The 72,089-nt window shown below is 45.1% G+C and overlaps 1 protein-coding gene across 1 annotated transcript; it reads right to left on the bottom strand.

Annotated features, from left to right (window-relative positions):
• Positions 1–38,070: 38,070 nt before the first annotated feature.
• ACTR5 (actin related protein 5) lies at positions 38,071–70,996 on the bottom strand. The gene is made up of 9 exons (XM_073555347.1): positions 70,553–70,996; positions 51,965–52,194; positions 51,489–51,658; positions 51,113–51,330; positions 50,424–50,585; positions 49,145–49,255; positions 48,906–49,045; positions 39,173–39,305; positions 38,071–38,992 (listed from the first exon to the last, which is right to left on the bottom strand). The coding sequence occupies exons 1-9, from the start codon at positions 70,940–70,942 to the stop codon at positions 38,732–38,734; spliced, it is 1,815 nt and encodes a 604-aa protein (XP_073411448.1). The 5' UTR covers positions 70,943–70,996; the 3' UTR covers positions 38,071–38,731.
• Positions 70,997–72,089: the final 1,093 nt, after the last annotated feature.

The raw sequence follows: 72,089 nt of genomic DNA, 5'->3' as shown, positions 1-72,089 counted from the left end.
TCATAGCTGCTGTGACAAAACCCCCTCTTAGAGACCGGCCTGGTACAGAGTACCCCACCAGCCCTGGGGGGGCGTCCCATTTGTCTTCTCCTGCTCGTGCCTAGGCCACGCCCCGGCACTGCAGGATTTTAAACCTGTACAGTGTAATGTGGTACCAATTGTTTTCTTGGTGACTGTATTCCCAGCTGCCTTGAGATCATTAACAACTTCCCCCCGTGCAGTTTTAGGCTGATCTCTAATCTTCCTCATGATCAAGGATACCCCACGAGGTGAGATTTTGCATGGTGCCCCAGATTGATGTCGATAGACAGTCATTTTATATTTCTTCCATTTTCTTACTATTGCACCAACAGTTGTCTCCTTATCACCCAGGACCTTACTGTCAGTCTCGGGATTTTTTCTTATAGTCACCAACCACAGGTGGAGCCTCTTTGCCTAGGTACCTAGGATTGGGAGAAATAAAACGAGAGACACAGGTAGCTTGTCTATCAAGTAAATCTCCTGTTTAATGGTGGGATTGGATGGGTTCTTTATACCTCATTAGAAGAGGAAATGGACAAAAATGGACAATTCCGTAACATTTCATAACAATTGGCAAAAATGAAGAAGAGGTTACACAATAATTGGCAAAAAGATAAGTTATATAACAACATGTCAGCTATATCCTGGGATACAAGATAAGATTAATTGAATGTGGCAGGAACATGGGGGTGTTTTAGGCATTTCCTTAATGTCAATTTAACAATTTGCGGAACTATATCCTTTTAGTACATTTGGCCAAGAAGATACTTGGCCTCGACATATTTAGACATAATTCAAATATTGAAGAGGGAATTTTGGAGCTGACCACTGGTCAAAAGTATTTAACCGCGTAGACAGATGATAACAATTATGATGGAGTCATGGGTTATAGACTTGTTTTTCTGATATTTTTCTTAACTTTAGAGAACAAAGATTAACCGTTTCTTTGACATTACGTATGGTTTCCAGCTTTGTGCAGGACTATGATCTTGTGCCTGACATCCTTATAAAGCTCTTTGGTCTTACCCATGTTGTAGAGGTTAGAGTCTGACTGACTAATTGAGTCTGTGGACAGGAGTCATTTATAAAGGTGACTATGTAAGTAAGCTGTCTTTAATGCAGGTAACGAGTTGATTAGGAGCGTCTAACTGGTCTGTAGGAGCCAGAACTCTTAATGGTTGGTAGGGGATCAAATACTTATTTCTCACTGCAAAATGCAAATAAATGTATAGATTATATACAATGTTATTTTCAGGATTTTATTTTTGATATTCTATCTCAAAATGTTAAAATTAATCTACCATTAAAATTATAGACTGTTCATGTATTTGTCAGTTGGCAAACTTACAAAATCAGCAAGGGATCAAATAATTATTTCCTTCACTGTATATTCTCTGAAGGATGGGAAGACTGATTACGTCGGCTCACTGTTTGATTTTCTGTTCTCCTTTTTAAGACAGGCTTTGTTTTTTTCATCTTCTTTTTTTAGTCTAAGGCCTCTTTCACACATCAGGTTTTCGCCGTCAGGCGCGATCCGGCGCTTTTGACAGAAACCGGATCCGGCGAAATGCAATGCCGGATCCGGTTTCCCCCCCATTGACTTGCATTTGCGCCGGATCGCGCCGGATGGCCATGCGTTTCATCCGGTTTTCGCCGGATCCGGCAATGTGTCGCAATGTGTCGCGATCCGGCGTCTGGAAAAAACGTCTACTGTAACGTTTTTTGTCTCCGGCGAAAAAGCCGGACACGCCGGATCCGGCGCGTCCGGCTTTTTCACACAATGAAAGCCTATGAGCGCCGCAATGCGCCGGATCCGGCGAAAGCCGGATCCGGTGGCCGGATCCGGTTTTTTTGGTCTGAGCATGCTCAGTAGCTCTGCCCACAGGAGATATATAAAAGCAAGACAATGGGACCCTCAGCCACACCCAACATGCCACCCAAGCCAAGAACCAGGAGCAGGAGAAGGCAGCAGACATCTGCAGCAGCAGCACCATCAGCAACACCCCAAATGGAGCAGCATGCTGAACGGGAGGGGAGTCCAGAAGCAGATGAGAGACGGTAATTATCAAATCCCCCATTCCTCCAAACTAGGGCCATGGAATATCAAGATATTCATTGGCCCTTTGTTTCTATTTATTCAACAGCCGCCAAAGAGATGCAGCAGCAGCACCATCAGCACCACCCCAAATGGAGCAGCATGCTGAACGGGAGGGGAGTCCAGAAGCAGATGAGAGACGGTAATTATCAAATCCCCCATTCCTCCAAACTAGGGCCATGGAATATCAAGATATTCATTGGCCCTTTGTTTCTCTTTATTCAACAGCCGCCAAAGAGATGCAGCAGCAGCACCATCAGCACCACCCCAAATGGAGCAGCATGCTGAACGGGAGGGGAGTCCAGAAGCAGATGAGAGACGGTAATTATCAAATCCCCCATTCCTCCAAACTAGGGCCATGGAATATCAAGATATTCATTGGCCCTTTGTTTCTCTTTATTCAACAGCCGCCAAAGAGATGCAGCAGCAGCAGCAGCAGCAGCAGCAGAAATGGCATCACTGGCAGCAGCAATACCCACAGCCATGGAGTCTGGCCATCAACAGGACAGCACATCTTCTTCTGGGAGCCCTCCCTCGCATCGTCAGCGTTTGACGGTAAGTTTTTATTTCCAAAATCCATCATCTCTGTAATATATGTCTATTCATTGCCTTTTATTTCAAAACAGGAATCACAAGATGAAGAGGAGCTCCCAGAAGAAGAAGGAAGGGGTGGACAGACACCTGGAGTGGGCTCACAATTGGTAAGTTTTTTGCATCAAACGCAGAAACACAACATCACACTACACACAACACATAGAAAACAATGTTCTGCAGACCACACACAGCAAACAAATGCCTACATCCAAAGACATAACATTTTTTGTTTTCTTCTCTAGTATTCCCAATCTGGTGCTCGGCCAAGAGGTCCTCGCAGTGTCTCCCAGGGTCGTCGGCGACAGCAACGCGGCGGTCACCAGCGTGTAAGTATAAATATTTTTGCTTTGTTTTTTTGCACTTTTTATTTCATTTCTTTTGTGGAGGCTAATTATGTTATTTTTGTCTTTTTCTTTAACAGCCTTCACAGCGTGCTCCCGACTCTGACGGTGAGGATGGAGGGATTGATGTGGACCGCCTCATCGATCTCGTCAGAGAAAGGGAGCCGCTCTGGAATATGGCTGACCGCCGCCACGCTGACCTGATCATTACCCGACGACTCTGGGAGGAAATCTGTTCTCTCCTTGTGGGCCGCTGGGAGGACCTCGAAGCTCAGTCCCAGATTACAGAGCGTAAGTATATACAGTAACGGTTGCTTGATGTAAACCAGTGTTTCCCGAACTCCAGTCCTCGTGGTCCCCACGGATCATGTGTTCAGGATTTCTATTTACTATGGAAATCCTGAAAACATGACCCCTGGGGACCATGATGACTGGAGTTTGTAAAACACTGATGTTGTATACTAACCACTCCTTTCTCGTTTCAGGGAACAGAATTGTGAATCGGTGGCGGTCTGTGAGGGATCGTTTCAAGAAGGAGTTCAATAAAGAGATGCGGGCCCCGAGTGGATCTGGAGGACGCAGGAGCAAGTACAAGTACGCACAAGCCCTGTCGTTCCTCCGGGAAACAATGCTCACCAGAAGGTAAATATTACACACCACATGTGAAAAAAATGTTAGATGTAACTTTTTTTTTTCAGCCAGGGCCATACCATGTCAGCATTTTAATTGTTTTTTTTTCTCTTTATTACACAGCACGGTGAGCAGCACTCGGGAGCCTGCACGATTGGACCCTTCTGAGGCGATCCCTGAGGAGACCGGCACCGAGGGACACTTCGACCGCCCCGGTACATCTGCACCTTCCCAGCCTTCCCACACATTCGACCCATCTGTCCCATCCACCAGCACAGGAGCATCGTGGCCGCCTACATTACATGAAGCTGCTGGTGAGGAGATCGCTTTCCCTTTACCCCACCCTTCTGCCCCTGCCTCCTCTAGTACACCTGCGGGTACTGGGCGGCAGCGGCAGAGGGGTCAGGAAAAGAGTTATGCGCAAGAGTTATTGCATCTGAATGCATCTTTCCAGAACTGTCTCAAAGTCTTGTCAGAGCAAATCGCCGCAGGCCTTCAGCAGATCAACTCCAGCATTCTGGAGGTGAAGACACTTCTGCAAACCATGCATTCAGAAGCAAGATCTTCGCCAAACCACACCTTTTTCAGGTCTGTTGTGGAGCGCATGGCAACACTATCTCCTACCCAGCAGATGCATGTAATGCATTCGTGCCACGGTGCTCTACAGCAGGTTACCTCCCAACCTCCACCTCCCACCACTGTAGTTCCTCCACCTGCACCCCCTCCAGCCACTTTCCATCCTCCCCCTCCTATTACATCTGCACCCCCTCCAGCCACTTTCCATCCTCCCCCTCCTATTACATACCAGCAACCTCACCAGTATCAGACATCTCCCCACTTCCAGCAACCTGCCCCGTCCCAAACTCCTTCCCCGTACCAAACTCCTTCCCCATACAACTTTCCATCAACATCATCTGCTCCTACAGTCCCTGCCCAACCCTCCACTCCACCGCCCACCACCTCTTCTGCCTCCCACATGTCCACCCATTCTGTAGCTTTTTCCACACCTTCACCTCTAACTGTTCCTTCCCCACCACGATCCCAGTCCTCTCTCCACACACCCAGTGTCGAAGTGTCCCGCAGCCCCTCCAGCAGTATTTCCACCCCACAGTACACAGATTTGTAATGTTTTTTTGTTGTAATAAAAATGCCCATTGGGTTTAAAACCTTTATTAAAAAAGTTTTTTGCACTTTAAAAACATTAAAAAAAAAAAAATTTAAATAAAAGTTAAATCCGTTTCACAATGGTTGTCTGTCATTTCTTTCTGCGGCGAACTATGTTTTAAAAAAAGGTTAAATACAGGGTATTTCAAAGGTAAAAAGGTATTCAAAACCAGGTATATAACTGTGGGTAAATTTTAGCTTTTTGCCACAGTTGTGTTCCTGGTTGTGTTTGAAGCAAAGTATTTCACCTAAAAAGTTGTGTTTATTGTTGGTGATTTCCTAACAATGTACACAACTTTTGTTAAAAGGTGAAATACTTTGCATAAAACACAACCAGGTACACACCTGTGGCCTAAAGCTAAAAATAGTAAGACCATGACAAGATAGCCAACTTTGGTTGGCAAAGGTATATACTGTTGGTCCAGAAGGTACACAAGTTTAGGGCACAAATCTTTCAAACTCTGTCATCCCAGTGTACTCTGCCTTGAGGTGACATAAAGTATAGTGGAAAATTGTCCCTGAAACCGTCACAGAACTTCTAGTGGTAATATTTCCAATGACAACATCCATCTTCGCCAGTAACTTGCTCTTCTCTCCAACCTGCACTTTCTTCTCTACAACCTGTCAAAGAAGGGCTGTAGGAACATGCTATATCTAGTTTTCCAGTAGCCAATCCCGTTCGGAAGGCCACAAGGGTCAATTTTAAAAACCGGATCCGGCGTAATCCGTCGAAAAACGGATAGAAAAACGGATCCGGTTTTGTCTGTCAAGAACAAGACGGATCCGGCAGAAAACCGGATCCGGCACTTCAGGTTTTACAAAACATTTGCCGGATCCGGCATTCCGGCACGACGCCGGATCGCGCCTGACGCCGAAAACCTGATGTGTGAAAGTAGCCTAACACACTATTGTTTTATTGTTCCGTGCAGTGGAGTTCCTCTTTTTCTGCTTCCTGCTAGATTTCTCATAAAAATGTACCTGACCTACAGATATGTATTTATATAAGTTTTTGTTGTATTTACCTATATGAAATAACCTTAAGAGCTTATCCATGGCTTTGATATTGGCTACATACTGACAAGTTATTTTGTTGTTATTTATACTTTTTTAGTTCTGATGAAGGCCATGTTATCGGCCGAAACATCATTTTTATCATACAGTGGATGAACCTGTATCGATAAAGTATTATTTTATTCTTTGCATTTGCGTTGGAATGACAAATCTATTTTTACATTATTGTGGAGAGGTGGAATCCTATTCCTGCAACCGCTTACAGAGGAGTAAGGCGCAGCCCTTTATTTGTGATGACAGGAGAATCAGACAGTTCCTGGAGATTTAATGGCAGCAGGACCAGGCTTTTCTGCTTTCAAACCTTGCCCTTTTTGGTGTTTCTGTTTTTTGCTCCCTTTCTTCCCAGGGCCATAACTTTTTTATTTTTCCGTCAATATGGCCATGTGAGGGCTTGTTTTTTGCGGGATGAGTTGTACCTTTTTGATTGACACGATTGGTTTTACCATGTGTACTCAAAAACGGGATGAAATTCCAAGTGCGGTGAAATTTCAAGAAGTGCAATTCCACAATTGTTTTTTGTATTTTTTTTTTGTTCAACAAATACTAAAACTGACCTGTAATTATGATTCTCCAGGTCATTACAAGTTCATAGACGCTAAACACGTCTAGGTTCTTTTTTATTTAAGTAGTTAAAAAAATATCCAAAGTTTGCTAAAAGAAAGAAAAAATTGCGCCATTTTCCGAGACCCTTAGCTTCTCCATATTTAGTGATCTCGGGTTGGCTGAGAACTTATTTTTTGTGTGCCGAGCTGATGTTTTTATTGATACCATTTTGGTGCAGATACGATCTTTTGATCGTCCTTTATTGCATTTTAATTAGTGATGAGCGAGTATACTCGTTACTCTGGTTTTCCCGAGCATGCTCAGGTGATCTACGAGTATTTTGGCGTGTTCGGAGATTTAGTGTTTGTTGACACAGCTGCATGATTTGCGACTGCTAGACAGCCTGAATTCATGTGTGGAATTCCCTAACAAGCAGGCAGTCCCCAAATGTATTCAGCCTGTCTAGCAGCCGCAAATCAAGCAGCAGCGTCGACAAACACTAAATCTCCGAGCACGCCAAAATACTCGTAGATCACCTGAGCATGCTCGGGAAAACCAGAGTAACGAGTATACTCGCTCATCACTAATTTTATTGCAATGTTGCGGCGACCAAAAAACTTAATTCTGGCATTTTGACTTTTTTTCTCACTACGCTTTTTAGCGATCAGGTTAATCCTTTTTATTTAATTTATTTGGTATGTTTGATTTTTTTTGTTTTATTTTGAATGAGACAAAAGGGGGGTGATTTAAACTTTTATATTTTTTAAATTTTCAAAAACCTTTTTGGGAGACTAGAAGCTGCCATAACCCGATCGGCTCTGCTACATACAGGTGACAATCAGATCATATGGTTCATCTGTGCTTCTGAGCAATTTATTAGCCATTAACAACTTTTCATTGTCTGTAATGGTGGGATCAAAAAACGATAATCCCACCAACTCTGCATTCAAATACCACAAATGGTTCGAAAATTTGGTCAGGGCTATTTCTGCAATGTTGTTGTCACATTCTTTATAGTCTAACATACCTAAATCTTAAAAAACCTCAATTTAGATTTTTTCAAACTTTGAGCGACGAGCGGCACGGGTTAACGTCGTTTGATCGAGCTCAAATTTTGGCTATCTCAATATCTGGAAAGGGGAATCGTTTTGTGGGGTCCAGACGGACAAAATTCCGACATCGATTTTTTTGTGGTCACCCTACTGCTCACGCTAGACCTCAGGTCTTTTCACTATGCACTCTGGGCCATTTTACTAGGACTCTGTTACTTTATATTTCAGCTTAGTCCTTCACACTGTGGACTAGCCCCAAACAATAATTCTTACTATCCCCACTGACAAGAAAATTCACATTATCAATATTACTAACAACTTTAACGCACGTCACAGTTCACATTATGCAACATAACCACAGTTGTATCTTCAAGTGGGAATGTGGGCAGTATGTCCTACTCCTTACAGCATCACGCTGACAAAAAAAAGCACAAGTAAATGAGTAAAACCTGCGTGGCGATAGGAGACCCAAACGTATCAAAGTATTCTTTTATTCATTGCACCTACTTTGGAGTGCAGAATCTATTTTTATTTTACTTGTCATCAACTCTACTTCATTGACATTCTGATAGCACTACAGATGTAGAAATATCTTTGCTTCATTTCTAAGCATATACAATGTCTAGTGACTTGTCTGACTTAAACTGAGATCATATTATAAGAGTACCTTGAACATCTAAAGGGACTCTGTCAGCATAGGATGACTGTTCAAACCAAGTACAGTTTCCACAATCAGTGATGGTTTGGGGAGCCATGTCATCTGCTGGTGTAGGTCCAAAGTGTTTTATCAAGACCAAAGTCAGCGCAGCCGTCTACCAGGAAATTTTAGAGCACTTCATGCTTCCCTCTGCCGACAAGCTTTTTGGAGATGGAAATTTCATTCTCCAGCAGGACTTTGTACCTACCTGTCCACACTGTCAAAATTACCAATACCTGGTTTAAAAACAACAGTATCACTGTGCTTGATTGGCCAGCAAACTCACCTGATATTAACTCCATAATCTATAGTTTGTTGTCAAGAGGAAGATGAGACACCAGACCCAACAATGCAGATGAGTTGAAGGCTGCAATCAAAGCAACCTGGGCTTCCATAACACCTCAGCAGTGCCACAGGCTGATCGCCTCCATGCCACGCCGCATTGATGCAGTAATTGATGCAAAAGGAGCCCCTTTTTGTATCGAAGAACTGAAATAAATTAACTTTTTGATATTCTAATTTTGTGAGATGCACCTGTAGATGGCTACAAGAAACGTTTGGAGGCTGTAATCAAGGCCAAAGGGTGTGCAACCAAGTATTAACCTCTTAACGACCGCCGATATGCCTTTAAACGGCAGCAGTTACGGGTACTTATTCCTCAGCGATGCTTTTTAGCAGCACTAAGAAATGTTATAGAGCCCCCCAGCATCAGAAAATCTCCGAGGTCTAGCCGAGATCCCAGAGAATATGATTCGGGTCAGTTTTTACCGTCCTCAGTGTTGTGATTGCCGTTATTCACCAAATAACGACGAAAAAAGTCCCATTTCCCATTTATTTATTTCTCCTCTGATATAATCTAGCATACCAAAGGAGAGAGAAATGGGGTAATAATAATAATAATAATAATAAATTTTATTTCTATAGCGCTGACATATTCCGCAGCACTTTTAGGAATGAGGGCCCTGCTCGCAAGCTTACAATCTATGAGGAAAAAAAGGGAGACACGAAAGGTGGGTGGTAACAGTTGCCCTGATTGTATGGACCAGCCATAATGTTAAGAGTGTAACAGTACGGATACAGAGGGCTAATGGATGCATAAAGCATGTGGGAACATGATGCGGGGAACCTGGTTATGGTGAAAAACTTTTGGCTGTGCCACATAGGGATAGAATAGGTTAATGTGTTGAGGCGGTAGGCCAATCTGAATAATTGAATTTTCAGGGCACGCTTAAAATTGTGGGGATTGGGGACTAATCGTATTGATTGACCTGGGAAGTGCATTCCAAAGAATTGGCGCAGCACGTGTATAGTCTTGAAGATGGGAGTGGGAGGTTCTGATTATTGAGGATGCTAACCTCAGGTCATCAGCAGAACGGAGGGCGCGGGTAGGATGGTATACTGAAACAAGGGAGGAGATGTAGGGTGGTGCTGAGCAATGAAGAGCTTTGTGGGTGAGGGTAATAAGTTTGTACTGGATTCTGGAGTGGATGGGTAGCCAGTGTAATGACTGGCACAAGGAAGAGGCAACGGTGTAACGATTGGCGAGGAATATGATCCTGGCAGCTGCATTCAAGACAGATTGGAGGGGGGAGAGTTTGGTAAGAGGGAGACCGATTAGAAGGGAGTTACAATAGTCGAGACGAGAATGAATAAGAGAAACAGTCAGAGTTTTTGCAGAGTCAAAAGTAAGAAAAAGTCGAATTCTAGAAATGTTTTTGAGGTGCAGATAACAAGAGCGAGCCAGTGATCGGATGTGGGGGACAAAGGAAAGCTCGGAGTCAAGTATGACCCCAAGACAACGGGCATGTTGCTGGGGAGTAATAGTAGAACCACACACGGAAATGGCAATGTCGGGTATAGGTACATTAGTAGCGGGAGGAAACATAAGGAGTTCAGTCTTTGACAGGTTCAGTTTCAGATATAGTGAGGACATGATGTTAGACACAGCATTTAGACAATTGCCGGTGTTTTCTAGAAAGGCTGGCGTGATGTCAAGAGAAGAAGCGTATAATTGGGTGTCGTCAGCATAGAGATGGTACTGGAAACCAAATCTACTGATTGTTTGACCAATAGAGGCAGTATACAAAGAGAAGAGGAGGGGGCCTAGGACTGATCCTTGAGGAACCCCAACAGTAAGGGGAAGATGAGAGGAGGAGGAGCCAGCAAAAGATACAGTAAAGGAGCGGTAAGAAAGATAGGAGGAGAACCAGGAGAGAACGGTGTCCTTGAGGCCAATGGAACGGAGCAAAATGAGGAGGAGCTGATGATCCACAGTGTCTAATGCTGCAGAGAGATCCAAGAGAATTAGCATGGAGTAATGACCATTTGATTTAGCTGTTAGTAGATCATTAGAGACTTTAGTGAGGGCAGTTTCAGTAGAATGTAAAGCGCGGAAACCGGATTGGAGAGGGTCGAGAACAGAGTTTTCTGAGACATAGCGGATAAGACGGGAGTGGACCCGGCGTTCCAGGAGTTTAGAGATGAAGGGAAGATTAGAAACAGGTCTATAGTTAGCGGCACAGTTTTGGTCGAGGGATGGTTTTTTAAGTAGTGGATGTATGATGGCATGCTTAAATGAGGAGGGAAAGATACCATAAGAGAGAGAGAGATGCTAAATATTTTAGTTAGGTGAGGGGTGACAGCAGGGGAAAGGGTCTGGAGTAGATGTGATGGAAATGGGTCACTGATGCAAGTGGTTGGGCGGGAAGATGCAAGGAGCCTGCTTACTTCTTCTTCTGTGACTGGTTCAAAGTCAGAGAGTGAACTAGATGCAGTGGGGGAGGGAGAACAGTGCATGATATGAGGTGATTGGGAGATAATTTCCTGTCTTATCTGGTCAATTTTTTCTTTGAAGTAATTGGCCAGATCATCAGCTCGAAGCTCCGTGGTAGGGGCCTGTACTCTTGGGTTGAGTAGAGAATGAAAAGTGTCAAAGAGACGTTTAGGGTTATTGGACAGTGAAGTGATGAGGGTGTTGTAATAGGTTTGTCTTGAGAGGTGAAGGGCAGTGTTGTATGTTCGAAGCATAAACTTATAATGGATGAAATCTTCGGGTAGGTTGGATTTTCTCCACAGACGTTCGGCACACCTGGAGCACCGCTGCAGGAAACGTGTTTGCAGGGTGTGCCAGGGTTGTCGCCGTCTGTGTTGAGGTGTTCTATGTATAGGAGGAGCAAATTCATCCAGGGCACTTTGAAGTGTTTCATTGTAATGCTTCAATGCAGAATCAGGACATGAGAGGGAGGAGATAGGAGCCAATGAAGACTGCAAGTTCTTCATAAGTTTCTGGGTGTTAATGGCCTGTATGTTTCTATAAATATGGACAGTGGGGGTGACCTGAGCAGCTGGCCAGTTCTTGATAGAGAATGAAAGAAGGTTGTGGTCAGAGAGCGGGAGAGGGGAGTTTGCAAAATCATCCACTGCACAAAGCCGAGAGAAGACCAAGTCGAGGGAGTTTGCGTCTTCATGCGTTGGAGAATTAGTAAGCTGCAAAAGGCCAAACGAGGAGGTTAGAGATAAAAGGTGAGTCGCAGATGGGGAGAGGGGAAGAGCAATGGGGATGTTGAAATCGCCCATGATGAGGGTAGGGATGTCACAGGAGAGAAAATGTGGAAGCCAAGTGGCAAAACGATCCAGGAACTGATGGGAGGGGCTGGGAGGACGATATACCACCGCCACTCGCATGGAGAAGGGGGTGTAGAGTCTGACGGCATGGGCCTCAAAAGAAGGAAAGCCAAGTGAGGGTACTTGAGGGATAACCTGAAAGGTACATTTTGATGATAGGAGCAGACCAACGCCTCCACCTGCTCTATTGTCTGATCTTGGGGTATGAGAGAAGTGTAGTCCCCCGTATGAAAAAGCAGCAGCAGCGGTAGTGTCTGACTGCTGGATCCAGGTTTCAGTAAGAGGCTCGGTACCCCGAGCCTCCCCGGTGTTCACAGACCCTCCGGCTCCGTCTCCCGGACATCTGTGTAATTTTCCCAGAAGAAAAAGGCGGGCGCCTGCCGAGGTCTGCCAGCACCCGGCAACATTTTGAGATTTTTTCTTATTGGTTTATTTTGATCACTGTGATAGACCCTATCACAGTGATCAAAATAAAAAAAATAAAAAAATAGTAAGGCTGGGTTCACACGAAGCTTTTTTTGCGTTTTCGTGGCGATTTTGCCACGAAAACGCAAAAAAACAGCATCCTATGCAATCCTATGGGACTCCGCAATGCTGTGCTAATGCTGCGGATTTTCCCATGGCGGTATCGCATCACGGGAAAATACGCAGCATGCTCATTAATTTTTCGGAATCGCGGCGATCCCGCACACATAGGAATGCATTGTTCTGGTTACTTTCCGCATATTCCCACGATGCGAAAAGTAAGCAGAACATTTGCGGATGGTACCCACGGTCCGGAGGAGAGGAGACTGTCCTCCGGGCTGTGGGTACCATATCCCTGAAAAAAATAGAATTAAAATAAAAAATATTGTTATTCTCACCTTCCGACGGCCGGCGATCTTCTTCCCGCCTCTCTCCACGCTCCCGGCATCTTCCGGTCCCAGTAATCCTTTGCGCGAATGACCGTGATGACGTCGCAGTCTTGCGGGGGCGCGACGTCTTTCGGTCATACGCGCAAAGGACCGGAAGATGCCGGGAGCGTGGATAGAGGCGGGAAGATCGCCGGCCGTCAGAAGGTGAGAATAACAATATTTGTTTTTATTATTATTTTTTACATTTTATCTTTTACTACTGATGATGCATAGGCAGCCTCAACAGTAAAAAAAATTGGTCACACTCGTCAAACACTATGTTTGACGAGTGTGACCAACCTGTCAATCAGTTTTCCAAGCGATGCTACAGATCGCTTGGAAAACGCTAGCAATCTGCAAGCTAAGTACGCTTGCAAATCGCTAGTTTTTCCGCGGGAATTTAAAACGCGATTTTCCCGCGGAATGGAATCCCGGAATTCTCATGGTAACTTCCGCGGGAATTTAAAACGCGATTTTCCCGCGGAATGGAATCCCGGAATTCTCATGGTAACTTCCGCGGGAATTCCGCTACTTGTGAACCCAGTCTTAATCAAACCCCCTTTTGTCACCCCCTTAGTTAGGGAAAAAAAATATTTTTTTCCATTCTTTGCAGTTGGCATTAGAGCTAGGGTTTGGGCTGGGGCTAGAGTTAGGTTGAAGTTAGGGTTCTGTTGGGGTTACGGTTGTGTTGCTGGGGTTAGGGTGGTGTTGGGATTAGGAGTGTGTTGGTGTTAGGGCTGTGTTATGGTTGGAGTTAGAATTGGGGGGTTTCCACTGTTTAGGCAAATCAGGGGGTCTCCAAACGCAACATGGTGCACGCCATTGATTCCAGCTAATTTTGGTTTAAAAAAGTCAGACGGTGCTCCCTCCCTTCTGAGCCCTGCCATGCACCCAAACAGAGGCTTTCCCCCACATACAGGGTATCGGCGTACTCAGGAAAATTGCACAACAAATTTTGTGGTCCATTTTCTCCTGATACCCTTGCGAAAATAAAAAAGTTTGGTTCCAAAGTAAAATTTTTTGTGAAATTAGTAAAAAATTTTCATTTTTTCTTTCCACATTGCTTTAGTTCTCGTGAAGCACCTGAAGGGTTAATAAACTTCTTGAAGGTGGTTTTGCACACCTTGAGGGGTTTAGTTTTTAGAATGGTGTCACTTTGGGGTATTTCATGTTGTATTGACCCCCACAAACTCACTTCAAATGGTAAAAAAAATGGTTTTGTAAATTTTGTTGTAAAAATGAGAAATCGCTGGTCAACTTTTAACCCTTATAACTACCTAACAAGAAAAAATTTTGTTTCAAAAATTGTGCTGATGTAAAGTAGACATGTGGGAAATGTTATTTATTAAGTAGTTTGTGTAACATATTGCTCTGATTTAAGGACATAAAAATTCAAAATTTGAAAATTGCAAAATTTTCGCCAAATTTCCATTTTTTTTACACAAATAACCACAAGTCATATCGAAGAAATTTTACCACAATCTTGAAGTACAATATGTCCCGAAAAAAGAATCTCAGAATCAGCAGGATCCGTTGAAGTGTTCCAGAGTTATAACTACATAAAGTGACAGTGGTCAGAATTGTAAATATTGGCCTGGTCAATAAGTACAAAATTGGCTGTCACTAAGGGGTTAATTAGAGGTGCCTTAATTGCTGCACATGCTGTTTATTCTGTTTCATCTTTGAAATTGCAACATGTAAGTTGAAAAACATTGTTTTAATGCTGTATTACTTTGGACTAGAGATGAGTGACTTTGCCTTTTTTCGGGTCGAGTCGGGTTTCACGAAACCCGACTTTCCCAAAAGTTGGGTCGAACGAAATCGGCCGATTATTGTGAAAAGTCGAAGTCCGACTGAAACACGAAACCCAATGTAAGTCAATGGGGAAGAAAAGTCGGCAGTGAGTGAAGGACAGGAAACACACCTAGAGTGCCCATTTTAATGCTAAAAACATCAATTCTTATTCCTTAAGCTTGTCAACCTTAATTTACTTTATAATAATAGTTAGGCATTGAAAACTGGGGGTTATTTGGCTAAAGTTGTGGGGGAGGGGGTAGTGCTCGCTCCAGATTTTCGTGGGCCCAGGGCCAAAGAGTGTCACTGGGCTCCTTTAACACATGACACAATTCATGATCCTTTGATACGGCAGAGAAATAGCGGTACAGTACAATAAAAATACTTCAATTCTTACATCACATGACTGATATCCATTTTAAATTCTCCAATAGCTCCAAAAACAGACAGTATATTCCTCCATACAGTATTATGGCCACCGCATAGTGCGCCATACAGAGTAATGAGGCCCATATATTTCTCCATACAGAATCATTGGTCCCATATAATGTTCGATACAGTATATGATGAGCTCCACATAATGCTACAGTATATGTTGTTCACCATGGATGAAGCTCCAGTGTCTTATGGGCCCAAATAATGCTCCATATATAATGGGCCCCATTTCTAATGCTCCAGTGTATAATGGGCCCTGTAAATGCTGCTACAGTGACTGATGTTCACCTTTGGAATGCTCCACTGTATGGTGGGCCCCAGATATTCTCCAGAGTATCGTGCTCCCCAAAAATTGCTCCCAACCTTTAAAACAATTAAATAAGTCTCCTCGCTAGGGAATCCCTGTACTCTGGACTCCTCGTCGTCCCCATCTTCCATCTCTCTGCACTTGGACTGTTTAGGCAGAGGGCGTACAGACGTGATGTCATCGCGCTCTTTGACCAGAATGTCACTGTCAGGAAAAGTGTTTGGTTTCCGGGAGCAGTATGGTTGCAAAGCTGAACCTTAAAGGAATGTCCAGAAGGGCACGACCAGAAGTGGAGCCTGCGGCTTAATTGGACTCAACACGGGCAACCTCAACCATGCCATCCACAAAAAAGCTGCACAGATTGCAAGCTTAATTCCGTTAACGAACGAGACTCAGGCATGCCCCCGCGGTCCGCGTCCAGCTTACTAGAGGGACACGCGAGGCTCTGGCATGCGAGATCGGCCAATAACAGGTCTGTCATGCCCTTACATGTCCGGGGCTACACGCATGCTACAATGAAAGGACCAGCGTGTATCGCTTACAGGTGCGGATAACACGCTGAACCCCGTTAGTGATGGGGATCTGGGATTACAATTCTTCCCCGCGAACAAGCATTTCCCAGTAAGTGCAGGTCAACTGTAATTCCGGAATTAGGCCTAAACGGCATTCCAGAAAGAATGTGAAAAAATTAAGTGTCCAAACCACAGGTGCTGTAGCTTGCTTAACAGCTGGGCTCCTCTGCCGAGTAGCACACAGTTCTTACATAAACAGGCGGCATAGCTTAGTTCACGGGTGGCCAACTCTGCTGAGTAACATACACAGTTACTAGGCCCAAAGTATTAAGTGGTGTAAATGCTGTCAAAAACTGGTTCTTTCATAAACAGGCGGCATAGCTCGGTTCACGGGTGGGCTCCTCTTCTGAGTAGCAGACACAGTTACTAGGCCCAAAAGGAGTTTCAGGACAATATGCGGTAAAAAATTATTAGAAACACACATGGTGTAGCTCCTTCACAGGTGTACTACACCGCTGGCTACCAGACACCGCTACTATGCCCTAAAACTGTCTATTATCATTGAAAACCATTATTAATGTGAAAAAAAAGATACGCTTTTGTTTAACGAAACGTTCTCGAACGGAAACTCGAACAGCCGAATTTTAATCAAAGTGTTGTAGTTCGACGAACGGATCTAACACCGCCCAAAACAGCTAGAATTTGAACTTGGCCAACAGTTACACTCAAACACCACTCATCTGTAATCAGGAGGCAGACTCAGACGGTCTCAGGCACAGTATGGATCCAACAAGATTACAGAAAGTTGAGAAAGTACAGTATCACCGGATAACAGGTATATATAGCATAGTTTAAACATTTAAAATCTCCGTGTTTATTTCCGGAGTCCGACAAAGACACTCACAGCCTCAGTATGGATTAGACAACAATCTAAAAAGTAGAAAAATGGAAATGTTTTTGAAGCGTACACCAGTATACACTGTTGGGGTATTTTTAAATCTTCATATATATTTCTGTCTCAGTAAGACAGTCCAGACTCTCCGCAAGAGGAAACGAGATGGATAAAAGTACAGACATAAAGTCGAGTGATTGCAGAAATTTAGGAAGTACTAATCACGGGAAAAACTCCCGGGAGAATTCTCAGAGGCGATGCTGACCCTCAATTACTTTATGTGTGGAGACAGCGAAAACAGTTCTTTGTGATGAAAGGGTTGCTGTATCGCAGTACCGTTGATCCCATCACCGTTACTCATCTCCATCAAATTTTGATCACAGGGAGAGATGTAAACATGGTCCTCACTGCCTATCATGATCTGTCAGGTAACTTTGGAGTGCAAAAGACAGAAGCCACAGGCTGTAGGCGATTCTATTGGATTGGCATGAGAGGGCACATTTAAAAATGTGGGCAGGAATGTCACACGTCTGTGAGTAGGAAAACTGTGAAAGCTGATGATAAACCACCACTGCATCTCATTGTGAGTCGACGTCCATAAGAAATGGAAGCCATTGATCATCTAAAGCTAGAGCCCAGCCAGCAGGACAGGGCATAGCTATGTCTTAACCATCATCTATCAGTTCACCAAATTTGTAGTGGCAGTCCCAGGGAAGGATTTGACAGCCCAGACTACACAGCGGAGGAGCAGGGAGAGGTAAATATTGCAAATGCTGGGGCCCTGCCCAAGCAAGGGGGGCCCACTCGTGGGCGTCGGTACTGGCACTGGGCCCCTCATAGTACGCCGGTGTGTCTGACGGCGGGTGTGCACCCCCACCGTCAGAGACACTTGATTGCACTATGAGGGACCCTGTGCCAGTGCTGGCGCCTAAGAGTCGGCCCACCCACCTGTCCAGGGCAATGGCACACTAGCAGCAGGGCAAGCGAGCTCCTGTAAGGCATATTGTGCCAATTCAGACCAGGCGTCCAGTTTAGATGCCCAATAGTCAAAGGGGAATGACCTGTGAGGGAGAACATCGATATGGGATGAGAAGTAGTTTGTAACCATAGTTGACAACTGCTGTCTCCTATCACTTTCAATCGATGCAGTATTACTAGTCGTGTGAGCGGGACTTGAAAAATCAGTCCACAACATTTATCCCCCGTCTCCAACGCCACTTCTGACAAACGGTTTACCACAGTTGCTTGTTTGTTAGCCAATATTAGGTCAAGGTTCTCCTGTGGCATGATGTTTTGGAATTTGCCTTTATAGCGTGGATCCAGGATGCTGGCCAACCAGTAGTCGTCATCATTCATCATTTTGGCAATGCGGGGGGTCCCTTTTTAGGATCTGCAAGGCATAATCTGACATGTGGGCCAATGTTCCAGGTGTCAATGATGCACTGCGAGTGCTGGGTGGAGGAGCACTTTCTGGCAAATCCACATCCCTCCAGTCACGCACAAACCCTGTACCTGACCTTGCCACGCCAACATTTTCTCTTGCCCCACGAGAAGCATCCTCCTCCCCTAAATAATCATCCCCACCATCATCCACCTCCTCCTCTTCTTCCTCCACCTCGTCCAGGAGAGGTCCCGGAGAAGACAATGGCTATCATCAAGGCTTCCCTCCTCCTCGGCTGAGGACGCCTGCTCCTTAATGTGCGTCAAAGTTTGCATGAGCAGATGCATAAGTGGGATGCTCATGCTTACGATGGCGTCGTCTGCGCTTACCAGTCGTGTGCATTCCTCAAAACACTGAAGGACTTTACAGAGGTCTTTCAGCTTCGACCACTACGCACCCGACAACTCTGCCCTCAAAGTGCCTGGCCGTGTATCCTCCCACAAATGCATTACAGCCTGCCTGCCTCTGTTCGCACAGCCTCTCAACCATGTGCAGGGTGGAGTTCCACCTTGTTGCAACGTCGATAATTAGGCGGTGCTTGGGAAGTTGGAGCAATCGCTGTAGCTTCTGCATACGACTGGAGTGTACGGGCGACCGGCGGATGTGCGAGCACAGTCTTCGGACCTTCTGGAGCAGGCCTGTTAACTCCGGATAATTATTGAGGAAGCACTGCACCACCAGGTTCAAGGTGTGAGCCAGGCAAGGTATGTGTCGGAGTTTTGAAAGGGCTATGGCTGCCACAAAATTCCGGCCGTTATCACTAACTACCTTGCCTGCCTCAAGATGTAGACTGCCCAGCCATGACTCAGTTTGTCACTGCAAGTAGTAGGCCAGTACCGCCGCAGTGTGTCTGTTGTCGCCCAAACACATCATCTTCAACACAGCCTGCTGACGCTTACCACTAGCTGTTAGATAGTGGGACACCGAGTGTGCAACACTGGCAGCTGCGGATGGAGTGCTCGTGCGACTGCGCGCTGTGGACGAGCTTTCGCTTCTGGAGGAGGGTCGAACGCCTACAGCCAACTGTTTCCTATACCGTGGGCTAGGCAGCACTGTCCCACTGCCGCTGTCCCCTGTGGACCCTGCATCCACCACATTAACCCAGTGCGCAGTGATGGACACGTAACGGCCCTGGCCATGCCTACTGGACCATGCATCTGTTGTGAGGTGCACCTTTCCACTCACTGATTTCTTGAGTGCATGGACAATGCGGTCTTTCACATGAACGTGGAGGGCTGGGATGGCATTGCGAGAAAAGAAGTGCCGACTGGGTAGGTCATAGCGTGGTACTGCGTAGGCCATGAGTTCGCGGAAAGCTTCGCTTTCAACCAACCGGTAGGGCATCATCTCTAACGAGATTAGTTTGGCAATGTGGGCGTTCAAACCCAGTGTACGTGGATGAGAGGATGAGTACTTTCTTGTCCTACTCATAGTGTCTGGTAGGGTGAGCTGGACTTGAGAGCTGCATATGGTGGAACTAGCAGTGGACATGGTGGACTGAGAGAGGGTTGATGATGGTGATGGAGTTGGTGTTCTTTCTGATAGCCTAGATTCAGTCTTTCGTAGCAATAACATTGTGATTCCCTGACTGCTTTGGCTGTTATGAACGAGTCACCGTAGGAGGCAGACACAAAAATAGAAGCTACGTCCAGAAAACCGGAGAAGTTGGCAACTATCAGATTGCAGACCCCTGAACCTATCAACACAACTAGCAGTAGCCGTGGGGGGTTCCTACGGTGCCCTAGACCCCTCGATCACAGTCGGAGAACTAAATAGCCTAAAGACAGAAAAGGAAATCTAAACTGCCCCAGAGCAGACCCCAAAGTAAAAGGCAGCCCCCAACATATAATGACGGTGAAGCAAGATGAAAAAACACTCACACACATAGAAAGATAGGCTGAGCAAACAATGGGGCCCAAACTAACTAAACAGGACAGGAAAGGACGGTTGCTGTCTGCAATCTGCAAAAACCCTATGAAAGACATAAGCCAACAGGCTGATATGGAAAAAGGCCCTGAAGCAGCTAGGCTTCAAAAACTAAATCAGCACTCAGGTATTTTCTGAAGACAGAGCTAAAGGAATTCAGCTCACCCCAGCAGGGAATGGCAGAAATCCAGCAAAAAAGGTCAAAGCACAAATGCAAAAGGCAGAGCAGAAAAACTTAGCTTTAGCAGAGCAGGAATTCAGACTGGTATCCAAGGATCCCACAGAGAAATCACCCGCAGGGCAGAAGGGCGTCGACGGCCTTATATCCAGTCAGCAACTCCACTCAGCCAGTCATCATCATTAGTCTCAGATGTTTGATAATCAGGCTCACTACCTTTCTTAACCAGCAGAGGGAGTTCATCGGGCCTGAGTGGTGAAGGGGAAAATGAACTCACAACAGTACCTCCCCCTTGAGGAGGGGTCACCGAACCCTCAACCAAGCCACCATGGCGATCAGGGTGAGCCCGATGAAAGGCACGCACCAATCTTTTGGCATGAATATCAGAGGCAGAGACCCAGGAATTATCCTCCTGACCATAACCCTTCCACTTAACGAAATACTGGAGTCTCCGTCTAGCCAGACGAGAATCCAGTATTTTCTCTACCTCATATTCCATGTTACCTTCCACCAATACAGGGTCTGGAGGTGCCACCCCCGGAACAACAGGCTCAACAAACCTCTTCAACAAAGACTTATGGAACACATTATGGATTTTAAATGTGACAGGAAGAGCCAAACGAAAAGAGACCGGATTAATAATCTCCAAAATCTTGTAAGGTCCAATAAATCTAGGCTTAAACTTAGGAGAAGCCACCTTCATAGCAATATTTTTTGACGATAACCACACCATATCACCAACCTTAAACTGGGGACCAACGGTCCTAAGCCGGTTGGAAAACCGCTGGGCCTTTTCCTGGGAGAGAGACAACTTATCCACTACTTGGTCCCAGATCTGTTGCATTCTCTCCACCACAGTGTCAACGCCTGGGCAGGCAGAAGGCTCCACCTGCCCTGAAGAAAATCGAGGGTGAAAACCAAAGTTACAAAAAAAAGGTGACATCAAAGTGGTAGAACTAGCTCTATTATTTAAAGCAAATTCGGTCAAGGGCAAAAATGAAACCCAATCATCCTGATCGGCAGAAATAAAACATCTCAAATACGACTCCAAAGTCTGGTTTGTTCTCTCCGTCTGCCCATTGGTCTGAGGGTGAAACGCAGAGGAGAAGGACAACTGAATTCCCAGCTTGGAACAGAAAGTCCTCCAAAATCTAGACACAAACTGAACTCCTCTGTCAGATACAATGTTCTCAGGAATCCCGTGCAAGCGAACCACCTGTTGCAAAAACAATGGCACCAACTCAGAGGAAGATGGCAACTTAGGGAGTGGTACAAGATGGACCATCTTAGAGAATCTATCACAAATCACCCAAATAACAGTCATTCTCTGAGAGACAGGCATATCAGAGATAAAATCCATTGAAATATGGGTCCATGGTCTCTTGGGGACAGGCAAAGGCATCAACAACCCACTAGAGCGAGAACCCGATTTAGACCGGGAGCAAGTCCCACAGGACTGCACAAAATTCCTGACATCACGAGTCAAGGAGGGCCACCAAAAAGACCGACTCACCAGATCTCTAGTACCAAAAATACCTGGATGACCAGCCAAAGCAGAGCAATGAACTTCAGACATCACTCTCTTCTTCCACTGGTCAGGAACATACAACTTTCCACTGGGACAACGCTCAGGTTTGTCCTCCTGGAACTCCTCCAGAGCACGTCTCAAATCGGGCGAGATGGCAGAAAGAACTACCCCTTCGCCTAAGATGGTAGCAGACTTGGTCACCACAGGAGAATCAGCAAAGAGGGCGTCTGCCTTGACATTCTTAGTTCCAGGAAGAAAAGAAACCACAAAATCAAAACGTGTAAAAAACAAGGCCCACCTAGCCTGTCTAGGGTTCAAGCGCTTAGCCGACTCTAGGTAAATCACATTCTTGTGGTCAGTGAGGACCACGACTTGATGCTTAGCTCCCTCCAACCAATGTCTCCACTCCTCAAATGCCCATTTCATGGCCAACAGTTCCCGATTCCCCACATCATAGTTACGTTCAGATGGAGAGAACTTTCGGGAAAAGAAAGCACAGGGATTCATTTTAGATGTTACAGGATCCTTTTGGGACAAAACAGCTCCTGCACCAATCTCAGAAGCATCCACCTCTACCTGGAACGGAAGTGAGACATCAGGTTGCCGCAAAACCGGGGCGGAGGTGAATCTTCGCTTCAGCTCCTGAAAGGAAGAAACAGCCTCTGGAGACCAATTTAACACATCAGCACCCTTCTTAGTCAAATCAGTCAATGGCTTGGCAATACTAGAAAATTTTGCTATAAATTTCCAATAAAAATTAGCAAAACCCAAAAACTTCTGAAGGGCCTTCAAAGAAGTGGGCTGAACCCAATCGTAAATGGCCTGTACCTTGGCCGGGTCCATTTCAATAGTTGACGGAGACAAAATAAATCCCAAAAAAGAAATCCTCTGTACTCCAAAAAGGCATTAAGATCCTTTGACATACAGGGAATTCTCCCTCAAGATCCGGAACACAGTCCGAATATGTTCCACATGAGAATCCCAATCCTTGGAGAAGATCAAAATATCATCCAGATAGATAATCAAAAATTTATCGACAAAATCTCGGAAAATATCGTTCATGAAGCACTGGAAGACAGAAGGGGCATTAGTGAGCCCAAAAGGCATCACCAGGTACTCAAAATGTCCCTCTGTGGAGTATTAAACGCCATCTTCCATTCATCCCCATGCTTAATGCGAATAAGATTATACGCCCCCCTGAGGTCAAGCTTGGTAAACCAGCAAGCACCTTTAACTCTAGAGAATAGATCCGAAATCAGGGGTAACGGATACTGATATTTAACAGTAATTTTGTTGAGGGCACGATAATCAATACAAGGTCTTAATGATCCATCCTTTTTGGCTACAAAAAAAAAACCGGCACCTAAGGGTGACGAGGATGGTCTAATATGACCCTTCTCCAACGCCTCCTTAATATAGGATCGCATAGCCTCGTGCTCGGGTACAGATAAATTGAAGAGCCGACCCTTGGGGAATTTACACCCCGGGCTCAGTTCAATTGCACAGTCATAACTCCTATGAGCATGCAGAGACGCAGACTCATTCTCACTAAATACATCATAAAAGTCCGCCAAATAATCAGGAACATCATGCGACTCAGAGGTGGAAAACACCGGAGCCTCACTAAAGGCACACCGACAACCCCAACTCACCACAGACACAGATTTCCAATCCAAAACTGGATTATGAATTTGCAACCAGGGAAACCCCAGAACAATGGTATCATGCAGATTATGCAACACCAAAAATCTGCAATTTTCTTGATGGTCTGGGGCGACCCGCATTACCACCTGGGTCCAAAACTGAGGTTTATTTTTTGCCAAAGGAGTAGCATCAATCCCCCTCAAAGGGATAGGCGTCCGCAGAGGTGTCATCGGAAATCCACAACGTTTAGCAAAATCCAAGTCCATTAGGTTTAGAGCTGCTCCCGAATCCACAAAAGCCTTGGCGGAAAATGTGGACATGGAGCAGATCAGAGTAATAGCCAGAAGAAACTTAGGTTGAACACCACCAACCGGAAACGTGTGTGCAAAGCGTTTCTCTCGTTTAGGACAGACAGAAATAATATGCGAGGCATCTCCACAGAAAAAACACAACTTATTACGCCTTCTGAACTCCTGACGCTGCTCTCTGGACAAAACTCTATCACATTGCATAGGTTCAGACATTTGTTCAACAAGTGGCAACACTTCTCGTGCAGTTTTGCGTTCGCGCAAAGCCGATCAATCTGAATAGCTAATGACATAGAATCGTCAAGACCAGAGGGAACACGAAATCCCACCATAGTATCTTTTACGGCTTCTGACAAACCCTTCCGAAAGAGAGCAGCCAGGGCATTATCATTCCAGGTAGTAAGCACCGCCCACTTTCGGAATTTTTGACAGTACGATTCTGCAGAATCTTGACCCTGGTTCAATGCCAGCAGGGTCTTTTCAGCCTGATCAATGGCATTAGGTTCGTCATACAACAACCCCAAGGCTTGAAAAAATGCATTCACATTAGTCAGAATAGGATCATCAGGTTTCAAAGAAAACACCCAATCCTGGGGATCGCCACGCAGCAAAGAGATGACAATTTTAACCTGCTGTGTGGAGCTCCCTGACGAGTTAGACTTCAAGGCAAAAAATAATTTACAATTATTTTTGAAATTCAAAAATTTAGACCGATCCCCAAAAAATACATCACGTGTGGAATCTTTGGTTCAGCAGCATGTGAATGAGCAAGGTAGGCGGAAATTCCCCGCACTTCGGCAGCGAGATGCTCCACGCGATCAGACAATTGCTTTATCTCCATTGAGAGAAAAAAAAATTCCCCCTACGGCCTCAGAGATATAGAGGAAAAAATATACACACCTTTTTTTTTTTTTTTACAATTCTTTCCTGCTACTGAGTACCCTAGGATCTGCGGTATGGCGGGTGATTCTGTTATGAACGAGTCACCGTAGGAGGCAGACACAAAAATAGAAGCTACGTCCAGAAAACCGGAAAAGTTGGCAACTATCAGGTAGGTCATAGCGTGGTACTGCGTAGGCCATGAGTTCGCGGAAAGCTTCGCTTTCAACCAACCGGTAGGGCATCATCTCTAATGAGATTAGTTTGGCAATGTGGGCGTTCAAACCCAGTGTACGTGGATGAGAGGATGAGTACTTTCTTGTCCTACTCATAGTCTCTGGTAGGGTGAGCTGGACTTGAGAGCTGCATATGGTGGAACTAGCAGTGGACATGGTGGACTGAGAGAGGGTTGATGATGGTGATGGAGTTGGTGTTCTTTCTGATAGCCTAGATTCAGTCTTTCGTAGCAATAACATTGTGATTCCCTGACTGCTTTGGCTGTTATGAACGAGTCACCGTAGGAGGCAGACACAAAAATAGAAGCTACGTCCAGAAAACCGGAGAAGTTGGCAACTATCAGATTGCAGACCCCTGAACCTATCAACACAACTAGCAGTAGCCGTGGGGGGTTCCTACGGTGCCCTAGACCCCTCGATCACAGTCGGAGAACTAAATAGCCTAAAGACAGAAAAGGAAATCTAAACTGCCCCAGAGCAGACCCCAAAGTAAAAGGCAGCCCCCAACATATAATGACGGTGAAGCAAGATGAAAAAACACTCACACACATAGAAAGATAGGCTGAGCAAACAATGGGGCCCAAACTAACTAAACAGGACAGGAAAGGACGGTTGCTGTCTGCAATCTGCAAAAACCCTATGAAAGACATAAGCCAACAGGCTGATATGGAAAAAGGCCCTGAAGCAGCTAGGCTTCAAAAATTAATCAGCACTCAGGTATTTTCTGAAGACAGAGCTAAAGGAATTCAGCTCACCCCAGCAGGGAATGGCAGAAATCCAGCAAAAAAGGTCAAAGCACAAATGCAAAAGGCAGAGCAGAAAAACTTAGCTTTAGCAGAGCAGGAATTCAGACTGGTATCCAAGGATCCCACAGAGAAATCACCCGCAGGGCAGAAGGGCGTCGACGGCCTTATATCCAGTCAGCAACTCCACTCAGCCAGTCATCATCATTAGTCTCAGATGTTTGATAATCAGGCTCACTACCTTTCTTACCCAGCAGAGGGAGTTCATCGGGCCTGAGTGGTGAAGGGGAAAATGAACTCACAACATTTGGCCTTGCGACGACACCTCAACATTTGCTACTGGTGGTTTGCTAACCGGTGGGCTTACAGTGGAGGAAACGATGTAGCGTTGCTGACTACCTTCATTGGGAGCAGTTGCACATGTGGTACGTGAGGTTTGGTAGTCCATCCACGCTTGCAAGTGCATGGTGGTTAAATGTTTAAGCATGCAACTGGTATTCAAATTTCTTAGATTTTTCCCTCGGCTAAAGGTATTTGCGCTCTTCTTACAGATAACCTTTGCCTTATCATTAGGATTTTGTTAAAAAAAGTGCCACACTGCACTCTTCCTACTAAGGAAGACATTTCGTAGGCCTTGCACGCTGTGCTAATTTGACCGTCTGGCCTAGAGGTCCTGCAACTCTTTTGGTTTTTGTAACCTGTTTTTGGACTGCTCTGGGCCTGCCAGATAACAGCTGTTGTGATGTCGATGCCTGCTGCGGATGCTCCTCCTTCTCTTCTGAGCTATTGGCAGCGGCACCCTCTTCCCCCCAATGGATGCCAATCTGGGTCAACAACTGGGTCATCCATCACCTCCTCTTCAATGTCATGTGCACCTTCCTCTGTGTCACCATGTAAGGTGGTATAGTATGGGGGAAGGGGCACCCGAGTTTCATCCGGGTCAGATTCTGGCTCAGTACACTGCGAGGACAATGTAGTGCTCTGAGTGAATGTACCAGCAGATAAATCTAGCAGTGGCTGTGCATCAGTGCACTCCATGTCAGATTCTTCTTGGACTGGGTAATTCACGATCTGACTTGATAACCCAGGCATGGTATGTGAAAAGAGCTCCATGGAGTAATCGGTAATGTGGCCTGCCATATCCTTTACTTTTGGTAGGGGTGAATGACACAAGGAAAGGTGTGGTTCCTGACCATGAGCCTCCAATGACGACTCAGGGCTTTTATTTTTTGAAAGTTCAGAAGAGGAGGCGATAGAACTGGAGGCTGTGTCAGCAATGTAAGCCAAAACTTGTTCCTGAAGCTCCGGCTTTAAAAGAGGTTTACCTACTCCCAGAAAAGGGAGCCTTCGAGGCCTTGTGGAGCCAGACAATGACGCAGGCTCAACACCTCTTGCATTAGGTGCTATTGTGCTTTTGCCACTACCAGCAGATCCACCACCAACACCATCATTACCAGCTGGCAACCCCCGCCCACTTCCACAGGCTCTTCCAACACACTTCCTCATTTTTGGGAATATGTACCCAAAATACCACCAGCAATATCGTACTGTAAAACAAGGTACAAGGTATATCGTATTGGGGAGAATTTGAATCTTCCTACAGACTTGAGGACACTGAACTAATATCTCAGGCCCAGTGTAGATTATACCTCAATATAACAGGCTGAAATTGGATGGTGTATAAAATGTCTATATAGGACTGGGGAGAATTTGAATCTCCCTAGATATTTTAGCAAGCTGACAATGATGCTCTCAGTCCCAAGTATGGCAGCAGGCAGCCTAATAAGCAGGACTGCTGCACACAAAAGTGTGGAAAAATGAACGCTTGGTAACTGGGCAAAAAAGAGGATGAAAAGTATTTTTGCTTTTAAAAAAGCAGTTTGCTCAGCAGTGGGCACACAGCAATGCAGCTATCAGGGAGCCTTATAAGGCCGCCTAATAACCAACAGAGCTGAATGCACCAAAATATAGCCTCCCCTTGCACTGCACACTAACTGGTGTGTTGTACAGGCAAAATCGCTAGCAGAAGCAGTTTTTTGTATCCTCTTCCCTGCCTAACGCTCTCCCTACAGAATCAGCAGCAGCAGCTCTCCTTATTCTGAGATCAGCAGAAGTAAGATGGCGGTCGGCGTGCACGCCTTTTTATAGCCCCGGTGACGCCACACAAAGCCAGCCAATCACTTGCATGCTCTTCTCAAAGATGGTGGTGACCGCTGCCTATGTCATCGCGTTGCCCACAGTGTGCGTCCTCCATCACTGGCTGAAAAAGGGCGCTGGAAGCATCTTTTGAAACGCGACTTTGGCGCCATGGTCGCCGACCTCGTGGCCGACCTCACGCTATGGTCGGGTTTCGTTTCATGAAAGTCGGCGACTTTTGAAATTGACCGACCCGTTTTGCTCAACTCTACTTTGGACTGCTAATTAAAAAATCCTGAGGATATAACTATGGTACATTTCCACTTATTTCTGAAGATATTGTGCAGTCTATGAAACAAATATAGGGGTGCCAGTAATGGTGTGCGGCACTGTAGAGAGAAAACAAGCAGGAGGGAAGGTGTATATAAATGACTGAAGAACCGAGCGCCTCTACTTGGTTTGAACTCTCATTCTGTTCTGACAGTCCCTTTAAGGGTATGTGCCCACGGAGTTTTTTGGATCTGCAGATTTTGTAGTAAAATCCGCAGGACTAAAGTCCTGCGGTTTATCTGCGGTTTTACACCTCATAAAGGATGAGGTGTGAAACCGCAGCGGTTCTGCACAGAAGAATTGACATGCTGTGGATTTTAAACCGCAGCAAAACCGCGTGGAAAAATCTGCAGCATGTGCACTGCGTTTTTTTTTTTTTTACATAGGAAATAAAGGTACTGTGCAACCCAGCAAAATCTGCTGTGGACCCGCAGAGCCAAAACCGCTGCGGATCTGCAGCAGAAACCGCACCGTGTGCACATACCCTAAAAAGTATCTGCAGCTGGAAAAGCAGGGAGAATAATTTAGTTACCAAATGATTGTCGCCCAAATTTCCCATGTTCCTGAACGGTAAATCTGATGTGTCTGTCCAGGCTTACAGTAGAGTTGACTGAAATGATTTTTAGGAACAACAGGAAAACAAGAAAACTATAGATCTGAGCATTGAGACAATCAGAAAGTTTTGAAACAGTGGACTTCAATCATTATCAAGAAAATTGCTCCCTACTAGAGTTGAGCGAATATCTTCTGTTCCCCGCTTATTCGGCAAGCTATAGCCCTAGCCAAATAAGCTACAGCAGAAACCCGACTTCCTGGATCGCCCTGGCTGAACAGCTGATCGCCGCCGCAGCTGTATGTGTCGCGGCTGTGTCACAGTCATAGCACATGCATGGGGAGCCTGTGATTGTTAGTGCAATACATATCTCTAGAAGAAAGTCCTCAGCAAAGTCCTGCCCGACAGACTCCATGCAAGGATTGATGCGAATACAGTCCTATAGTACACGACGGGTCAGCAATCTTCAGCACTTCACCTGCTATGAAACAAACCCCCATAGTGACTAACCATTATGCCTGTTATTATTGCGGGTTGACTTCCTGACCTCACTCTTTCACTACGAAGCTTTCTATGACCATCTGAGAAGTACGATATTGTAAAATGTACTGCATTAAGTGAAGGGAGTGGAGGTGCTGGAGGCACATGTGTAATGGAGAACACTGCAGTCTTTACAAGAAAGTACAAATTCAGGGTGCTGACCTCCGACAGCAGCAGGGGCTCAAAGCAGAAATGATAGGAATGTGCTGTTCTTTATAGAAATCTTAAAGTATGTTTAGCTCAAAGCAAATATCTCCTCTATTAGTTTGTTTGCATTAGTAATAGTATTGCGTTCGAAATAACATTTCTGGAGCACCCCTTCTTAAAGCTGTGTTGTGCTGCTCCTGGTATTCCATTTGGAAATCTAAGAACCATATCAATGAAATGACAATAACATGCAGAATTTATATGCAGAGGTTATTTTCAGGAAGGCTTGACTTGCCGAAAAAGAAGGAATCAATTTTGCTGGATAAATCATCAACAAAAGGTGATACAACTTTGATAGCAACAAGAGCAGATGGAATGAAGGACTTATTACAGAGTGTCAAGATGGAAAGCTACTCAACACAAAGAAGACAAAGATGTTGACTACTGCCAGGTATGACCGGGACTCATTGGAGACGGACGGATGAATTAGAAGTTGTAAAAGAACTTCAATCTACTCGAATCGATTATCACTCAAGATGCAGTGACGACACAAAGTCAATAGGAGAATAGCTATGGGCGAATCAACAATGAAGTCACTGGGACAAGATTTTCAAAATCGAACATTTCACTGGCGATCAAGACACTGCTCATACATAGTCCGGTGTTTTATGTGGTAACCTACAGATGCGAAACCTGGATGATAAAGAGATAAGACAGAAGAAGAATACACACCTTCGAAATGTGGTGCTGTAGAAGGATGTCATCAATACCATGGATGGCAGGAACAAACAAATCAATTTTGGAACAAAACAAGCATGACATGTCACTCAAAGCAAGAATTACTTTGGATGCATTATATGAAGAGAACAATCACTGGAAAAGGACATCATGGTCAGAAGAATAGAAGGAAAAGAGGAGAAAGACCAGCCACCCGATGGCTTGATACAATCAAGATAACGGCGGAGAAGAGCCAGGTGGATCTAGGTAGGCTTGTACAAGATCGATCCTCCTAGACAACGTTCATCCGTCAATTCGCCATGGTGAAGAATCATGCCAAAGGCCGATAAAAACAAAACAACCATATTAACATTGTCAGTTAATCATGTCCCTTCATAGCCAAACAATGTTCACCTGGTGCAACTGCACATGCTACTGACAAGACAAATGGTAACAACCAGTTGTCAATTTATTCAGAAGGAATAACAGATGAACAACATAACACAGATAAGATGCTGTAGAATTGTTATTTCATATTAATACAAGTATTTAAAGGGTCACCAACAACAATGGCCTGAGCCACAAAGCTACGTGGGAGTAATATGTACTATTAGAGCAGTCACAAAACTGAACATATAAACATATAAATGTGACTAGCACATGCAAAATGTAACAAATAATCTTTTACAGTTTTAGTTACATTATTAAAACCAACTAGATGTGTATTTCCTGAAGGAAGTACAGATAGTGGTTTGAAATGGTGCCCGGGCTGCCCCTTTAAGAGAGACTTGCCTGCAACCCCTGCAAGACTTTCAACTCAGGATCCGTTTTAACTGTGAGTGCCTCTCAGGGGCCACTTTGGCCTCAGGGTCTGATTTGGTGGGTGGGGCCCCTCAGGATCTGATTCCTTGGCCTGGGCTCCTCAGGGCTTGAATTGTTGGCCGGGATCCCTCAGGGTCCGATTTGGTGGGCGGGACCACTCTGGGTCCGATTTGGTGGGCGGGGCCTCTCAGGGTCCGATTTGGTGGGCGGGGCCTCTCAGGGTAAGATTTGGTGGGCGGGGTCGCTCAGCCTCCGATTTGGAGGCCGGGGTCGATGAGCTTCCGATTTGGAGGCCGGGGTCGATGAGCTTCCGATTTGGAGGCCGGGGTCGATGAGCTTCCGATTTGGAGGCCGGGGTGGCTCAGCCTCCGATTTGGAGGCCGGGGTGGCTCAGCCTCCGATTTGGAGGCCGGGGTGGATCAGCCTCTGATTTGGAGCCTGAGGTAGCTCAGCTTTCGATTTGGCATGTCGGCCCTTTAAGACTCATTTCAGTGTGCAGACCCTTTAAACCCTTCACCCCCAAGGGTGGTTTGCACGTTCATGACCGTGCCAATTTTTACAATTCTGACCACTGTACCTTTATAAGGTCATAACTCTGGAACGCTTCCATGGATCCCGGTGATTCTGACATTGTTTCCTCGTGACATATTGTACTTCATGTTAGTGGTAAAATTTCATTCAAATAACTTGCGTTTATTTGTGAAAAAAATGGAAATTTGGCAAAAATTTTGAAAATTTCGCAATTTTCCAACTTTTAATTTTTATGCCCTTAAATCACAGAGATACGGCACACAAAAAACTTGATAACTAACATTTCCCACGTGTTTACTTTACATCAGCACAATTTTGGAACCAAAATTTTTTTTTGTTAGGAAGTTATAAGGGTTAAAAGTTGACCAGCGATTTTTCATTTTTACAACACCATTTTATTTTTAGGACCACATCACATTTGAAGCCACTTTGAGGGGTCTATATGATAGAAAATACCCAAAAGTGACACCATTCTAAAAACTGCACCCCTTAAGGTGCTCAAAACCACATTCAAGAAGTTTATTAACCCTTTAGGTGCGTCACAGGAATTTTTTTGAATATTTAAAAAAAAATGAACATCTAACTTTTTTTCACAAAAAAATACTTCAGGTTCAATTTTTTTTATTTTACCAAGGGTAACAGGAGAAATTGGACTGCAAAAGTTATTGTGCAATTTGTCCTGAGTACGCTGATACCTGATTTGTGGGGGGGGAACGACTGTTTTGGCGCATGGCAGAGCTCAGAATGGAAGGAGCGCCGTTTGACTTTTTCAATGCAAAATTGGCTGGAATTCAGATCGGACGCCATGTCACGTTTGGAGAGTCCCTGATGTACCTAAACAGTGGAAACCCCCTACAAGTGACCCCATTTTGGAAACTAGACCCCCCAAGGAACTTATCTAGATATGTGGTGAGAACTTTGAATCCACAAGGGCTTTACAGAAGTTTATAACGTACAGCGGTACAATTAAAAAATCATATTTTTTCCACAAAAATGATCTTTTCACCCCAATTTTTATTTTCCCAAGGGTAACAGGAACCTAAAAGTTATTGTGCAATTTGTCCTGAGTACGCTGATACCCCACATGTGGGGGTAAACCACTATTTGGGCGCATGGCAGAGCTTGGAAGGGAAGCAGCGCCATTTGACGTTTTTGGCTGGAATAGAGATCAGACACCATGTCGCGATTGGAAAACCCCTGATGTACCAAAACAGTGGAAACCCCCATCAAATGACACCATTTTGGAAACTAGACCCCCTAAGGAACTTATCTAGATGTGTGGTGAGAACTTTGAACCCCCAAGGGCTTCACAGAAGTTTATAACATACAGCCGTACAATTAAAAAATCATATTTTTTCCACAAAAATGATCTTTTCACCCTCAATTCTTATTTTTCCAAGGGTAACAGGACCCTAAAAGTTATTGTGCAATTTGTCCTGAGTACGCTGATACCCCACATGTGGGGGTAAACCGCTATTTGGGAGCATGGCAGAGCTCGGAAGGGAAGCAGCGCCATTTGACGTTTTTGGCTGGAATTAAGATCGGACACCATGTCGCGATTGGAAAACCCCTGATGTACAGTGGAAACCCCCCACAAATGACACCATTTTGTAAACTAGACCCCCCAAGGAACTTATCTAGATGTGTGGTGAGCACTTTGAACCCCCCAGTGCTTCACAGAAGTTTATAACGCCCGGGCGTGAAAATAAAAAATTTGTTTTTTTTCCACAAACATGATCTTTTAGTCACCATTTTTTTTTATTTTCCCAAGGGTAACAGGAGAAATTGGACCCCAAAAGTTGTTGTCCAATTTGTCCTGAGTATGCTGATACCCCATATGTGGGAGAAAACTACTGTATGGACACACGTTGGGGCTTGGAAGGGAAGTAGTGACGTTTTGGAATGCAGACATTGATGGAATGGTCTGCGGGTGTCATGTTGCCTTTGGAGAGCCCCTAATGTACCTTAAACAGTGGAAACCCCCCACAAATTACCCCATTTTGAAAACTAGACCCCCTAAGGAACTTATCTAGATGTGACGTGAGCACTTTGAACCACCAAGGGCTTCACAGAAGTTTATAATGCCAGGGCATGAAAATAAAAAAATCGTATTTTTTCCACAAACATGATCAATTAGTCCCCAATTTTTTTTTTTTTTTCCCAAGGGTAACAGGAGAAATTGAACCCCAAAAGTTGTTGTCCAATTTGTCCTGAGTACGCTGACGCCCCACATGTGGGAGAAAACTACTGTATGGACACACGTCGGGGCTCGGAAGGGAAGTAGTGACGTTTTGGAATGCAGACATTGATGGAATGGTCTGCGGGTGTCATGTTGCCTTTGGAGAGCCCCTAATGTACCTTAAACAGTGGAAACCCCCCACAAATTACCCCATTTTGAAAACTAGACCCCCTAAGGAACTTATCTAGATGTGACGTGAGCACTTTGAACCCCCAAGGGCTTCACAGAAGTTTATAATGCCAGGGCATGAAAATAAAAAAATCGTATTTTTTCCACAAACATGATCAATTAGTCCCCAATTTTTTTTTTTTTTTCCCAAGGGTAACAGGAGAAATTGAACCCCAAAAGTTGTTGTCCAATTTGTCCTGAGTACGCTGACGCCCCACATGTGGGAGAAAACTACTGTATGGACACACGTCGGGGCTCGGAAGGGAAGTAGTGACGTTTTGGAATGCAGACTTTAATGGAATGGTCTGCGGGTGTCATGTGCGTTTGGAGAGCCCCTGATGTACCTAAACTATCGAAACTCCCCACAAGTGACCCCATTTTGGACACTAGACCCCCCACGGAACTTATCTAGATGTGTGGTGAGCACTTTGAACCCCCAAGTGCTTCACAGAAGTTTATAACGCTCGGACGTGAAAATAAAAAAATCATTTTTTTCCACAAAAATGATATTTTTGCCCCCAATTTTTTATTTTCCTAAGGGTAACAGGAGAAATTGGACCCCAAAAATTGTTTTGCAATTTGTCCTGAGTAGGCTGATACCCTACATGTGGGGGTAAAACACTGTTTGGGCGCATGGCAGAGCTTGGAAGGGAAGGAGCACCATTTGACTTTTTCAACTCAGAATTGGCTGGAATTGAGATCAGACGCAATGTTGCATTTGGAGAGCCCCTGATGTGCCCAAACAGTGGAAACCCCCCAATTATAACTCCAACCATAACCCCAACACACCCCTAACCCTAATCTCAGCCCTAGCCCTAACCCTAATGGAAATAAATACATTTTTTTTATTTTATTATTTTTCCCTAACTAAGGGGGTGATAACGGGGGGTTTCATTTACTATTTATGGCGGTTTTTATGTTTGGCAGCTGTCACAGGCTAAAAGACGCTTTTTATTGTAAAAAGTTTTTGCATCCCCACATATTGAGAGCTATAATTTTTCCGTATTTTGACCCACCGAGTCACGTGAGCTCTTATTTTTTGCGGGACGAGTTGACGTTTTTATTGGTACCATTTTCGGGCACGTGACATTTTTTGATCGCTTTTTATTCCGATTTTTGGGACGCAGAATGAACAAAAACCAGCGTTTCATGAATTTCTTTTGGGGGGGGGTGCGTTTACACCGTTCCGCATGCGGTAAAATTGATAAAGCGGTTTTATTCTTCGGGTCAGTACGGTTAAAGCGATACCTCATTTAGGTCGTTTTTTTATATTTTGTCGGTTTTATGCAATGAAAACTATTTTATATAAAAAATAATTATTTTTGCATCGCTTTATTCTGCGAGCTATAACTTTTTTATTTTTTCGCTGATGATGCTGTATGGCAGCTCGTTTTTTGCGGGACAAGATGACGTTTTCAGCGGTACCATGGATATTTATATGCGTCTTTTTGATCGCGAGTTATTACACTTTTTGTTCGGTGGTATGATAATAAATCATTTTTTGCTTCGTTTTTTATTTTTATTTTTTAAGGGGTTCGCTAAAGGGGTTAACTAATGGGACAGTTTTATAGGGCGGGTCGTTACGGACACGGCGATACCTAATATGTGTACTTTTATTGGTTTTTTTTTTTTTATTTCCAAAAAATTGATTTATTTGGGGGAATATTTTTTTTTTTTTCTAATTTATTTGGCGATTTTTTTTTAATTATTTTAACACTTTTTTTAAAATAAAAACATTTTGCCGGGTGTCAGCTGTGATAATCAGCTGACACCCGGCCGCGATCAGCGGCGCTCACCACGTGGGCGCCGCGGATCACGGTAGACGTACTATCCCGTCCATGGGCATAGGGGCCCGGGTCCCATGGACGGGATAGTACGTCCGATGTCAGAAAGGGGTTAACAATCACTTTGGCGCGTCGGCCCTTTAAGAGCTAGTTTGGCTCACTGGGCTTCTAAATCCACTTTGGCGCACATTCTCTCTCAGGGGCATGCGTCATGTGATGAAGCTAGATTTGCATTAGTGCTGTGGGTTTTGCTTTAAGAGCTGATATTATGTGGCAGAAGCTCTGTCCAGGGGGTCAAGTGAAGTTCGTAAGCGTTGGCATAGTAACTGGGTGTGCCTGCGCATATCAATGAGCTTAACTGCCATTTCAATCGCCTCAGGGCACGTTTTGCCATTTCCCATTCAAATGCATTGGAGACAGTGCATTCCAATGACGGGAAAAAAAAATTTCAAACGCAAATTGCGCAAAAACTACAAATCCGATTGACACGAAAAATACTTAGCACACCTCTTGTGGACGCTGGCTTCGAAACGACACCTCAACGGAGTCTGTGCGTGTAGCGGTTCGGGCCGCATTAATTGCGGATATCAACTGAATAATAATAAGTTAGCAGCGTTCGGATTACAATATAGTGGTTTTTTTCAAACCACTATAATTAAACTACAGATGATAGTCATGTTACTAGTAACTAAACGGTGTACATAATTATTGGGCATACGTTATGATAATGCTCATATGTAAGGAGCTCCACTGGTGATAAATATGCTGGGATATGACAATATAGTTTAGAGCCTCCTGAATGGGATATAAAGTATTTAGTATTATGATGATTCTCTGTGTTTTTAATTGCTTTTTAAATCTGGTAAATACCACAATACAAATATGTGTATTACATTTTGCTTGTGGTACTCATTTTTAAAGTTTTACATAAGTATTTAAAAGTGTTGTCCAGACTGACACAAAAAGTCTGCAGTCATTCTATGCGACTCCAGGCTTCTGAACTGCAACAGTGTGTACTTTGTACACTGTCACAATTCCCTTATATTCCCATATAGAAAGGCGGTCACATGACCAATGTATGCGATTTAGAGTCTATTGGTTTTGTGCTGACTAGACCCCATCAGGCTTCTCCCAACGGAAGAGGATTGAGAGGTGCATTTAGTGGGTACATGATGCAAGTATGCAAATCGTTTACACGAAAGGAATATATGAAAATCACAACAGTGTGCAATGTATACTCATCAAGAACTGGAAGTCTGCAGTCAAAGTCTAGACAAGCGCTTTTAAGAGAAAAAAAAACACGCACACACACAAACGTGTCACGAGAGCTAACTGTACAAAATAATGTAAAACAAGAAAAGGAAACATTTAGCAGAGTGAAAATTACTTTGGGAAAGTGATAACAGATTTGAGGTCCAAACAGATAAAATGAGCATCATACATGTCCACCTTAACCATAAGAGATTCATTGCATGTTGCATTTCGGCGCGCACGGCGCACCGTCAAAAGTGCGCAGCACGCTACTTTCACACTGGCAGCGCATGATCTGCGCACCCTATGCTTAAAGATAGGGTGCGCCGATCGCATGCGTGCAAATGAGATAGTAGGCGGTGATCCCGGATGGGGCGGGCAGGGAGCCGGATCGGGGCGGGGCTTACCGACGCAGTGCGCAGCGTTGTTTTAACGCTAATGTGAAACCAGCCTTACAGAACCTCATCCAGACTTGTGTATCGCTGCATTATTTTGCATCAAACTTAAAGAATCCGGCACTCCAATAGTGCTTCTCTTATTAGATCAGGCGATCCAAAGTGTAACCTGTCGTTTTGGGCTATTATTTTAGATCTTCCTCAGAAACACAGATTGCAGTCAGAAGAGTCAAACAGCGGAAAAAAACCCAAAAAAAACACTGCGTATATTGCGACAGCCATCACTGTAGAAGAGGCTCCATTTCTACAGTGCCGGTTGTCACGCTACTAGCAGCGCTTTTATAACGATGTCTGAGGAAGATCTACTTTAAAATGATAGACGGAAACACTTTGGATTGCCTGATCTAATCAGTGAACACAACTTTCTTTAGCACTACTGGAGTGGTGGATTCCCTTAGTTTGTCATACCTACAGGGTGGGTTCCTATCCCAGTACCCCAGCTCCACGAGTGCCGTGTATCTAAGAAACCACCAGTTTCTGTATGCCAAGCTATGAGTGGGACACAATACATATTATAAGGGGTCAGCACATCTTCAGAGTCACTCCTGCCTTTGGCCTAATGATAGCGATATCAAATAAGAAACTAAATATACATGAATGGATGAGGCCCAGCACTGTGCAGTCCGATCCTGCAGTCATACCTTACTTATTAGCCTCCTAAATGTGCATAGATTGGCACTCGGGTCCAAATCCAGCATCCGTATGGAGTTCGAACATGCTTTACTGCAGGGTCCTTAGTTATACAGAAGGGCCATCTGGCTTTCCGTGAAATTGTCTTTGTATGTGTGATACAAATAAAGATATTAGACCGGCAACTGATGAGAGAAATGACACTCTGTAAAGAATTACTGGGGTTTTTTTTTTTCAGGTTTATTACAAAAATATATTCACATAGAAAACTAGAAAAATGACTGACATGTATCTTGATTACGTTACTTAAAAGGTCTTCCACGATCTAATAGAACCTCTAACTGGTGTCCTCACATAGAAAAATTCTATCCTCACTTGTTTCTTACCTCAACACTCCAGTTCTAGTCCCCATAATGGTCATGGATATGAGGACCACCACATCTATAGTGCTCAACATGGCAGCAGTCACATGCTTTACCCATGTGGCCACTTCTTTAGCTGTGCCCTAATTTGTGCCAGCACAGAGAGATCAATGCATGCACAGATAAACATGCACAGTAGTTGTCTTGTGGGTTAATCACGAGACTGCTGCCATCTTGATCAATATGAACCTGCTGTTTATTGGCTGGATCTAAGAGCTGCAGGGCACCTGGACAGTGTCTTAAGAAATAAGGGGATTAAGGGCTTCTAATTTAATACACAGCTATTTATGGGGTTTTGGAGATGTCATTAGAATGTGGTAAACCCCTCTAAGGAGCTGTAATACTGAAACCTGATTCTTGGCTCTTCCAATCCAGCACATCTGGACAGAACCGGGCCTGCTAATCTGGTTCCAGCGTCTCTTATGTACAATGTTTAATATGCATATAGCACTAGTATCCTATGAAGGAGCAGCACCCAGATGACTCTGTAGAGCAGCCTCTGTCTCTGGGTTGTTGGTTGGTGCTATGGTACGGGAAGCGGGTTTAGGCAATCGAATGGCTGTGTAGCGGTTGGATGCCACATGTTCTTTCAGGTACTCCCCTCCCATCTCTTCATATTCTTTACGGCTTATCCAGCCCTCCTCCGTTTCCAGATTCTGGAGAGCCCATTCAGAGGCTCCCTGCCAAGCATCCAGGACAGGGTGAGCGGCCAATGACACCTGTGCAATGAAATACAATAAAACTATTACATATGGTATGTGACCATAGTAATGCAATCGATAGAATCCAATGCACACCATCAGTATGCAAGGACACGTTAGCAGAGAATTCTGTGGGCTATAAAAGTCCCAAACCCCAAGTTAGAAAAAAGAGCAATGAGAAGAATTTGCAGAACATACATGGAAAGTGGAACCAAACGGCCTCATCTGCAGCAGCTCCTTCTCCATCCGTGCCTTTATTCCTGGATACATAACATTGCCACCCGTCAGGAAAACATTCTGCACCAGTTCCTGCTGCACTTCTCGTGGGTAGCTGATAAAGACAGAAAAGGGCATGATTAATAGAAAGGCTATATATGCACACTGGTCCACAAACTGCCATTAAAACATTACATTTTTGAAAATCTACGTATCAAAACCAAAAATACAAAGCATTTCCACCTAAACATAAAAAATAGATTGCGTTTTTGTTCTGCCATAAATTCCTATAAAGCGTGAGGTACATGTATAATAGCATTTAAAGGGAATCTGTCACCTTTTTTTGGCCTTTCAGCTGCTGGCATAGACATCGGGGGCTTATCTACAGCATTCTGTAATGCTGTAGATAAGCCTCCCATGTAACCTGAAAGAGAAGAAAAACATGTTAGATTATACTCACCGAGGTGGGCGGTCCGGTCCGATGGGTGTTGCGGTGCGGTCCGGTGCCTCCCATCTTCGTGCGAAGACGTCCTCTTCTCCCGTCCTGTAATGGGTCCGGCGCAAGCGCACTGCTCTGCCCTGTTGAGGGCAGAGCAGAGTCCTGCAGTGCGCAGTGTCCTATAATGACTGTAGATAAGCCCCCGATGTCTATGCCGGCAGCTAATAGGGCAAAAAAAGGGTGACAGATTCCCTTTAATCTCTATAATGGAAAAAGGTAGAAAAAGCTATTCCAACACAACTTTTTCCATGTTTTGCTTCATAGATGAGATTTTTTTTTTAATGTTGCAGCATTATCTTTTATAATTAAGTGCATTTTTGTTCTTTAAAGGGAATCTGTAACCACATTTGACCTATCTAAACTAAGAATATGGGCATACAGGATATAGACGGCTCAAAACATTCCTCCCTGTGTGTCTCATATCACATGGCTTGTTGCTCAGAAATCATCCTTTAACACTGTATATAAATTACCTATTCCAGGCTCTGAGGAGGAAGCTACCTGGAGATAACTCTGCCTCCAGAGCTTGTTTTAAATATAAGGAGGAATTACCAGCATAATATGTAATGGCCGCTCTCTGCTCTTCTGATCTCACTGCAGAGCTGTGTGTGATTATACCTGACACCTCTGCAGGTCCCTCTCAGCTTCAGCTTCCAGCTTACAGGGCTGCAATATTGTTGCAATACAGCAGAGCTGAGAGAGAAGCAAGAAATGCGTTTGCAAGAAGACAAATTTAATTTCTCCAGTTCTGTTATTTACTTGTCTCACACTGGTAAATTCCCCTTCATGTAAAATAATCTCTGGAGGCAGAATTATGTCCAGGCACTATCCTCCCCAGAGCCTGGAAGAGGTCATTTAAAGGTGCATCTCACAAAATTAGAGTATCATCAAAAAGTAAAAAAAAAAAAAAAAAAAAAAAAGTTTATTTCAGTTCTTCAATACAAGAAGTGAATCTCCTATATTTTATAGAGCCATTACAAACAGAGTGATCTATTTTAAGTGTTTATTTCTGTTAATGTTGATGATTATGGCTCACAGCCAATGAAAACTCAAAAGTCATTATCTCAGTAAATTAGAATACTTTATAACACCAGCTTGAAAAATGATTTTAAAATGCGAAATGTTGGCCTACTGAAATGTATGTTCAGTAAATGCACTCAATACTTGGTCGGGGCTCTTTTTGCATCAATTACTGCATCAATGCGGCGTGGCATGGAGGCGATCAGCCTGTGGCACTGCTGAGGGGTTATGGAAGCCCAGGTTGCTTTGATAGCTGCCTTCAGCTCGGCTGCATTGTTGGGTCTGGTGTCCCTCATCTTCCTCTTGACAATACCTCATAGATTCTCTATGGGGTTAAGGTCAGGTGAGTTTGCTGCCAATCAAGCCCAGTGATACTGTTGTTTTTACACCGGGTATTGGTACTTTTGGCAGTGTGGACAGGTGCCAAGTCCTGCTGGAGAATGAAATTTCCATCTCCAAAAAGCTTGTCAGCAGAGGGAAGCATGAAGTGCTCTAAAATTTCCTGGTAGACGGCTGCGCTAACTTTGGTCTTGATATAACACATTGGACCTACACCAGCAGATGACATGGCTCTCCAAACCATCACTGATTGTGGAAACTTCACACTAGACCTTGGAAATCAAGGTCCCAGGGTCTGGAGGAAGAGTGGAGAGGCACATAATCCAATCTGCTTGAGGTCTAGTGTGAAGTTTCCACAGTGATGGGTTGAGGAGCCATGTCATCTGCTGGAATAGGTGTACATTCCTACATACATACATTTCAGAAGTTAAAATCATTTTTCAAGCTGGTGTTATAAAGTAATCTAATTTAATAAGACTAGCTTGGCCCGTGTGAATTTTTTGCACACACTGGTCGTTGGGAGCACAGGCACTTTCAGAAAAAGCAAGCTGGTCAAATGTAAATGTATTTCATGAGATGATGAACACAGACAGGTATTTATATGATAAGTAGAGGCAAAAAAATGTTTTCCGGTTGATGTGCCACATGCAGGTCATTGTTTCATTCTGCAGGTTTATGGAAATGAATGTTTAACACTGTATTTAGTGATAAAATCGTGAATGTGTGGTTTGTTTGGCTGTTTTCTTGCTGAAGGGAGCAAGTTTACCTTTCAAATGGTGTATCATGTGTGTGTGTGTGGGGTGAGGTATCAGCAAAAAAGCAGTGCATGTATACAAATGTGTTTGCATATGTGACTCACCTGCAGTTAAGTGTGCAATCCTCCAATGTGAAAAAAGAAGGTATCCAGCTCCGGAGATAAAATCCAAAATCTTTATTGAAACAAATTAAAAGGTAATAAGCTGCTTGATAACCAGCGTATACTGGAGGAAGGAATGTCCTAGATAACTGGACGCGTTTCGAACACGTGTAGTGCTCTTAGTCCTCAGTTTCACAATGAGCAGTCTTGCAAAAGTTAAAATACTCCCCAAACAGGTGGTAAACAAATGAAAATAATTGCTCCACTAAGAAAAGGTTAGCACCCAGATAACATGGCAGAGAAGAAAAAAAACAAACAAAAAAAACACATAACACATTTAAGTTACGACCGTACATGTCATATATAGATGGTACAGACAATAGTCAATAGTGCAACATAAATTCCTTCTTTAAGTTCAAGCCCAAAGGTACTCGGGTGTTTAATAAATAAATCCAAAATGCTTCCCCATCCCGCAATTTTTTTACCCTATCTCCACCACGTATATTACCATGCACCTGTTCTATTGCATAAACACTAAATTGTGCAACTTGTCTATTGTGCAGGTTTACAAAATGGTTGGATGCGTTAGATATATGACGGGTTGTGGGCTGAATGATATCATAAAGATGCTCTCTAATCCTGTCTTTTAATCTTCTGATCGTGGAGCCCACATATAGCAATCTGCATGCTGAACACTCGATTATGTATACAACATGATCTGAGTTGCAATTTAGAAAACTCTTAATTTTGAACTTCTTTATGTTTTTTGAGCAAGAAAAAACTGACTTTTTTAGAACGTAGACATGTTTTACAAGGAGATTGCCCACATCTAAAAAACACTGTGGTGGACAACCAAGTGGAAACATTTTTCATCTGAACAGCGCCATAAAAGCTGGGGAATAAAGAATTAGCTAAAGTCGGGGCACGTCTTTATCCCCCAGCTTTTATGGCGCTGTTCAGGCGAAAAATGTTTCCACTTGGTTGTCCACCACAGGGTTTTTTAGATGTGGGCAATCTCCTTGTAAAACATGTCTACGTTCTAAAAAAAGTCAGTTTTTTCTTGCTCAAAAACATAAAGAAGTTCAAAATTAAGAGTTTTCTAAATTGCAACTCAGATCATATTGTATACATAATCGAGTGTTCAGCATGCAGATTGCTATATGTGGGCTCCACGATCAGAAGATTAAAAGACAGGATTAGAGAGCATCTTTATGATATCATTCAGCCCACAACCCGTCATATATCTAACGCATCCAACCATTTTGTAGACCTGCACAATAGACAAGTTGCACAATTTAGTGTTTATGCAATAGAACAGGTGCATGGTAATATACGTGGTGGAGATAGGGTAAAAAAATTGTGGCATAGGGAAGCATTTTGGATTTATTTATTAAACACCCGAGTACCTTTGGGCTTGAACTTAAAGAAGGAATTTATGTTGCACTATTGACTATTGTCTGTACCATCTATATATGACATGTACGGTCGTAACTTAAATGTGTTATGTGTTTTGTTTTTTTTTCTTCTCTGCCATGTTATCTGGGTGCTAACCTTTTCTTAGTGGAGCAATTATTTTCATTTGTTTACCACCTGTTTGGGGACTATTTTAACTTTTGCAAGACTGCTCATTGTGAAACTGAGGACTAAGAGCACTACACGTGTTCGAAACGCGTCCAGTTATCTAGGATGGGATGAAACTGAATGGGAGGAGACACAGATTAGATATTAGAAAAAACTTTTTGACAGTTAGAGTGATCAATGAGTGGAACAGGCTGCCACGAGAAGTGGTGAGTTCTCCTTCAATGGAAGTCTTCAAACAGAGGCTGGACAGACATCTGACTGGGATGATTTAGCGAATCCTGCTTTGAGCAGGGGGTTGGACCAGATGGTCCAGGAGGTCCCTTCCAACTCTACGATTCTATGATTCTAGGACATTCCTTCCTCCAGTATACACTGGTTATCAAGCAGCTTATTACCTTTTCATTTGTTTCAATAAAGATTTTGGATTTTATCTCTGGAGCTGGATACCTTCTTTTTTCACAAGTACCTGACGTAAAGCAGAGACGCTTCCTAGCTCGGATAGAACTACTCATGTGCGGTGTGGACATCACTATAAGGGTGAGCTGAATCAACTTTTTTCAGTCCTCCAATGTGCCTGATAAAGGCTGGGCAAGCACTTGGGCAAGCTGGAAAGACCCCAAGGCAAATGTTTGGATTTGCTTGCGATGTCTGTAAGCAGCTTTGTGGTAGTGTGCTTTGGGGTAATGTGCTGCCACCTGCAGGTCATTTGACCTTTCAAAACGTGTATCATTTGTTTGTGTGGGTGGAGTATGAATGGAGCAAGTGTGCAATTCAATAGGCAGTGCATGTTTACAAATGTGTTTGCATATGTGACTCACCTGCAGTGAAGTGTGCAATCCTCCAATTTGGCTGAAATAGGCTGGGCAAGCAGTTCAGCAAGCTGGAAAGACCCCAAGGCAAGTGTTTGGATTTGTTTGTGATGTCTGTAAGCAGCTTTGCGGTAGTGTGCTTTGGGGTAGTGTGGTGCCACCTGCAGGTCATTTTTCCTTACTGCAGGTTTATGAAAATTAAAGTTTAAACTGTATTTTGTGATCAAAGTGTGGGTGGGGGGTTTGTTTCACTATTTTCTTACTGAAGGAGGCAAGTTTACCTTTCAAATGGTGTATCATTTGTGTGTGTGTGTGGGTGCAGTATGAACGGAGATACAAAGAGATCACCGGAAAACAGTATTTAGAAATAACAGAATAGATAATAACTTTTGGGTTTTCATTGGCTGTAAGCCATAATCATCAACATTAACAGAAAAACACTTGAAGTAGATCACTCTGTTTGTAATGACTCTATATACTGAGTTTCACTTTTTGTATTGAAGAACTGAAATAAATTAACTTTATGATGATATTCTAATTTTGAGAGAAGCACTTGTATATAAAATGATAAATGATGACTTCTCAGCAACAAAACTGCTGATATGAGACATACAGGCATCACTTTCCTCAGCAATCTATAGCCTATATGCCCATATTAATAGTTTACATAGGTCAAATGTGGTGATAGACTCCCTTTAATGTAAGATGTCATTTTTTTTCTTAAAGTAATAGAAATGTATTGTATTGTAATGTCTATAGGACAGTACTTTTTTTGACTGCGCATATATAAATACCATACCTATGCTGGATAACCCTGGGGTCTTTTAGCTGAAGTAACAAATTGGGTAAAGAGACTCATTGCTTCGTCCATACCGCTTAGTACTGATCATAGCGGTTACAGGGATAAACGTCTGGGGTCAGGATTTTCTCTAATTCCTGCCCCACACTCTATGTAGCTGTATATAAATGTAGTAATATAAGAAAGGTAATTAATATTTTATATAGATATTTCTAAATTCTGATTAATCCTGTACTTCTAGTTTCAACTGATTACAGTGCCCATCCAGGTTTAGTTCTCCTGCATCTCTCTGACTGACTTTACAGTAGTTTTCCCAGTTGGTACATAAACTAGAAAACATAAGTTAACAGTGCCACACGGTCCAGGAGGACAGATAAGTGCAAGCCTCCCAAACACATCAAAAGGCTGTCAACCAAATGACGCTTTGGCCGATTGTTCGACTGACAGCCATCTCTCCCATCTATACACAGGAGCGCAAGATGAGATGAGCGCTCCTGTGTCCTCTGAGAAAGCCACTGGCAAAGATGTGAGTCAGCAACTATCTCAAGAGAGAACCAAATGATTGACAATATGAGAACAAACCTGCCAGATCAATACCTTCATCTTCTGACAAAGTTGGCTTGAACACCCATACATATTAGACTGACGACGGAACCTGTCAATATACAGTTGTGCTCAAAAGTTTACATACCCCGGCAGAATTTTTACTTTCTTGCCCTTTTTTCAGAGAATATGAATGATAACACCAAAACTTTTTCTCCACTCATGGTTAGTGGTTGGGTGAAGCCATTTATTGTCAAACTACTGTGTTTTCTCTTTTTAAATCATAATGACAGCCCAAAACATCCAAATGACCCTGATAAAAAGTTCATATACCCTGGTTCATATACAGAAGTTGACACAAATGGGTTTGACTGGCTGCTAAAGGTAACATCCTCACCTGTGACCTGTTTGCTTGTAATCAGTGTGTGTGCATAAAAGCGGAGTGAGTTTCTGGGATCCACACAGATTCTTGCATCTTTCATCCAGCCACTGACGTTTCTGGAGTTTGACAATAAATGGCTTCACCCAACTACTAACCATGACTGGAGAAAAAGTTTTGGTGTTATCATTCATTTTCTCTGAAAAAAGGCCAAAAAAGCAGAAATTCTGCCGGGGTATGTAAATTCTTTAGCACAACTGTAAGTGGGTGTGGCCTACTTAAGTTTCAGATGTATGGGGGGGCTTAATAGTTGTCCACTACTTAGACAACACCTTGTCATACCCGACGGCCCCGATAAAGTTTATACTTACCTCCCTTGCCACTGACATTCCCACGGTGTTGGCACTCGATCTCCATGGGGCTCCTGTGCTGTTTTTGTGACACATAAGCTCGGCGCCCAATAAGCACTGGTGTAACTGTCCCAGCCTTTGTAGGAATTGAACATGAAGAGGAAGTCAGATCAGCTGCAGTCCGGGCTTCCTCTTCATGTTCATTTCAACAAAAGGCGGTGACAGTGACGCTAGCGCTGATTGGGCGTCAGGCTCACGTGTCTTAACAAACGCACGGGACGGCACCACCGAAATGGTGATAGCATGGGAGGAGAGTATAGGCTCTTTTATTTTATCGGGGCCAAACATTTAGATCAAGAAGGGGTTGTCCTAGTAGTGGACAACTCCTTTATGGTGCAGTTACGTATGGCCTAAACTGTTTGTATAGTCAGCAAATATAAAATACAGCACCTTTCGAAAATAGGTTTATTCCGTATAGTTTTGGATTTTCATTTTTGTTATTCAGTGGGGCTTCACTTTAACAAGCAGGAAATACGATGTTGATTGTTCTTTTTATGGATTGGTTTTATGCCTATAATTACTAACATATCATGAAATTTACATAATTAAACCGTAGAAAGACGCACTTTTTTCATCCAAATTTGGGAGGAAAGTGTAGGGTGCGTCTTCAGGTCCAAATGTAACATGTGGGGAGGGGGCAGCGGCGAGTGGGATTGCACTCGCAGGGGGCAGGAAAATGTCTCCCCTGCAGAATTCCAGCGCTGGGGAAACCACCTGGTCCCGCTGCTTAAAGTGAAATAAATATTCATTAGCCGCTTTCCCGCCCACCTGTCAGTGTAGAGCAGTGAGCATACAGCAGCAAATGAATATTCCTTCACTTAAACAGTAGACCCACATGGTTACTCCAGCACCAGATTCCTGCAGTGGCTAGGAAGAGGTGTTTCCAGGAGGCAGGAGCAGGGTGCCACAGGAGGGATCTAATACCTGACAGCACAGCAGGGCTTCTACTGATGGTGAGTGCTCCCTGTATAGGACCTGTGGTAAGGTCATGAAGAGGGCGGGCTGGAGCATCACATGACAGCACAGAGCCCTCCCTCTTCATGATGTCATTACAGGTCCTGCAGACACCACGTGTCAGAGGGGGGTGTGCTTGGCTCCTGGACATCTTTCTACTCACATCATGGGGTAAGCATTTAAGCAATTAAAGGCAGTTTGGTGTGCAATGTCACTATGGCAGCCCCAGGGACTTTTTTCATGATAGGCATCTTTGACAAATCTGACTTTCATTTCTTTTGGTAATATGTGCATTTGGGTCAGCATAATTGTTGATTTGCACGGTCTTCAAAGATTTTTTTCTGTAATTATTATGGCTGATAAGGTGCACTGATACCTTTATGATTTAAAGTGTCTTTTTTATTACCATAATGATAGTCACTATGTACATGCATTGATGCTTTGGACCCACGTGTTTTACTAGGGTCATTTTTCCTTTGAGATATTTTTTTGTACTATATAATGTATAAAATATTTAATAAAGATTTTTTGCTACCATATAACTCCGATCATGCCATAGGATCTGCAGGACATGCTGGGAAATATAGTTCTCTCATGTGATCTTAAAGTAGTACTCCACTTTTTTTTTTTTTTCAGTACGGGAGTGGTGCTTTAAATATAAGCCCTGTACCCCCATTCTTATACTCACCCTCCAGCATCTTCATATAGTACTTTACAGACACCACACTGGTCCGACAGCACCCGTAGCTTCCAACATAATAACATACTATTATATATATTAACACCACAAATAATAGTATATTAAATATTTTACTGCATTTTTTGCTTCAAATATTTTTTTCCCTATTTTCCACCTCTAAAACCTGGGTGTGTCTTATAGTCCGAAAAATACGGCAACTAGCCAATGCTTGCATTCAGATACTGTACAATAAGATACTGGTGATATGAGAGTAAATGAAGCAGAATTACAGCCTATTCACACAACAAAGCTAACATAGTAAAAGACACAAGTTTAGAAATTTCTGCAACTGAAAAATCAATTTATCTGAATAGGGGTGATTTATGCAACAGAAGCACGAATTTTACCAACCCCAAATCAGATTACTGATGGGTTAACAGAAATTAATGCATTAAATAAGCTGCACTTGATAGTGTAACCAAAGGTTTTAATGACAACAAGCTAAGACTTCTGCCAGGATCTCCCAATATGACTCCAATGCATAGCATATACCAGAAGGTCACATTTGGCATATGGTGGGTTAACGAGGGCCAATGAAGCATATGCCCCGAGCTTTCCTGGGCCATTTGCCGAACACAGAGCCAAAGGGAGAAAAGTGAATGGGCCTCAAGGTTAACGGATCTCTAAGAGGCATCTTATTCAATAAACAGACTTGCATTCGTTTAATCGACAGAGAAAAAAACAAAACAAAACACCCAATAAATATTGCAAACAATAAATAAAAAGAAAAAAAGAGAATATGTGGATATAGAATTTTACATTAACACATGTAGCTTTCTATACTCACCGGTCAAGCATATATTGTATAGTCTCGGCCAGGCCAGCCTGGTCTTCCCCAATTAGAGATGGCTGAAATAAAACTTCAGGAACACGAATTCGTTCTGTGCCCAGATACATCTGATGATACTCTGCAATGTTAAACATGGGCTGCCAGGAATACAAAGGTGATGGTATATTGTCAGATAACTTCTCTTAAATATTCGAGGTTATTCACACAATGGAAAGGGGATATAAAGTCATCAGTACCTGGGCATTTGGTGTTGTCTTCTCAGATTCTATTTGCTCCTCAGAGTCAAGAGGTTCCAGTTCAGAAATCACCTCCATTTCGTCCATTTCTCCCCCTACTGTTTCTGGTGTCTAAAAGGTTAAAATAAATGACAGCCAGTGCAAATGTGGTATCCCGGTACCTGTTCTACTGTTGCTGAATGAGACAGTTGTCGTGTGATAGTAGACTTGCTCCGGTGTGTCAGAATTAGTTTGGGCACTGTGAGTTACATGTAATACATTGCTTGTATGCCGACGATTCATAAGTGTGCTTTGCTGCCATCTACTGGCCAATGTGTGTATATGACAGTTAAGTGATTATTCTATTCACAACAAGCTGCCATAGAAACGGTTGGGAGGAGCCTCCCAGCTCAGGGCTCACGTACTTCCTGAGGTAACTTCCAGATCAGGCGGTTCAAGCAGCCTGAGGAAGCAGACATTACTGCCCCAGCATAATTTTCCATGCGAGTTCACGCTAAGGGGACACCTTTCTCCATATAATCTTCTCCATAAAGTAGTGACGTCTCATCCAGTAAGGAGAGATAACACTGCACATGTGCTCTCCTGCATGCTGGTTATCCTGTTTGCTTCTAGCCAGGACCAGATCCATGTGGCTGTCACACCACCGACTTTGTTTAACCTACCCCCTGCGATAGGGAACAGTAGGATGAATACTGGGAGTTCTTCCACACTTAGTGTGTTTCCACAGAGAGCCAATCTGTGAAGGTCCCTCCATCAGTGTAGTATTTATTGGACTGCGCATAGCACTTCCTCTAATAGCATGTAAAGAGAACTCTGCTCCAGCCGCCATGAAACGCCATAACCTCGCATGTCTCATGAGGAGAGAATCATTACTTTCATATGCACAATATACTGTGAACTTTGCCTTTAAGAGAGAGACTGTACCCCATTACCGCTTTCAGTAAAACTGTTATATTTGCAAGTTCACCTGCGTGTCTGGCTGCCTGAGATTGCACAAACACCACGGGCGCTCCAAAACCTGCAGCCGAGCCCACCGCTAGAGGAGTGCCCCCCAGGGGGGGTCCTAAACCATCCACAAGCGCCACCACCCACTATTGACAATTGTTGCGGACACGTGGGAAGTGTTGAGGGGTCCAGCAACCCACTTTAGTTACCGTGACATTACTATCTGCTGCCAGTGGGACTACATGCCCCAGATGGCCCTTCTGCAACATCTGGCACATCCCCAGTGGCCCACCACACAAAGCAACAGGATGGATCCTTGGTGACAGTGATATACCTGTGGTTTGCTGTCGATTGAGTCTCCCAGCACTCGATGCCTGCCCAGATCAACGGCAACACTGAGCTTGTGAATGTAAGACTGTAGCTCCTCTGCAGAGTCCATATTCAGCTCCATCAATGCTTTGCGGAACTGCTCCATTTGTCCATCCTCCAAAAGTTCCTGTTCATCAAAACGTTAGAGGCAAAAAGAGGGCAATTCAGGAGTCTCAGCTACTAGAACTATTGCCAGACAAAAAACTTTAGCCTATTTAAACTGGTGTTCAGGGCACTTTTGCCCCCATTTAAATAAAGAAGTAGTGGCGTGCCGCACCCTCACCTATCTAAAAGGCATCATCTATCTTGTAGATAGGTGATCACTTCTCTTTACTGGAATACCCTTCTCAAGTGGGGGATGCAAAATGATCCGACATCATAAAGTCATGCAATAACTGGCTGCTATAGCCATATGAGATGACACCATAACCCGAGAGACAGGGCCGAGGAGATAATCTTTTTTATAACCAAGTACTGCATATCTGAAAGGGCTTTGGAAAAAGAAAAGAAAACATGCTACAATTTATAACTAAAGATTTTCACCATCGTCCTATAATCTCAACTCTCATTTTGAATTTTTCAACATGTTTTTGCAAGTGTCTATAATTCACTACGTAGCCACAGCCATATGCTGCACTTCATAGCTGCACTTACCTGTATATACAGGAGTCTTTCTAGCCGTTCCTGGTCTTGCTGTAGCTTTTCCTCCCTACGTCGTGCATTTAGTTCCTGCAGACGTCTTAACTGCTGCTGCCTGCGCTCCTGCTTTTCTTCTGAAGGCACGGTGCTGCCGAGGAGCTTGGAAGAAAAGGGCAGCTGCATCTTGTGGACGTTCTCCTCATAGTAATCAGGGCAGCGCCACTTCTTCAGCTCTATTAAGTATGACAGAGGATAACAGATTCAGTATCTTCACAGCTAAAGTTAAATTACGGCTAACCGTAAGTATCTAGTAGGGCTGTATTCACACTCCATTTATACTACTGTACCCTAACAGTAGAAAAATCTCAAATATAAGCCTTCCCCATCCTACCTTCCAGATAGTCGTCAGGCACATAACAGTGCTCATGCAGAATCTCCTCCATGCGGCTTAGTGTGATAGCTGAGAGGTGTCCAGGATACTTCAGCTGCAGCAGCCGATGCAGATAAGACGCAGCCTGGAAGCCCCCGATATTTATACGCCTGGAGTTCTTGCCATCCAATCTGCATTAAAAGCACTGTGGGTAAGTGATTCACCCCAATCATCTTTTCAGAGAAGATACCTTTCATATCAGTGCCAGATGATTCAGCCTTGGAAAGCCTTGGGCAACTAGAAATCTCCTATGAAGCAGAAATGTCATATTACATGGAGTCATTCCATTCTTTGCTTTGGCTCCAAGTCATGACACTAATGTCCCTTATGATAAGACATATGGGCAGAGGGACTTTTTGAGACTATCTAAGCAGTAACAAGATTTTTCTATACGGTTATTGAAGGCTAGTAAAATTCTGTCAATATAGTGGACTTACCTGCCATTCAGGACAGGAAGTATATGGGTACAGTGGTAGCCGGAGGACACAACGATAGCACTGGTGGGCAATGCTGCCCTTTTGTTGTGATAAAAGCTGTACAGTCCATCAATACCAAATGACACTTTAGGAACCCGGTAACATTCGAACAGGAGCTCTGACACCATCTGCCGGACGTGAAGTGGGGTGCAAGGAGATTCAGTAAACACAATAGGGTGATCAACACAGCCCTGAATCGGGAGACAAAAGCATTGTTAAGAATAGATAAAGTGAGGCTCCACCTCTGAAAAACAGCTACAGAATACTGATGAGTGAACATGCTCGGATAAGGTATTATAAGAGGATGCTGAAGTGTTCACAGAATGTCTTCGGCATGTTCAAAGAAATATGTTCGCATCCAGGCGCCGGCATGTCTCACGGCGGATCAACAGCCACAAAACATGCAGGGATTGTCTAACAAACAGGCAATCCCTGCTTGTGTTGCGGGTTTCAAACAGCCATGAGACATGCCGGCGCCTGGACGTGAACATATTTCTCAAACATGCCAAAGACATTCTGTGAACACTTCAGAATGCTCGGATAACACCTGTCACATCGCCGTCAAACTCGGGGCCTGCTGTCCAGGCCTCGGCCACCAGGAGGCGCCGGACTGACATGTCGCCGTCAAACTCGGGGCCTGCTGTTCCGCCCTCAGCCACTAGGAGGCGACGGACTGTCACACCACCCTCGGACTCTGCTGTCCGGGCCCCGGCCGCCAGGAGGCGCCGGACTGACATGTCGCCGTCGAACTCGGGGCCTCCTGTTCCGCCCTCAGCCACTAGGAGGCGCCGTGGCTCGCGCCCGAGTGATGGCGGCAACAGTGAAAGGGCTTCTGCGCAGACATCTAGTGGACGCAGACTCCGCTCCTCTGTCAGTCATGAAGGGGTTGGTGCATCATCAGGTCTGGTCCTGGGGGCGGTCCTGATGACATCATCAGCCCGGGAGCCTGTGAGGGATGACCTGATCCCTCAAATACCTTGGGACTGGGCTTGCAGGCCGCCGGATATATTCTTGGTTCCCCTGTGTGCTACTTAGTGATTTATTTCTGTTGACTCTGACCCCAGCTTGGATTTCTGACCCCTCTATTGCCTGACGATTTTGTACTTCTGCTACTCTCCTGGTTTGTGACCTTGGCCTGGATTTCTGACTCTGCTACTTCCTAACGATTCTGTACCTCTGCCGCCCTCCTGGTTTTTGACTCTGACCTTGGCCTGAATTTGACTCTGCTATTGCCTGCCGTTTTTCATACTTCCCTCTGACGACCGTCCTGCTCTGGCCGCTGCTCATATTCAGACAGCTACCTCCTGGGCTCTGTTGTAAATCCAGATCCCTGTATAGGGGTAAAGGGCATCAATGTTTCTCGGGGTGTTGCCTGGCTGCAGCCCAGAACCGCAGACGGACGTTACATTATATCCGGCCATAAAATTAACTGCTTCTTGTGTATATACCCAACATATACAAAAGCAGTCTCCCTGAACTTTTTTTTTTCCTTCCTCTGACCGAGCTGATTTTTGGCCTGAACACTTGTGGCATTGCACAGCCTGGAAGATCACTCTCATTTTCCTGGACAACTATGCGGCAGTCTGGAGTCTTCAGGGAGAGAGCTGCACCTCAGAGATCCATGCTCCTGGCACGTCGGCCTCTGGGCAACTACTCTGGCTATGGTTGCCCAGGGGCTCAGGTATTGCCCGCAGATGCGGCAAAAGTTTTATTACCTATTTTTCTTCCTTTTGGTCAGAAATCTGTGTTTGAACGCCTATGTGGATTGTGGATCTGAAGGAAATTTTATGGATTCTTTGGCTGCTAAAAGTCTCGGTGTACCCCTATTAAGTCTTAATGCCCCTATAAAAACTACTGCTATTAATGGCACACCCATTGTCCAGGAGGGGGTTAAATTTGTTACTGACAAAATCACTATGTCTGTGGGAGCGTTGCATACCGAGGTTATGTCATTTTTTGTGATGGATAATTTATCTGCTGCAGTCATTTTGGGAATGCCGTGGCTACGCCAGCACAATCCAGTCATCGACTGGCACCTAGGCGATGTTGTACGCTGGAGTTCGCACTGTCAGGATAACTGCATATCACTAGCAGTACACCACGTTAAAGTTAAAAACCCCCTCATACCGTTTGCTTTCAGAGACTATGAAGATGTTTTTTCTATTGTAGATTCTGAGAAGCTACCCCCCCCACAGAGAGTATGATTGCCCTATAGACCTGATTCCAGATGCCCGTCTCCCAAAAGGGAGAATATTTAATCTCTCTGGTCCAGAGCGTCAGGCCATGAATGAGTATATAGCAGATAGCTTAAAAAAAGGGTTTATTAGACCATCCATTTCACCAGTTGGAGCCGGGTTCTTCTTTGTAGAAAAGAAAGATGGTGGGCTCAGACCCTGCATTGATTACCGGGAGCTGAACGCAATCACCATAAAGAACCAGTATCCGCTTCCACTCATCCCTGATCTTTTTAATCAGCTAATAGGAGCCCGTTGGTTTACTAAACTTGACCTCCGGGGGGCATACAATCTAGTCCGCATAAGAGACGGGGATGAGTGGAAAACAGCCTTCAATACCCCTCTTGGCCATTTTGAGTACCTTGTAGTGCCGTTTGGACTCAGTAACGCACCTGCCGTGTTCCAGCACTTTGTAAATTATATTTTCAGGGACATTTGTGGGGTGTATGTCGTCGTGTATTTAGATGACATTTTGATTTATTCTGCTGACCCTGTGACACACGCTCAACACATCTGTTCTGTGCTGCAGAGACTGCGAGAACACTCCTTGTTTGCTAAACTGGAGAAAAGCCGGATTACTTACCGGTAATGCTCTTTTAATGAGTCCACGACAGCACCCACTGGAGGTATCGGATCCGCCCATTTGGAACAGGAAACCCTACAGGAAAGATAAAAGGGGCGGTCCGCCTTTCCTCCTCAGTTTTACGTTTCAGAGTACCAGAAGGACCGCCAAGGATTAGGCAATGTTCTCTTATTTTAACATCTTTCTTATCCATTATTTGGTAATACTTTAACTATTGATATCTTTAGGGGGGGAAGTGAACGGGTGCTGTCGTGGACTCATTAAAAGAGCATTACCGGTAAGTAATCCGGCTTTTTACTCTTCGCCACGACAGCACCCACTGGAGAGATTCCAGAGACCATCACCTGGGTGGGACCACCGTGCCAAGGATAGTCCTGCCAAAGCTTAAGTCAGGGGTTGATGAAAGATCAAGTCTGTAGTGCTTATAGAAGGTAGAAGGGGATGACCAAACTGCCGCCTTACATATAGTTTCAATCGGAACATCTCCCTTTTCCGCCCAAGAGGTTGCCATTGCCCTGGTGGAATGCGCCCTGATGTTCCCTGGAGGATCTTCGTTTTTTGCGGAGTAGGCTAAACGAATGGCCTCTCTGATCCACCGGGAAATGGTGCTCTTCGTGACTCCATACCCCTTCTTACAGCCCTGAAATGAAACAAATAGGGCCCTACTCTGCCTCCAACTGTTGGACCTCTCAATACATTTTAGGACAGTTCTTTTGACGTCCAGAGTATGGAACCTCTGCTCTTCCGGAGTAGAGGGATTTTTATAGAAGGTTGGGAGGAGTATCTCCTGAGATCTATGGTATTTTGTTGCCACTTTTGGCAGGTAGGCAGGGTCTGGTTTTAATACCAATCTGTCTTGGTATTCTTGAAAAAAAAGGTGGATCTATTGACAAGGCCTGAATATCACCCACTCTTCTAGCTGAGGTTAGTGATACTAAGAGGGCCATTTTAAGTGCTAAGTATTTGAAGGGTATTGTGTCGATCGGCTCAAAGGGGTCTACCGTTAGGGCGTCTAAGACCAGATTTAGATCCCATGTAGGGACGGAGGGTATGTGGATTGGAGTTATTCGTTCACATGCTGTAATAAAACGAGTTATCCACTTGTTGCCTGCTATATTATGGCCATATAGTGCTCCTAATGCCGATATTTGTACTCTCAGTGTATTTACTGCTAAGCCTAAGTCTTTCCCCTTCTGCAGAAATTCCAAGATTGGGATTATCGGAACTTCTGTTGTATGAGGTACTGTATGGAATTGAAGAAATTTTTTCCATATTCTAATGTAAATCTGGGTCGTGGACTGTTTTCTACTTTGTAGTAGTGTAGCAATTAAGGACTCCGAGAATCCTCTTGTCCTCAATAACTGCCTCTCAAATTCCACGCCGTCAAGTGCAAGCTGAGCACTTGAGGGTGGAAAAAGGGGCCTTGGGAGAGTAGATTGGCAGTCGGAAGGACCCAAGGATCTGTTATCGACATAATCTGCAGCCACGAAAACCACGGTCTTTTTGGCCAGAACGGTGCTATTAAGATTATTCTTGCTTTGTCGTCTCTGATCTTCCGAATTACTTGAGGTAGGAGGATCAATGGAGGGAACGCATACGCTAGGTTGAAATTCCATGGAACTAGAAAGGCGTCCAGTATGTTTGGGTGATCTGACGGAGATAGGGAGGCAAAGGTTTTTATCTGCCTGTTCTCCCTTGTGGCAAAAAGATCCACCTCGGGTTGTCCCCATGCGGCTACTATGTCCCTGAAGACCTTCCGATTGAGGCACCACTCTCCTTGTCGTAGAGTGTGACGGCTTAGGAAGTCTGCCTTTTGATTGCTCTCGCCTCTTATATGAAGGGCCGAGAGGGACAAAAAATAGTTTTCTGCTAAGTTTAAAATTTTTGCCGCTGAAGACATCAGAGTCTCTGATCGAGTTCCTCCTTGTCTGTTTATATATGCCACTGTGGTGGTATTGTCCGACAGGATCCTTACATGCTTCTGTTGGAGCTGCGGAAGGAAGTTGTATAGAGCATAGAACACTGCAGTCAGTTCTTTTAAATTAGATGAGTAATCACATTCCTCTTTACTCCACCTTCCCTGATAAAACCCATTCTCCATGTGGGCTCCCCAGCCCTGGGGACTGGCATCGGTGGTTACAATACAGGATGGAACTATAACCCATGGGACTCCTGAACATAAATGGTCATCGTCTAACCACCACTCTAGGGAAGTCAAGACTTCTTGTGACAGGGTTATTTTGCTCTGTAAATGACCACTATGTCGCTTATCCTCCTGGAGGATCTGGTGTTGTAGTGTACGGACATGGTACTGGGCCCACCGGACTGCCGGGGTGCAAGAATTTAGTGATCCTAATAGTGACATTGCTCCTCTTAAGGATACACGTGGTTTATCTATAGCTGCTTGTATTTTTTGTTTTGTGAGGATGATTTTTACCTGGGGTAGTAGACATCTCTGGGTCAAGGAATCTAGTTGAAATCCTAGAAATGTCTGGAGAGATTGCGGATCGAGTCTGGACTTTTGGATATTGATGATCCAGCCAAGGCTCTGAAAAGAGGAGACTGCGTCAGTCACGCGTTCAGTACATTGTTTGACTGAATTCCCAATTACTAGGAAGTCGTCTAGATATGGTACAATTAGTGTGTCCTTTTGGCGAAGGTAGGCCATCACTTCTGCCATCACCTTGGTAAATATTCTTGGTGCCGTGGAAAGCCCGAAGGGCATGGCCGCGTATTGGAAATGACGAATCCTGCCCTCGACTTCCACTGCGACTCTTAGGTATTTCTGGAATCTGTTGTGTATAGGGAGATGATAATAAGCATCTTTTAAATCAATCCCTGCCATTACGCAATTTGGGAAAAGAAGCTTTATAGTGGATCTAATCGATTCCATTTTGAACTTATAATTTTTTATAAATGAATTTAGCTTCTTTAAATTAATAATGGTTCTAAATGTACCGTCTGGTTTAGACACCAAAAACAGGGGAGAGTAAAAGCCTCTACCCTGTTGTTCCTCAGGGACGTCAACTAAAACTTTTTTAGCTAGCAGGACTCGAATCTCGTCTTCGAGAGCCTTTTGCTGAAGTGAGGAATTAAGGCGAGTTATAACAAAGAACTCATAGGGGATTCGAAGGAATTCAATCTTTATTCCTTCCTTGATTATATTCAAAATCCATGGGTTTAACGTAATTTGTTCCCATTTGGTAAAAAAAAATTTTAATCTGCCCCCAACCGGTGGGTCTAAACTTTTAATTTTTTTCTCTCCTATATGTTGGCCCTCTGAAGATGGTACCCTTCTGCTTTTCGTCTTTCGTGGCCCATCTCGTTCTGTCCGATTGTCTTCTTCTCCCGAATGGCCGTCTTTTAAAGGTTTTCCTATAAAACGGAATGGGAGAATCACTGAAGGCCTTTTTTCTTTCTTTTGCCTTGGCGAGAATTTCGTCTAAGGCTTTTCCGAAGAGGAACTCACCCTCGCATGGGGTTGCACTAATTTTGGATTTTGATTGTGCATCCCCTTTCCAGCTTTTTATCCAAAGCGTGCGTCTGGCGTTATTCACCAGGGCTGCCGACCTTGCTGCCAGTCTTAGGGTGTCCGCTGAAGCGTCTGCCATAAAGGCAGCTGCCCCTCTTATCAACGGGATGGCTGCACGCAGTTTCTCCCTTGACACTCTTTGCTCAATCTGCTGGTCTAATTGATCTAGCCATACCAGCATTGACCTAGCAGTACATGTGCTGGCTATTGCGGGTTTGAATACCCCGGTGGTGGACTCCCAGGACCTTTTGAGCGAAGATTCAGCCTTTCGGTCCAATGGGTCTGCTAACAATCCTGCGTCCTCGACCGGGATCGAGGTTTGTTTGGAAGTGGAGGATATGACAGCGTCCACCTTTGGTATTTTAGACCATTTTAATAGATCTTCATCAGTGAACGGGTACTTCCGTTTTGAAGCGGATGGGAGAAAACCCCTCTGGTCGTGTTTTTCCCATTCCCTTTTGATGAGATCTTTAATTGCCGGTATTACTGGAAATGATCTCCTCTTTTTTTCTGCCAATCCCGCAAACAATGTCCTGCGCGGTCTGGGCTCCCCTTTCCTCTTCACACCCCATAGTATTTCTAACCGCTTTTACCAGGTTATCTACGCTGTCCAGAGGAAAACATGCGCGTCCTTCCGCCTCCGAGGATGATGATGAGGACGTGGATGCGGAGCCTGAGTTTAACCCCTGTTCTTCCTCTGACTCTGAACTAACAATAACCTGTTTTCTATGCCTGGACTCTGCGGGAGTGCTGGCGCGGTTGATGGCTTGTATTTCCTCCCTAATTATGGCTCGGATATCCTGAGAAGATATCGTCGGCCCCTGCCTGGTCTCTTTAATGCATTGTTTGCAGAGTTTTTTGGGGTAGGAGTCAGGGAGAGGCTCTGAACATAATGCGCATTCTTTATGTTTTGTTTTTCCTTTTTTCTTTGACTGAAACGGGAGGTCAAAGGTAAAGAGAGGGGGGAGGGGGGGGGGGGGAGGAGAGGAGGTTAGCTTAATAGGTAGAGCATATGCTTTGCACACTCACCCAGTGAAGCTTAATACCGGTTCAGATGGCTGAGACGGTTTGGATCGGGTTTCTGCTGTCTCGCTCCTGCGGGCAGTCTCCGTCCTAGCGCTGCGGTCCCTGGTGGAGTTGCCCCCAGCTGAATCCCCTGCTGGGGTCTGCGACTCTGCGGGGGACGACATGTTCCAATGTTGCAGCGCTGCAGCGCTGTTTTATCTGTATCGTTATCGTAGCCCCGGAAGTCGCCCTGTCACAGGGCGCATGCGCCGCGTCATCGCCATCTTACCCCGGAAGTTCAACCATTACTTCCGGGGTATGGGAGCGTCGGGCGCCGGCCTGCTCCCGCGCCACCGCTATTAACACACGCGGCTCGCGCGCACATGGCCTCACCATCCACGCTATACCCCCACCGATGGGGATGGGGGGGGGGGAATCTCCCGGATGCCAGACCGGCGCGCTCCCTGGTAAGACCGGGCGGCCCTCCCCGGACCCGGCCATTACCACTATGCCACCAGACGAGGGGGGAGCCGTCAAACGGAGTCTCCCCCGACGCTGCCTCCGGACCGCAGCCCCTGCCGTTCCCGAAGAGACCGCACAGGCGGATGCATGGCCCAGGTAAGATCCTGCAGGATCCTGCTCCATTTGGAACAGGAAACAAAAAACTGAGGAAAGGCGGACCGCCCCTTTTATCTTTCCTGTAGGGTTTCCTGTTCCAAATGGGCGGATCCGATACCTCCAGTGGGTGCTGTCGTGGCGAAGAGTAAAATGTGTTTTCTTTGCTGAGGAGGTACAGTTTTTAGGGTACATGGTTTCAGGCAAAGGCTTTCATATGGATCCTGCCAAAATCCAACCTATCAAAGCTTGGGTGCAACCCAAATCGCTAAAAGCGCTGCAGCGGTTTTTAGGGTTTGCTAACTACTACCGTAAATTTATCAGGGGTTTCTCCGAAATTGCCAAACCACTCACGGATTTGACCCGAAAAGGGGCAGACGTGGCTAATTGGAACCCTGAGGCAATTCAGGCTTTTGCTGCGCTAAAAGAGTGCTTTGTGGCCAACCCAGTTTTGGTTCAGCCTGATCTGGACCGCCCATTTGTTGTAGAGGTGGATGCCTCTGAGGTCGGAGTGGGAGCAGTACTGTCGCAAGGCACTGCATCCCTCACTCAGCTTCGCCCATGTGCTTTTTTTTCCCGAAAATTCTCTGTCACTGAGAAAAACTACGATGTAGGTAATCGGGAATTATTAGCGATCAAATGGGCCTTCGAGGAATGGCGCCACTTCCTCGAAGGTGCCAAACATAAGATCACGGTAATTACCGACCACAAGAATCTGACCTACCTGGAGTCAGCTAAAAGATTAAATCCTAGACAGGCAAGGTGGGCCTTGTTCTTCTCTAGGTTTGATTTTTTAATCACCTTTTGCCCTGGTACTAAAAATGTGAGGGCCGATGCCCTCTCGCGCAGTTTTTGCCCCTCACAAGCCGAGGACTGTGAGCCAGTCCTGATATTGGCCAGTGGGATCGTTGTGTCAGCAGTATCTCTGGACCTTCTGGAGGAGATCCGTAACTCCCCGGAACAGGCCCCTGACACTACGCCCCCCAAAAAATTGTTCGTCCCGGCTACGTTTCGCATGCAAGTTCTTAAAGAGTCACATGACTCTGTTCTGGCAGGCCATCCTGGTCTCAATAATACCACCCGACTGGTAACCAGGAACTTTTGGTGGCCGACGGTGGTTAAGGACTGTAAAGATTATGTGTTAGCATGTGAAGTCTGTGCCCGCGCCAAATCCTCTCATAATCGCCCTGCCGGCTGGCTCCAGTCCTTACCCACCCCTGAGAGTCCATGGACCCACATCTCCATGGACTTCATTACGGACCTGCCGCCCTCAGATGGGAAAACGTGTATCTGGGTGGTGGTGGACAGGTTCAGCAAACAGTGTCACTTTGTCCCCCTGTCTGGGCTACCTAACTCAGAAACCTTGAGTAAACTTTTTATTGTGCATGTTGTACGCCTGCACGGTGCTCCAGTGAATATTGTGTCCGACAGAGGTACCCAGTTAGTCTCAAAATTCTGGAGAGCATTCTGCAAACGCATTGGGATTGAGCTGTCCTTCTCCTCTGCCTACCACCCCGAGACCAATGGTCAAACCGAACATACCAACCAAGCACTGGAGCAATACCTCCGCTGTTATGTGTCAGAACATCAGTCTGATTGGGTGGAACATCTGCCACTAGCTGAGTTTGCCCTAAATAATCGTTACCAGGACTCCATTAAGACTACCCCATTTTTCTGCAACCTTGGACTGCATCCGCGGTTTGGTTCGTTCTCGGCTAGGATGTCAGAGCTCCCCTGGGTAGAGGGAAATATACATCGCTTAAAAATGATTTGGTCTGAGGTAAACTCAAACTTGAAAGTGGCCCAGGTTAGACAGGCTTCGGCTGCGAACAGGCGACGATCTAAGGGGCCGCACCTGGGAGTTGGAGACAAGGTTTGGCTCTCTACCAAAAACATCAAACTTAAAGTGCCGTCTGCCAAGCTGGGTCCCAGATTTATTGGTCCATATGAAATCATAGAAGTAGTTAACCCTGTAGCTTACCGTTTAAAACTTCCACAGTCTTTTAAGTTGCCCAATGTGTTCCACAAGTCTCTCCTCAAGCTGTATCGCTCCCCAATTCACCCTGTCCAGTCCCCTCCCCCTCCTGTTTCGGTCGGAGGGTCCTTGGAGTATGAAGTCCAGGGTATCCTTGACTCCCGCCTTGTGAGAGGCTCCATACAGTATCTTGTACACTGGAGGGGCTACGGCCCGGAGGAGAGGTCCTGGGTCCCCGCAAGGAACATCCATGCCAAGGCATTAATTAGGAGATTTCATCTCCTTCACCCTGACAAGCCGGGTTTTGGGGGTCCGGAGGCCCCTCCTGGAGAGGGGGGTACTGTCACATCGCCGTCAAACTCGGGGCCTGCTGTCCAGGCCTCGGCCACCAGGAGGCGCCGGACTGACATGTCGCCGTCAAACTCGGGGCCTGCTGTTCCGCCCTCAGCCACTAGGAGGCGACGGACTGTCACGCCGCCCTCGGGCTCGGGGCCTGCTGTCCGGGCCTCGGCCGCCAGGAGGCGCCGGACTGACATGTCGCCGTCGAACTCGGGGCCTCCTGTTCCGCCCTCAGCCACTAGGAGGCGCCGTGGCTCACGCCCGAGTGATGGCGGCAACAGTGAAAGGGCTTCTGCGCAGACATCTAGTGGACGCAGACTCCGCTCCTCTGTCAGTCATGAAGGGGTTGGTGCATCATCAGGTCTGGTCCTGGGGGCGGTCCTGATGACATCATCAGCCCGGGAGCCTGTGAGGGATGACCTGATCCCTCATATACCTTGGGACTGGGCTTGCAAGCCGCCGGATATATTCTTGGTTCCCCTGTGTGCTACTTAGTGATTGATTTCTGTTTGACTCTGACCCCAGCTTGGATTTCGGACCCCTCTATTGCCTGACGATTTTGTACTTCTGCTACTCTCCTGGTTTGTGACCTTGGCCTGGATATTCTGACTCTGCTACTTCCTAACGATTCTGTACCTCTGCCGCCCTCCTGGTTTTTGACTCTGACCTTGGCCTGAATTTGACTCTGCTATTGCCTGCCGTTTTTCATACTTCCCTCTGACGACCGTCCTGCTCTGGCCGCTGCTCATATTCAGACAGCTACCTCCTGGGCTCTGTTGTAAATCCAGATCCCTGTATAGGGGTAAAGGGTATCAGTGTTTCTCGGGGTGTTGCCTGGCTGCAGCCCAGAACCGCAGACGGACGTTACAACACCTTATTGAAGCACATTTCGCTCATCACTACTACAGAAGTAATAGATCAGGTCTGCAATCTACAAGCAGTAACAGGAACCTGTATTTCTAAACTGCACAAATGAAAATGAAGTGAAAAGTGAGTGAATCAGGTGAAGGCTTTGTCCACATCATATTTGAGGTTTTCATTAGAAATATACACTGCTCCAAAAAAAATAAAGGGAACACTAAAATACCACATCCTACATATCCCTGAATGAAATATTCCAGTTGCAAATCTTTATTCAATACATAGTGCAATGCGCTGAGAACAATAAAACATAAAAATTTTCAATGGAAGTCAAAATTAATCTCATGGAAGCCTGTATTTGGAATGATACTCAAAGTCAAAGTGGAAAGTCAAATTACAGGCTGATCCAACTTCAGTGGAAATGCCTCATGACAAGGAAATGATGTTCAGTATTGTGTGTGGCTTCCACGTGCCTGTATGACCTTCCTACAATGCCTGGGCATGCTCCTGATGAGGTGGCACATGGTCTCCTGAGGGATCTACTCCCAAACCTAGATTGATGCATCAGTCAACTCCTGGACAGTCTGTGGGGCAACGTGGTGTTGGCGGATGAAACGAGACATGATGTGCCCGATAGGATTTAGATCTGGGGAACAGGCGTGCCTGTCAATAGCATCAATGCCTTCATCATGCAGGAACTGCTGACACACTTCATGAGGCCTAACATTGTGATGCATCAGAAGGAACCCAGGGGCCCACTGCACCTTCATATGGTCTCACAAGCGGTCTGAGGATCTTATCCCAGTACCTCATGGTAGTCACTGAGTACCTTTGGAGGGCTATGTGACCATCCAAAGAAATACTTCCCCACAACATTACTGACCAACTGCCAAAATCGGTCATGATGGAGGTTAATACAAGCAGAATGTTCTCCACAGCATCTCCAGACTGTCACATGTGCTGTAATGTGTGTGAACCTGCTCGCATTTTTGAAGAGCACAGGGAGCCAATGTTGAATCTGCCAACTTGGTGTTCTCTGGCAAGTGCCAATTACCCTGCACAGTGTCGGGCCCTCATACCACCCTCATGGAGTCTGTTTGTGACAATTTGAGCAGACACATGGATGTTAGTGGCCTGCTGGAGGTCATTTTGCAGGACTCTGGCACTGCTCATACTGTTCGTCCTTGCACAAAGGAGGAGGTAGCAGTCGTGCTGCTGGGTTTTTGTCCTCCTACAGACTCCTCCATGTCTCCTGGTGTACTAGCCTGTCTTCTGGTATCTGCTCCATGCTCTGAACACTGACAGACACAGCTACCCTTTTTGCCACAGTCTGCACCAATGTGCCATCCTGGATGAGCTGCATTACCTGAGCAACTTCTGTGGGTTGTAGACACTGCCTCATGTTACTGTGAGAGCATTTACACTACTGAGTATCATTTCCTTGTCTTGATGTATTTCCATAGAAGTTGGATCAGCCAGTAATTGTATTTTCCACTTTGATTTTGAATATATTTCCAAATCCAGACCTCAATGGGATTAAAGTAAACCTATTAGCAGGATTTTGCTACGTAAACTACAGACATTGACATGTTGCTGCTGTTACACTGATTAAAATGATACCTGGGGTTGTTGTGTAATCAGTGTTAGATGTTTTCAGTTAATGAGATGCCTGTGCTCCAAGGCTGGACTGTAGGCAGAATCTTATCTTGGTGCACTAGGCCAGCGAAGCCAAAGAAAGCCCTCCCTACATGCCGCCCCGAAGCACTGTCCGTCTCTATGATGAGGAACATGTTTGTGCTTTGGGGGGACAGCTTTAAAAAAAAAAAAAAAAAACGAAATATTTTAGAAATCTCATTTTGCTGCTACTGTAAATTGCTGTGTTTTTTTCTGCACAAAAGACACAGCAAAAACGCTCTGTGAACAAGCGCTCACAGCGCCTCCGATGAGTCACCACATTTCTGCCATACATGTAAAGTGCACATGACGCTCCTGAAAAACATATACCACATTGGATACATGTTGAACATGGCGGCCTATGGGTGACAGATGCCTCCCGGGAACGTACAGTTGTGGCCAAAAGTATTGACACCCCTGCAATTCTGCCAGAAAGCAGCCTCAGAGGTTCAAAATGATTGAAAAGACAGGCACCTGTGACCTCCATGTGCCGCATACTGCAGTGGAAGCCTCCGGTGTATACAGTTGTGGCCAAAAGTATTGACACCCCTGCAATTCTGTCAGATAATACTCAGTTTCTTCCTGAAAATGATTGCAAACACAAATTCTTTGATATTATCTTCATTTAATTTGTCTTAAATGAAAAAACACAAAAGAGAATGAAGCAAAAAGCAAAACATTGATCATTTCACACAAAACTCCAAAAATGGGCCAGACAAAAGTACTGGCACCCTCAGCCTAATACTTGGTTGCACAACCTTTAGCCAAAATAACTGCGACCAACCACTGGAATTTTAGACCATTCTTCTTTGGCAAACTGCTCCAGGTCCCTGATATTTGAAGGGTGCCTTCTCCAATCTGCCATTTTTAGATCTCTCCACAGGTCTTCTATGGGATTCAGGTCTGGACTCATTGCTGGCCACCTTAGAAGTCTCCAGTGCTTTCTCTCAAACCATTTTCTAGTGCTTTTTGAAGTGTGTTTAGGGTCATTGTCCTGCTGGAAGACCCATGACCTCTGAGGGAGACCCAGCTTTCTCACACTGGGCCCTACATTATGCTGCAAAATTTGTTGGTAGTCTTCAGACTTCATAATGCCATGCACAAGGTCAAGCAGTCCAGTGCCAGAGGCAGCAAAGCAACCCCAAAACATCAGGGAACCTCCGCCATGTTTGACTGTAGGGACAGTGTTCTTTTCTTTGAATGCCTCTTTTTTTCTCCTGTAAACTCTATGTTAATGCCTTTGCCCAAAAAGCTCTACTTTTGTCTCATCTGACCAGAGAACATTCTTTCAAAACGTTTTACTCTTTTTCAGGTAAGTTTTGGCAAACTCCAGCCTGGCTTTTTTATGTCTCGGGGTAAGAAGTGGGGTCTTCCTTGGTCTCCTACCATACAGTCCCTTTTCATTCAGACGCCGACGGATAGTACGGGTTGACACTGTTGTACCCTCGGACTGCAGGGCAGCTTGAACTTGTTTGGATGTTAGTCGAGGTTCTTTATCCAACATCCGCACAATCTTGCGTTGAAATCTCTTGTCAGTTTTTCTTTTCCGTCCACATCTAGGGAGGTTAGCCACAGTGCCATGGGCTTTAAACTTCTTGGTGACACTGCGCACGGTAGACACAGGAATATTCAGGTCTTTGGAGATGGACTTGTAGCCTTGAGATTGCTCATGCTTCCTCACACAGTTCTTACTTTTCTCCGTGCTCAATGTGGTACACATAAGGACACAGGACAGAGGTTGAGTCAACTTTAATCCATGTCAACTGGCTGCAAGTGTGATTTAGTTATTGCCAACACCTGTTAGGTGCCACAGGTAAGTTACAGGTGCTGTTAATTACACAAATTAGAGAAGCATCACATGATTTTTCAAACAGTGCCAATACTTTTGTCCATCCTCTTTTTTTATGTTTGGTGTGGAATTATATCCAATTTGGCTTTAGGACAATTCTTTTTGTGTTTTTTCATTTAAGACAAATTAAATGAAGATATAATACCAAAGAATTTGTGTTTGCAATCATTTTCAGGAAGAAACTGAGTATTATCTGACAGAATTGCAGGGGTGTCAATACTTTTGGTCATAACTGTATACACCGGAGGCTTTCACTGCAGTATGCGGCACATGGAGATCACAGGTGCCTGTCTTTCCAATCATTTTGTACCTCTGAGGCTACTTTCATAATTGCGTTTTTTTTTGCTCTGCGCACCGTGCGCAGTGCAAACGCACATAAAATACGCATCATGCGTTTTTGTGCGGGTTTTTTTGCAGGTTTGTGCGCTTTTTTTTAAAAAAAAACACATGCTTTTTTGTGCTGACGTGCGCATTACCATGCGCACGTCAGCGCACCCATAGACTTTAATGGGTGGTTGGATGAAAAAAAAAAACGCATTGCGTGCGCATGCGTTTTTTGGGGGGCAAGTCGGACGCTCAAAAAATGCAACAGAGTGCATTTTGTGCGCCCAAGCGCACACTACAAAATCGCATGCGCATACAAACGCATGTGTATGCGCACCCATGTTAAGATTAGGAAAAAAAAAACACATGCTTTTTTGCGCAAAAAACAGCGCAAAAAAACCGCAAGTGTGAAACCAGCCTTAGACCCCCAGGCGTACAAAGGTGACCCAAGACGTGGAGTCAGAGCTGGCTGTATACCTGCCTCCAGGCCCGGATTGGTAATATAACCAACCGGGCATTTTCCCGCTGGGCCGCTGTCATGTGGGCCGCGGGAGGCAGCGCCCGATCATCTGGCCGCTTGCTAGCTGATGCAGCCACTGGCCTGGCTGTTGCTCGTGCCAACAGCCCTCTGCGGGCACGGCGGTTATAGTTTCCAACCCTCCAGCACTGCAGGGAGATAAGCCGCCACGCCTCCCCACGCACCCCATCCTCGCTGTAGCATGAGAGCCCCCCCCCCCGCAGCCACTCACAGCGTCGCTTGCCTGCTCTCTTCTCTGTATGAAAAGAGCAAGCGGGCACTATCACAACAGTAATAATTAGAGTCTATATTCACTGGGGGATCTCTTGCATGACATATATAGAAACCAAAAGGAGGAAAAGAATCATGCAAAAAAATAGGATCACCACACAGTATCAATAGGTACAAACTAAGAGCAAATTTTATTAATGACAAGCCAAAAAACAGCACACATTTAAAAACATTTTAAACATCCAAAAGATCATAAATGGACTCTCCAAAAGATGACAGAATATAACATAACAGATTTTAATATATCAGTAGACCGCAAATGCTGAAAGTGCACAGAGAAAAATAACTCTGAATAAATGCTGCTAGCATATAACCAACAATCTTAGATTATAAACCAGTGTAGCCCCCCATATATGGAGCATGCAGTGCAAAAGTTCAACCCTGATTATTACCATAAGCCAAACGGCTGAATGCCACAAGAAAGGGGTTAATAGTGAATACACAATGATGCCCAATGCATCCTGCATGCTGGGCTACAGAAGCTGAATACGTCACCCTATATGATAGTGATTGGGGGAACCAGTCAGTCGTCCCGTCATCTGAATAGCAGCGGTGCGGTCAGTGGTGATGTTAAGAGTCCATGAGAGAAACCCACGCGTATCGACACTTCTAAGTGTCTTTTTCAAGGTGAGCATTGCTCTTAACATCACCACTGACCGCACCGCTGCTATTCAGATGACGGGACGACTGACTGGTTCCCCCAATCACTATCATATAGGGTGACGTATTCAGCTTCTGTAGCCCAGCATGCAGGATGCATTGGGCATCATTGTGTATTCACTATTAACCCCTTTCTTGTGGCATTCAGCCGTTTGGCTTATGGTAATAATCAGGGTTGAACTTTTGCACTGCGTGCTCCATATATGGGGGCTACACTGGTTTATAATCTAAGATTGTTGGTTATATGCTAGCAGCATTTATTCAGAGTTATTTTTCTGTGTGCACTTTCAGCATTTGCAGTCTACTGATATATTAAAATCTGTTATGTTATATTCTGTCATCTTTTGGAGAGTCCATTTATGATCTTTTGGATGTTTTAAATGTTTTTAAATGTGTGCTGTTTTTTGGCTCGTCATTAATAAAATTTGCTCTTAGTTTGTACCTATTGATACTGTGTGGTGATCCTATTTTTTTGCATGATTTCTTTTCCTCTTTTTGGTCTGCTCTCTTCTCTGTTCACAGGACCTGGGATGAGGTCACATGAGGGGAGGAGTCAGGGGTCACATGATCAGGAGCCTTTGTCCAGGCCCCTGATCATGTGACCCCTGACTCCGCCCCTCCTGTGACCTCATCACAGGTCCTGTGCGCTCAGCCTTGCCTCTTGGTGTCTGCCGGACTCTGCTGTGCTGGTTGAGGGAAGTATGTGTGGGGTCAGGAGGGGTTTACAGGGTAGATGTAGCGGAGCCGCTCGTGTACGAGGTGTACGGAGCGGAGCCGCATGTGTACGAGGTGTACGGAGCTGAGCTGCATGTGTACGCGGTGTACGGAGCTGAGCCGCATGTGTACGAGGTGTACGGAGCTGAGCCGCATGTGTACGAGGTGTACGGAGCTGAGCCGCATGTGTACGAGGTGTACGGAGCGGAGCCGCGTGTGTACGGAGCGCAGCCGCGTGTGTACGAAACATACAAAGCGAGATTTTCCCACGGACACAGGAGTACACGGCGGAGCCCCGAGGAGCATTTTAAAACACACACATGATGTTCCACCTGAAGTGATGTGCTGGAAGCTGACCGGAAATGAGAATTTCTTGAGGAGATTGTGACGGAACTGGGAATGCTTCAGATCCATCACAGTGTCCTCTGACAGCGCAGACAGCAGGATCACCATGGAATCGGGGATGCCGGCCATGTGAGCGGATCATGATATGTCCTGCACCGGGAGGCTCAGGTGGGCACTACAATGGGAGCCGGGCTGCTATAGTATCTTTATAGAATCTTTCTTTCTCTCTCTTTCTCTCTTTTTTCCTCTCTCTCTGTTTTCTATCTTCCTTAGTGCCAGTGTGATCAGCAGTGCTAAATGGGTGCGATTAGGCGTGTACATGGGTGTGAATAGTTGCAAGATGGGTGTGTCCGGGCGTGGCCTAAAATTTGCAGCGCTGCAGTCTTTATCCCTTTCTCTTCTTCAAAAGTTGGGAGGTGTGATAGGGGCGGCTATGACCAGGGGGTCTGGTTGCCCAATGGATAGCAGTTCTGCCACGAATTCTGTCACCGAGCGTACAAAAGAGGACAGAGCTTTGGGAGGAATACTGCAACTAAAAGCAATAAATAGGACTGAGCTGAAATACTGGGCACAGCTGTGACTACATGTTATATAGTCGTGTTAATCTCCTCTCACTTCTTGTAACCTACAAGTGTACAAAGATTTTATATAGTCACCATGTGACAAGTGGGCCTGTGTAACTTCAAATGCCAGGGCTGAATTTTAGTCCCAGTCCGGCCCTGCCTGCCTCTCTCTCCAAGCCTCAGGGGCACAGATTTCACATACATGCCCTGCACAAAACCTAAGGGCCCCAGAGACAGGGGGATACCGTGTATACGCAGACGCTGGGGGGAGGACATGGTGACAAGGCTCACCGCCCCAACTCGTTACAATTTCACCAGCATCTGCATCTATGGGGTGACAGCAAGGATCCGCTGCATTCTCCAGTATTACAGGATAACCCAGACATACACTGGTGTACACACTGCCTTAAAGGACATGTCCACCCACAGCATTCTTACAGATGATGCTCGGTCCCCCATATACTTCACCTGTGACGTCACTCCCAGTCTCTGGAACACGTGATCACACAGCAGTTCCTGCAGCTCCAGATTCACCGGCAGGTTTCTGTCAAACGGTGTCCGGAGCAGCCACCTCAACGGCTCCAGACTGGGTATATCGTTACCCACACGGCTCAAGCTACGAGGCCCGCCGCGGCTCCGGGCGACCACTGAGCGGAGCTGCATCTGAGGCCCCGCTCCCGCCCATCCTGCACGGAGCTGGAAGGAGCCATTATCCAACACGAGCACAGCAGGTCCATCCAGCACCGGCTCATGTACCGGGTCAGGGACGGCCCGGACATCCCGGAACGTGAATACATTACTCGCCGGCCTGGGCGCCGCCATCTTGCACTCTTTGTCCGTACATAAACATGTCCGCATGTTCCGTGAAACAACGTTCCGAGGTAGAAGCTTTCCTAGAGGCAGACTGCGGGGATTCAGGGCTGGCGAGGTAGTGAGGCGCCAATTTCTTGCAGAGCGGGGGAGCTCTCAGTGTGGTAGTATGTTGCTTGTACACCAAAGGGAAAATAATGTGCCAAAAATATTGATAATGATTAATTAGTTTTACAGGGACACAGTTTAATTATAATTGTGACAATAAAGAGTTCTAATTATACGTTTACTAATTATTTATTGTTTTTTTCCCCTTTAAATTCCACTTTTAATAACAACCAATGTAGGTACAGGCAAGAACAGTCACATTCTGTGGCACCTCTGAGTTTTCTATCCTTTTGAAGAAAAAAAAAAAGCCAAATGTGACTTCCCTTGTGAGCGCGGACCACGGCCTGAAGATGTTTTCTGTCTTCTCAGGAGATCGGGGGTGAAATCCACACGTTGGACCCCTTTCACACTGCGTTCTTCCCCTCGTTATGTCCCAACCTCCCTGAAAAACGGCGCCATTGACTATAATGGTGCAGAGGCGCCGTGCGCTCCGTCGTGCATCGTTTTCGGGAGTGTACAGACGCAGTCTACTATATCTGAGTGTCCATCTCCGGGAGGCGTACACGCCCGAAAATGATGAACGACGGAGCGCACGGTGACTTCATCTACATCTTTATAGTCAATGGCACTGTAACGGGGTCTACCAAGCTGGGGTACCTCTTTCAGTACCACCCCGTGTTTTCGGAGGTCCACTCTTCGTTGGCTGGAGTCTGAATGAAGGACGCTGACTGGAATTCCTCTGAGTGCAAGGGCACATATAAAAGATCTCTGCTCCTCCATGTATTTCCAGTCTGACAACACTTTACTCCCAGGACACAGAATATATCACACAGATACAGAGGGCCGGCCAATAGACAAGCATCAGGCCAGACATGCATTACAAAAGCCGCAGGTGGCCGGAGCCTGCAGATGTTTACTGTGGGAATTACAAAGGTGGGGGGAGGGCAGACACAGCTGATAAATTAGGGACATGCATCTCTGTGATACATATCTTGACATGTCTGAGTGTGTCTGAGTTACGATAGGTATCCAGTTTTCAGAATAGGTGATTATGGAAGTCATGCTGCCCATATTCTACCATCTTAGA

This window comes from Dendrobates tinctorius, unplaced genomic scaffold (assembly GCF_039654945.1).
Source record: "Dendrobates tinctorius isolate UK_male_01 unplaced genomic scaffold, ASM3965494v1 ptg000223l, whole genome shotgun sequence".
Taxonomy (NCBI): Eukaryota; Metazoa; Chordata; class Amphibia; order Anura; family Dendrobatidae; genus Dendrobates; species Dendrobates tinctorius.
This window is presented reverse-complemented; position numbering and strand designations above follow the sequence as displayed.

Coding starts and splice junctions, on each gene's coding strand:
- ACTR5 (XM_073555347.1), bottom strand. CDS start 70,942: ATGCGGACATGTTTATGTACGGACAAAGAGTGCAAGATGGCGGCGCCC. Junction 39,306..48,905: donor ATACAATATATGCTTGACCG/GTGAGTATAGAA, acceptor TGTCTTTATCAG/CTACCCACGAGAAGTGCAGC. Junction 38,993..39,172: donor CGTTTGGTTCCACTTTCCAT/GTATGTTCTGCA, acceptor TTCATTGCACAG/GTGTCATTGGCCGCTCACCC.